We start from the raw sequence: 72,089 nt of genomic DNA, 5'->3' as shown, positions 1-72,089 counted from the left end.
GAATTGTGCAAGACTGTTGAATCTCAGATCTGTACCTCTGAAACAAATAATGCAATATATGTTAAGAAAAAAAAAAGAAGAAGAAGAAGGTAGAGGGAGGGGAAGAATGAAGCGGGGGAAATCGGAGGGGTAGACGAACCATGAGAGACGATGGACTCTGAAAAACAAACAGGGTTCTAGAGGGGAGGGGGGGTGGGAGGATGGGTTAGCCTGGCGGTGGGTATTGAGGAGGGCACATTCTGCATGGAGCACTGGGTGTTATGCACAAACAATGAATCATGGAACACTTCATCTAAAACTAATGATGTAATGTATGGGGATTAACATAAGAATAAAAAAAATAAAAATAAATAAAAATCAAAAAAAAAATAGCTGTTTTTTTTGGGTATGGAGGGTATGGCTTGCCTGATTCTAGGTGCTCAGTTCCTCCCTTTGGAGACACTGACAGGTCTTAACTACTAGAAACCTATTAAAAAATATATCAGGATACTTGGGCAAGCACAAAAGTTTGAGACAACCAAAAGCTGAGGCAGGGTTGAATGATAAGGTTCATCTCATACAAGAGGCCAGTCCTTCAAGACTGGATGAGGAGGTACTAATTTAAATTTCCATTTTATGGAAGAGGAAACTGCAGAGCAATGTTAGCTTTCCCAGAGTAACAATGCCAGAGAGTAGCAAAGCTGGTTTTAAAACCCAGAGTGACTACAGAATTCACACCCTTAGCTTTAAACTCTACTATTTTCTCAATAAAATATAGAAGAAGAGAAGTAAGCATACGTGCTATAGAAGCTCAAAGGAAAGGCATGTAACGAAGGCTTTAGGTTAGGCAGGGGTACCTTGCAGCGTAAGTAATACCTAACCAAAAACCTAGAAGAGAGTTAATTCATAACAAATTCGAAGACTACAGGGAAAATGTATATAATCTTATCTGTCCCTTGAGATTGTTATATGTATTAAATGGGACAAATTAGGTAAAGCCCTTAGCTCAATGTCTAACAATTAGTCAACACTTGATACATTTGAGCTTCCTTCATCGCCACCATCATTATCTTGCACTGACCACCAGCAAGGTATGCTGTTGGAGAAGAGCATCAGGTGGCATGGAAGGAGATGAATTTGACCAGAATTTCCCAAACTAGAACGGTTAGTGAAAACACTTTTATCAGCCAGCCTTGCTTAGATATCTTGGTATGTGATTGCTCTAGTAAAGATTCTGGTAGTCCAAATAATAAAGATCAGAGCAGACTTATCAAAAAGAAAAGAGAAATGACTCAAATACATAAAATCATGAATGAAAGAGGAGAAATCACAACCAACACCAAAGAAATACAAACAATTATTAGAACATATTATGAGCAACTATATGCCAGCAAATTAGACAATCTGGAAGAAATGGATGCATTCCTAGAGACGTATAAACTACCAAAACTAAACCAGGAAGAAATAGAAAACCTGAACAGACCCATAACTAGTAAGGAAATTGAAGCAGTAATCAAAAATCTCCCAACAAACAAGAGCCCAGGGCCAGATGGCTTCCCAGGGGAATTCTACCAAACATTTAAGGAAGAATTAATACCTACCTATTCTTCTAAAACTGTTCCAAAAAATAGAAATGGGAGGAAAACTTCCAAACTCATTTTATGAGGTCAGCATCACCTTGATCCCAAAACCAGACAAAGAACCCATCAAAAAGGAGAACTACAGACCAATATCCCTGATGAACACAGATGCAAAAATTCTCACCAAAATACCAGCCAATAGGATCCAACAGTACATTAAAAAGATTATTCACCACGACCAAGTGGGATTTGTTTCTGGGCTGCAAGGTTGGTTCAACATCCACAAATCAATCAATATGATATAATGCATTAATTAAAGAAAGAACAAGAACCATATGATCCTCTCAATAGATGCAGTAAAAGCATTTGACGAAGTACAGCATCCTTTCTTGATTAAAACTCTTCAGAGTGTAGGGATAGAGGGTACATACCTCAATATCATAAAAGCCATTTATGGAAAAACCCACAGCGAATATCATTCTCAATGGGGAAAAACTGAGAGCTTTTCCCCTAAGGTCAGGAACACAGCAGGGATGTCCACTATCACCACTGCTATTCAACATTGTATTAGAAGTCCTAGCCACATATATATATATATACAATGGAATATTATGCAGCCATCAAAAGGAATGAGATCTTGCCATTTGCAACGACGTGGATAGAACTGGAGGGTATTATGTTGAGTGAAATAAGTCAAACAGAGAAAGACATGTATCATATGATCTCACTGATATGAGGAATTCTTAATCGCAGGAAACAAACTGAGTGTTGTTGGAGTGGGGGATGGGGTGGGAGGGATGGAGTGACTGGGTGATAGACACTGGGGAGGGTATGTGCTCTGGTAAGTGCTGTGAATTGTGCAAGACTGTTGAATCTCAGATCTGTACCTCTGAAACAAATAATGCAATATATTTTAAGAAAAAAAGAAGAAGAAGAAGAAGGTAGCGGGAGGGGAAGAATGAAGCGGGGGAAATCGGAGGGGTAGACGAACCATGAGAGACGATGGACTCTGAAAAACAAACAGGGTTCTAGAGGGGAGGGGGGTGGGAGGATGGGTTAGCCTGGCGGTGGGTATTGAGGAGGGCACATTCTGCATGGAGCACTGGGTGTTATGCACAAACAATGAATCATGGAACACTTCATCTAAAACTAATGATGTAATGTATGGGGATTAACATAAGAATAAAAAAAAAAAAAGAAGTCCTAGCCACAGCAATCAGACAACAAAAAGAAATAAATGGCATCCAAATCGGCAAAGAAGAAGTCAAACTCTCACTCTTTGCAGATGATATGACACTTTATGTGGAAAACCCAAAAGACTCCACCCCCAAAATACTACAACTCATACAGCAATTCAGTAATGTGGCAGGATAGAAAATCAATGCACAGAAATCAGTGGCATTCCTATACACCAACAACAAGACAGAAGAAAGAGAAATTAAGGAGTTGATCCCATTTACAATTGCACCCAAAACCATAAGATACCTAGGAATAAATCTAACCAAAGAGGCAAAGAATCTGTACTCAGAAAACTTTAAAATACTCATGAAAGAAACTGAGGAAGACACAAAGAAACGGAAAAACGTTCCATGCTCATGGACTGGAAGAACAAATATTGTGAAGATGTCAATGCTACCTAGAGCAATCTACACATTCAATGCAATCCCCATCAAAATACCATCCACTTTTTTCAAAGAAATGGTACAAATAATCCTAAAATTTGTATGGAACCAGAAAAGACCCTGAAAAGCCAGAGGAATGTTGAAAAAGAAAAGCAACGCCAGTGGCATCACAATTCCGGACTTCAAGCTCTATTACAAAGCTGTCATCATCAAGACAGTATGGTACTGACACAAATACAGACACATAGATCAATGGAACAGACTAGAGAGAAATGGACCCTCAACTCCATGGTCAACTAATCTTCAACAAAGCAGGAAAGAATGTCCAATGGAAAAAAGACAGTCTCTTCAACAAATGGTGTTGGGAAAATTGGACAGCCACATGCAAAAGAATGAAACTGGACCATTTCCTTACACCACACATAAAAATAGACTCAAAATGGTTAAAAGACCTAAATGTGAGACAGAAATCCATCACAATCCTTGTGGAGAACACAGGCAGCAACCTCTTCAACCTCAGCCGCAGCACCTTCTTCCTAGACACATTGCCAAGGGCAAGGGAAGCAAGAGCAAAAATGAACTATTGGGACTTCATCAAGATAAAAAGCTTTTGCACAGCAAAGGAAACAGTCAACAAAACCAAAAGACAACCGACAGAGTGGGAGAAGATATTTGCAAATGACATATCAGATAAAGGGCTAGTATCCAAAATCTATAAAGAATTTATCAAACTCAACACCCAGAGAACAAATAATCCAATCAGGAAATGGACAGAAGACATGAACAGACATTTCTGCAAAGAAGACATCCAAATGGCCAACAGACACATGAAAAAGTGCTCAGCATCACTTGGCATCAGGGAAATCCAAATCAAAACCTCAATGAGATACCACCTCACACCAGTCAGAATGGCTAAAATTAACAAGTCAGGAAATGACAGATGTTGGCGGGGATGCAGAAAAAGGGGAACCCTCCTACACTGCTGGTGGGAATGCAAGCTGGTGCAGCCACTCTGGAAAAAAGTATGGAGGTTCCTCAAAAAGTTGAAAATAGAGCTACCCTATGACCCAGCAATTGCACTACTGGGTATTTACCCCAAAGATACAAATGTAGTGATCCGAAGGGGCATGTGCACCCCAATGTTTATAGCAGCAATGTCTATAATAGCTAAACTATGGAAAGAACTTAGATGTCCATAAACAGATGAATGGATAAAGAAGACACACACACACACACACAGGAATATTATGCAGCCATCAAAAAAACGAAATATTGCCATTTGCAACAACGTGGATGGAACTAGAGGGTATTATGCTAAGCAAAATAAGTCAGAGAAAGACAAGTATCATATGATCTCACTGATATGAGGAATTCGAGAAACAAGCCAGAGGATCATAGGGGAAGGGAGGGAAAAATGAAACAAGACAAAACCAGAGAGGGAGACAAACCATAAGAGACTCTTAATCTCAGGAAACAAACTAAGGGTTGCTGGAGTGGAAGGGGGTGGGAGGGATGGGGTGGCTGGGTGATGGACATTGGGGAGGGTATGTGCTATGGTGAGTTTTATGAATTGTGTAAGACTGATGAATCACAGATCTGTACCCCTGAAACAAATAATACATTATATGTTAATAAATAAATAAATAAATAAATAAATGTGTGTGTGTGTGTAAAAGAAAAAGGAAAAATAGGCTCATAAATACAGAGGGAGAAAAAAAAGACTGGCAGTCCCATGAGCCAAACCAGAAAAGCAGCACACGACTATCACTTAATATGATTTATATCTGTCTTAGTGTGCTACGTGTTATATTTGTATCTTTCACAGCCCAGTGCCTTTTACAGAGTAGATGTCACACATTTTAGTTGAATAAATGAATAATTTAATTTGAAGACTGCTGCTCATGTTCTGCTAAAACTTATCCTCCCTTGTTTTAAACACAATTAAAACACAATAAGAGGTTATTTCTAATGTTTTATTTTCAGGGTGGGAGAAGGGCAGGGAGGGTTCTATAGAATGTTTATAATTGCTAAAAGAGCTAATGAGACCTCAGGCTGTATTAAAACTAAACTGGGACGAATTGGTCCTATTAACAGGTTTTATATCCCTTACTGGACGGTCTCTCTACCTCTGAGGAATTTAATTCCCTTCATTCAAAATGAGGAATTCTGCCCTGGGATGCAGCTGTCATGTGCAAAGAGATCTGGAGTGGGTTTTCAGAGAGCAGCTGAAAACTTGGCCCTAGCTCTCCAGAGCTTTTAATACAGCCTGAGGTCTCATTAGCTCTTTTAGCAATTATAAACATTCTGTAGAACCCTCCCTGCCTTTCTCCCACCCTGAAAATAAAACATTAGAAATAACCTCTTATAATCTATGGACACAAACTCAGGAATATCCTTCAAGCATCAGAAGGGAATGGTTCTAATAATGTGATTTGAGTAGATCTCTCCAATCTGGTTTAGGGGTGATCCCAATGACCTGGTGATGAGCCATCTCTCAGAATCTATGGTGCCTTTAGCCACAAGAGCATGTGGCCTGGCTGATTCAATTATCAGGAGAAGAGACCTAATGTGAAGACCATTACAGCCATAGCGCAACAATATATGTCAAGGATGCTGAATGAACATTTGGTAAGAAATCAGTGACAGACATTGCCTGATTTGAAAGATATGGAGAGAAGCTGGAAAAAGAGAGATGGAGAATTAATACAGGGAGAGTCAAGCTAGCTAATAATGGGTGACATTTTCTCTTCTAAATGGTACTTTTAAAGAAATCTCTTTGGATTTCCTAAAGGAGCAGACCCACTAACCTATTATGTTAATAGAAAATTCAAAATTACAAAGAAGTTTATCTCCATTTGGCTAATGTGGGTTGTATGTGCTCGCTTGTTGCTGCTTATAAACTCTAGGACGCACAGTGTTAGCTTTGACATTTAAACTGTGTTTTCTCAGACTCACGGGCAGAGGGATTTCTGCCTACTTAGCATGGCAAGGTTTACATCTGTCCTCTCCTGCCACCTTTGCCTTCCATTATATTTGCACATTGCAAGCAAATCACACAGGTAAAGGGATTAAAATGCAATAATTTAGGTAAGGGGGAGGCTTCAAAAAGATTTGATCTGAGTGAGATCCTTTTATCTATATAAGAATAACATTTATGGTGGTAGACTTGCAGTTTAAAATGCAGGTAAAGGGCGCCTGGGTAGCTCAGTTGGTTAAGCATCTGCCGTCAGCTCAGGTCATGATCCCAGGGTCCTGGGATCGAGTTCCACATCAGGCTCTCTGCTCAGTGGGGAATCTGCTTCTCCCTCTCCCTCTACTCCTTCCCCCCTGCTCATGCTCTCAATCTGTCTCTCTCTCTCAAATAAATAAATAAAATCTTTTTTAAAATAAAATAAAATGCAGGTAAAAATAAACACAGCATTTGCTGCTTATTTTATCCCCCGGGCATTACAAACCAACCTCAGCACTTTGTGTTCCCAAGATTTGACCATGCTATGAAACTTTTAGGAGACACCCAAAATGTAAAAGGATCATGCTTACACTCAGGGAGTTTTACAATTTTGTTAGTAACTTGGAACACACCCAGTGGAAACATTTAAAGAGCATTTCCAGGACAATACACAAAGCATAAATGATGCAAAGCTAATGTAGACAACCATGTATATAAGCAACTTCTTATTTTTAAACCAGTACCATATGTTTTCTTATGCAAAAATAGAAATTTTTTTTTTTAATTTTTGTTCTTCTTCTCTGTGTCAGGCACTTGTACACATATTATTCCATTTAACCTGTTCAAACACTCAGGGCATAGGAATCCTTGCTTCTCTAGAGGAATGAGCTTTGGTTCAGAGAGGTAATTTGTCGAGGGTCATCACAATAGTGAGAGCTAGGGCCAAGTTTTCAGCTGCTCTCTGAAAACCCACTCCAGATCTCTTTGCACATCACAGCTGCATCCCACGGCAGAGTTCCTCATTTTGAATGAAGGAAATTAAATTCCTCAGAGGTAGAGAGACCGTCCAGTAAGGGATATAAAACCTGTTAATAGGACCAATTCGTCCCAGTTTAGTTAGAACCTTCCTGGTTTAAGCACCAAAATACCACATCCTGAGAAATAACTCAGTCATAGTTTAAAACAGAAAATTGTGTGCACCCAGCAAGCCCTCAGTCCCAGGCAAACTACGATGATTGTTTACTCTCCCTGTGGTGTCCCCATACATATAGGGACACAGTCAATCCTAGTATCTGCTTATTTAATATCATTCCCCTATGTCGTCACCAGAGCCCATATCAGGTCCTCTAGTGAATGCTCAGAGCCAAAAACAGCCCCTAGAATATGGTAGAAACCTAATAAATATTTGTTAAATCAGTGTCCATGTTTGTCTAGTCTCTCAGTTCATAGGCCACAGTGTTTTGCACGTATGTAGTCAATGCACATACAGATTCGAATCAAATACAGGTGAAATCAGTCCCTAATGAATTGCAAGAGTGATCTTAAAGAGTTAAAGAAGACTCAGGGGAAGAGGGATGATCCATCTCTATGTCTCAGTGATGGTGGAGGATGGTGGATTGATTGCACATTTATGAATACCACATCTCTCTCCTCTGGAGAATCAACTGGTGGAGCCACTTTTTCTCTCCTGGACAGTAGCCTCCCCAGATCCTGGGCAGTAGCCTCCCCAGATCACTAGCTAAAGAAGAAAAAACTTCTTTAAACACCTCTACTTTAATCTTGGAAATGCATAGAATCAAGGAATTTTAGCCCTAGAGAGAATCTTACAAAAATCTAGTTTGGTGGTTTTCTAACTTTGGTCTGCAGGGGCCTTGGGGTCCTATTTAGTGAATGACCAGCCAACAAGGCCCCATCATCATCAAAGAACAGTGACAGGTGAAGGTTGAGTAGGGGCTCTGGCCATCTTAAAGGAGCACTGGTGGCAAATGCTGTGAGTTTGCCCACCCAGCACCCAGTCGAACCCCTTTCTAAAGATGGCTTCCTGTCCTAAACAAGGCCTGGGTTCAGTCAAGCAACACATCGTTACAAGTGAACTACATGCCACAGGCAGGGGATTCAGATCTGGCAAGGACCATGGCAGCAACTTAGGGAGGGCTGTGTAGTTTCTAGATTCCAAACCATAGTGTGGTAGGGATCAAGATGGACAACATTGACAATGGTGCTTCCACTAGAATAGGTGCCTGGTGGTAGCACATGTTCTCTCGTGCTTTGTTCTTGGATGTGCAACATCTATGCCCTTCTCTCCAGCTCTTCCAAAGACCCAAAGACTCACTAGTACTTTTTAGTAAATCTCTTCCTATCCAAACTCCCTAAAGTAGGTTTGGTTGTTGTAACCAAGAGCCTGGACAAATTTGCTTTTATGTCCTCATGTGGTGTTTCCTTATGTCATGTGTTTCCTTAATTTAACTAAAGAATTCTGGGGGGGAATTCTGTGGTTTTCACACACTTTACCAGTAACCTCATTTTACATATAAAGAAACTGGGGTTCAGAGAAGTGAAACTGTTACTGGTAAAGCTGAGTCTAGAACTTGATTCTCTCTATAGGCTCATCAAGTGATGTTCCAGGAGTGACCAATACTGGTCCTTGGCAAACTACATCCCACAGGATTGCTTAGGCCTTAGGAATCAACTAGGTGGCCCATGGCTGGCCCTTCATGCATACCTGTCCAAAAGCTCTAGTGTTACAAATTGAAATTTCATTGCTTTTTACATTTCAACAATTTTCATATCCTTTGCTATTGACTTTCAAATCTTATTATTTTGTGAATGTGACTGTTATTCTAATAAAATCTGAGCAATGTTCCTCATATTCTTCCTTTCTGAAAGTATTAAGATATTTGGGGACAGTTCCTGGAACACTATTTCAGTCTGTTCTATTTTTTTAATTTTTAAAATGTTTTCCCAACAGGTGTTTCTATGTCAATATGATTAAAATGATATGGGCCTTTCAGATTATATTATTATAGCATAGATAGGTTTGGACAGTATAGATTACACCATAGCTAAGAGAAAAAGCTCTAGTATCTGGGGCAAGTTATCTAAGATCTTTGTTAAGATCTCAATTTTACCTTATCTAAAACAAAAACAAAAACAAGAGTGATAATCATAACTATCTATCCATGGTATTGTAAGAATTACATGGGATTCATGTAAGAATTGCACCCTGTAGCTACATTTGTGGTGAGCATAGCAAAATATATAGAGTTGTTGAATCACTATGCCGTACACCTGTAATTAATGTAACAGTGTGCGTTAACTATACTTCAATAAAAAAAATTGTACCAGCCTAGCATATAATACATGCTTAATAAGAGTTAGCTGCCATATTTATTATTATTGTCTCCTGACTTTCAATCCCAGACTCCTTAGAGACTTCGAGAGAAACTGTCCTATAGGACATTGAGCCATTGTCCCAAGGTCTACTGGTACCTGTTTTCTGCCCAGAAATGAGGGGGAAGAGAGCAGGTACAGGTGGTCAGTGCACTCTACATTAGACACCACCCACATCATGAAGGCTGTCACAATCTGTGGAAACCCACCTCTCAAAGATCCTTCCACTATTGTGGCATCATGAAAATATAGTCTACATATCCTGTAGTTTCCCTAGTGCTTCCTTGAACAGTTGATTTGATCCAAAAACAACTCTATGAGGAGGCAAGCAGGACTTTACTCTTTACTCTGACTTTCCAGGGAGCACATTAAAGCTAAGAGGCAGCTGTGACATACTGAGAGGGACATGACTGGTCAACGGCACACTCATATCTTCTGACTTTGGCCCAGGACTCTGTAGAGATTTGTACACATATAATGCATGAATGACATATTCGAATAGCCAATTCTGAATCAATTTATAAATCACAGGTTGCACACTCAAAACCATGAGGTGGATAACATAAGTGTGTCAATCAAGCTGGGTGTAAGGCAGTAGGCACAGTGTGACTGAATCGTCTAAAAGTTCCTACCTTCCTAAAGGGATTTGTCTTCAAGAGATTTTAATGCGAATGTGCAGACCAACTGGGACACTCACACACTGCTGGTAGGAATGAAAAATGGTACCACCACCTTGGAAAGCAGTTTGGCAGTTTCTTAAGAAGTAAAACATATACCTACCATATGATACAATCATTTCATGCTTGGGTATTTACCCAAGAGAAATGAAAGCATATATCAAGCCAAAGACTTGAACACAAATACCCAAAGCAGCTTTATATGTAACAGGCAAAATCTGGAACAACACAAATGCCCATCAATGGTGAATTAATAAACATATGGTGGTATATCTATACAATGGAGTTCTATTCAGCAATAAAAAACAATACAACATGGATGAATCTCAAAATAATCATGCAAAATGAAAGAAATCCTAGAAAATACTTATTCATCTACAGTGACAGAAAGCAGGTGAGTTTACTGAGTCGAGGGATGGGCAGCAAAGAAAAGGGCATGGTGGGTAGGAGGGAATTAAATACAAAAAGGCACAAAGAATCCTTTGAGGATGATGGATATGTTCATTATCTTGATTGTGATGATGGTTTCAGAGGGGTATATGGTCAAAATTGTATATTTTAGATATGTGTAATTTATTCTATGGCAATTGTAAAAGTTTGCTAGGACAACTGTAACAAAGTACTACAAACTGAGAAGCTTAAAGAAGAGAAATTTATTTTCTCATTGTTTTAAACACTAAGTTGGAGATCAAGGTGTCACCAGGGTTGGTTCCTTCTGAGGGCAATGAAGAAGCATCTGTGCCATGCCTCGCTGCTAGCTTCTGGCAGTTTGCCAGAAATCTTTGGTTTGTTCCTTGGTTTGTAAGGCATCACCCTGATCTCTGCTTTTGTTTTCACATGGTGTTCTGTGTGTGTGTGTGTGTGTGTGTGTCCAAATTTCCCCTTTTTTATATAGATACCAGTCATAATAGATTGGAGCCCACCCAACTCCAGTAGGACTCATCTTAGCAATTATATCTGCAATGACCCTATTTCCAAATAAAGTTGCATTCTGCAGTACTAGGGTTAGGACTTAACATATGAATTTGTGGGAGACACAAGTCAACTCATACCAGCAATTACACTTAAATAAAACTATTTATGAAAAAAACTACCAAAACAATTAAACCCAAATTCAACTGTCAATTTTATGTAATAATTGAATTTTTTCTTTCTTTTTTCTAAAATTAAGTCATCTCTTGAAGTGTGAATATGGTACTGGTTGCCCAATCGCTCTCTCTCTCTTTCTTCCATCTTTTTACATGCTTAGACTACTCCATATTATGAGGTGACTCAGTTTTTTATCCTTTTTTTCTCCCATCACCTTTAACTCATGAAATTTCTGTGGACCCTTCTTTCTTAAAATGTGCTGAGACATCATCTGGCCTTCACTGGTGAGAAGACATCATTTATACATCAAAACCACTCTGTTTTTTTCTCATTAGCTCCAAATACTTTAAGTGGCACTGCTTGGCATCAACATAATCATAAACACAAATGTAGAATGCTGCCACTAGATATCATTTCTCTGCATTCAATTATAAGAAAGTCACTCAGATATTCAGAATATGCTTATATTTATTTTTCATATTATTATTGTACTTAGAACAAATATGAATTTCTTATAGCAGCATAGCAGACTCTTGAGAGTATATCCACAAACTTCTGGAAGGTCTGAGGATCCCAGGGAAGGTTACACTAATATTAGAAAAAGATTCCTGATCTGAAAATCTAGAGAACTAGATTTTAAGCTTGGTGCTCCTATTAACCAGCACTATGACTTTGAGTAAAGGTTTAAATCTACTCAAATTTCCCAGATGCTCTCAAGTACATGGAAGTGTTGGTGTTTTTGAGACTTGGATTTGCTCATCTGTAAAATGAAAGGGTTGAGCCAGATTATCTCTCAGGTTTTTTCAGTCCTCAATTCCAATGGTATTTGCTAAAATGAAGTGCAGTATGGACTTTCTTCTCATGATTAGCATAAGTCACCATTTATACAGCACATATCTTTCTGCAGCTTTTCGTTCTCCCAGAGTCACAAAACTCAAAACCAAAGTCCCTTTTCCAAAAGACAGCATGCATTCAGTGCAAGGTTTTGGACAAGGATACAAAGTCAAGGGCACAATGTGAATCAAATTTAAGAGAATAAGGATTCCAACAGATGATTAGTCTGGTAGATGGGTACTTAGTTATCCATGAAAATGGAATTTGGGCAATGCTTCACTCAGAAGAGACTGCTAACATGCTCAAAGATAAAAAGTGTGAGCATCTCTATTATAAAAATAAAATGAAATGCAGACAAAATGCAGACAAACCTGACAGAGGAAGGTGTGAGATGAAATGTAGGCAAAATTCTGTGAGCTTCAGTGTTTCTGCAGAATGTATATAAACTGGTTGTACTTACTCTACCTGCCAATCTCTCTTTTATAGCCTGGTAGGCCCCTAGGACCAAAAGTAAATGTGGATATTAAATTTATGGTAATAGGGGCACTGAATTCTAGCGCAATAGTCTCTAAGCATTTTCTTATGAGGAACGATTCTGAACTACCTTAAAGTTTTATGATTACTGAAAGAAAAAGGGTATTACTGAAAGAAAAAGGAGTATAAGCCGCTGGTGAGGCAGGTAATGGTCTTCCTCTCCCTGCTGGAGGTCTCTAGGAACTTCAGAAAGGTAATGTGTGACAATATTCAAGTTGGCAATCACCCAAGAACAGTTTTAAAAGGAACTGATATTTGGAAAGCCCTGCCTAGTAGTTGTTTCAAGTATATTTTGTTTGCTGTAATGATAGCCTCGTACTTGCCATATGACTCTGATCCAGTCATTTCCTCCTCCTAGTTTATCAGACCTGTGACTCGGACTAAGTAAGATGAGAGTCTGCAGTAAGAGAGATTGCTATATTGCTAACATATGTAGCTATATTTTTAATATAGATCATTATATGTTGCAAGATTTCTTCCTCACCCTTTTAGACACATACCTGGTCTGCAATTCCCATGTTCCCTTGCTATTATATGCAGCCTTTCCTCGGGAGTTCTTGCTAACAGAATGTGGGTGGAGGCGATGTAAGCCATCATCTAGACAGGTCCATAAAATTTGCCCTTTTGGTCCTTTCTTCTTTCTCTCTTTCCCCAGCCTCTATGTGAAGGGAAAGAAGTCTGTGGAAATAGAAGAGGAAGAACCAACAGATGGAAGCAGCCTAGGCCCTGAATGACCATGAGGAGTCCACTCAGCGAGGAACACACTCCCTTACACGAGTACAAAAAGACTTGCCTTATTTAAACAACCAGGGTTCTTTGGTTGATTAAGCTAGCAGTCTATTAACTAATTTGTTACACATCTCTTTAATTCTCATAAACCCCATGATATAGGTACTGTTATAAACACAGAGCTTAACTTGTTCAAATTCATACAGCTGTGTCGAGCTGGCGTACAAACCTCAGAAGCACAAATCAAGAGTCCTAGCTTATAACCATTGTACTATAGTGCCTATCTCAATAGAGGAAACATTACTAAGTGTAGTACCTGGCACAAAGTACTTAATTTATGTTAGCTATTATTATACAGGGAAAAGAGAAATCAAAATGGAGAGCAAATAATTGAAAACAAAGAAACTTGATTCTAAAATCCTCTTATCAACTAAAATCTTTACAATATAAAAGCAAAAAAGCTAAATGACCTTTTATTTTTTAGTAAGGCCTGGCTGTCTAAAGGTAAATAGTAATAAAAATGGAAAAAATTGAATGTTAAATTGCTAATCCAAACTATTGTGTATGTATCTATAGCTCAGTAACCAAACTGGGCATTTCTAACATGTATGTTTATTATAATATGTCATAGAAAATAACTGATAAAGCCCTTATTTCTCATCAACAGAAGATTGTGGAATTATATAGTCATTAAGCATTATAGTTTCAAAGACTTTCTTAATGATATGAAGAAAATGCTTGTGCTATAATGTGCTCCAATTACATAGACATTCATTTATTTAATTTATTCAATTCAGTGATTCAAAAATGTTTCATGAGTACTTAACACATGCTGAATGCTGGGCTAGGAGTTAGCCCTCTGGTCTCTGCCTTCCAACAATATATATAGTCTAGCTTTTTAGTATAGGCTTTGTCAACAGACTGGCAGAGTTCTTTCTAGGGCTTCGTTCCTTATCTATAAAATAAGGTTAAATTAGATCACTGTCAAGGGCTCTGCAGCAATTAAGTTCTGCGAGTGAAAACAAGATACTTGATCCATCAGGCATACCGTACCATACACTTACTAATGTGAGTTCCATTTAAGACAAAGAGCCATCTTGGTCTGCCTGGAATGAGGTGTTTCCCGAGATGTGAGACTTTGGGGACTACATCCTGGACAGTCCCAGGGAAACTGAGATGGTTGGTACCTTAGTTTCATGCCAAATTATTAGACTTTAAATAATTTAAATTACAGAAACCTCAATTTTGTGTTGTGTTGGAATGATTTTGTGTTGGAATGAGTTGGTATACGTGTAGAACAAAACTGGAAGAATAGGAATTACATATGTGTAGTAAACCCACTCAACTGTCAAAAATTTTTAGAGAAAGAGGGGCACCTGGATGACTCAGTCAAGCACCCAACTCTTGATTTCAGCTCAGGTCATGATCTCAGGGCCCTGGGATCAAGCCTCGAGTTGGGCTCCAAGCTTAGTGTGGAGTCTGCTTGGGATTCTCTCTCTCCCTCCGCCCCTCCCCCTGCTCATTCACACACTCTCTCTCTCTCTCTAAAATAAAAAAATCTTAAAAAAATTTTTTAGAGAAACAACACATTTGGTATGAAATTTAACAATAATCACAACAGTCACATAATTATGAGCTGTAAAGTCATTATCCTCTAAGAGATTGGTGGTGTGTGTTTTAAAACTATAATATTAATTCAGAGGCTGTAAAGAACACTGGCTACCAGCACTCTATTAATATTTCAATTAGAGAGAGACATATTTTCAACTTTTAAAAATTGTGGTTTTAAATGGCATATTATAATTTTATTCTCAAAATACAGATGTTCTTTTAAAGATTATTCTAGTATGATCACCATCTACAGTTTCATTTTTCTTTTTTTCCCCTCATTTACCACCGAGATCAGTACAATTAGGCTAATACCAATTATAATGTTTCTTCAAACCAAAGCTAAAGAACCTCAAGGGGATGTTGGGGAAACCCGGAGGGATTTGTAGTGTCTCAACATGGCCAGCTCCAGGGCCAAGAACTCCTCCTTACATCAGTAGTAAGAGCCAGCTCTCTTGGGAACTCATAGGCCCTTCTATCCATTTCCACTGTCCTCCAAAGCCTCCAAGGTCTTCTACAATGCCCCAAATAAGTAAGTATTAAGATAAAGTCTTTTTCCACTAATAAACTTAGGACCCCAGGACTGGGTGAGCTCACTAGGAGTAATTCAGATAAACTTCTAAAAAAGAAATAACTGAGTTTGGTTTAGTTATCCTGGTCCATTGATTGGGTGTTTCCTCTTCATCCACCCCAATGACAAAGGGCTTTTAAGTGTCTATAGGTAAAATAATCCTGAAACCTTTTACAGAGTCACTAAATGGCAGTTTCTAAAATTTGGATCAGTTAACCATTCAGGCAATTTATTAAATTTCCAACCACTAGACTAAATTTCAGATTCCTTTGTAATTGCTATGCCTACATTTGTCCTCTTCTGTCCCACAGCAATCTTTTCAACACAAAACATTCCCCATCCTTTTGCCCAAGCCCCCTCCCCATCTCTGACACAAGCATTTCTTCATAATGATAATACTCTGGAGCCAAGTAAATGCACTGGTCAAGTAGAAATAGGCAGAGCTTCTATTCTTACTCTTGCCTTGGGGAAGAAGGAAATAAGTTTAAGTAAATGAGATGCTGATTTTAAAAGAAATGAATTGAATAGTTGGAAGACAAGTCTGTTTCTCTCATTGTTGGTGCTAATGCCTTTAAAATATTCTGTCACCTGTGTCACTTTTGTGAATTAATTATTCCACCTGTCTGATCTGATGTTTGGCTTCAGTTGTTACTACCTGGATAATAATGCCTACTGCTTACATTTGTTGATTACTTACTATATACCAAGAACTGCACTAAGCATTTTATGCGCTTACTCTTTCTCAATCAGCATAACCCTTTGGGATAGGTATTGTTATTAACCCCACTTTACAGCCAAGGAACCTAAGGCTCCCCCAGAAGGACACATCTCATAAATTGCAGTGCTGAGATTTAAAGCAGTGTTGGTCTCACACGCTGGTGCCTGATTTGGTTTCTTCTTAGCTGGGCTTCATACCATTCTCATGAAGTCTCTTCCAAAACCCAGAGGCTGTTATCAGTCTTGCCTCCTAGAAAGATAATTCTCCACACCATTAATTGCTTCAACTGCTCCCCACGACATACCTCTGTAAAGCCCCACTATGCAGGGTACAGCGTCAGCTCCCCTCCTTTCCCAGAAAGATAGGTTGGAAAACCTAAAGGAGACTCCCTAAGAAAACTGTATTCTATCTTTCCCTGATCATTCAAGTTCCCTATTTTCACCAGAGGCATGCCTTCTTTCAGACAAACTCTAACTTGCATATAATCAGTATGAGAAAGGGAAAAGAGACAAAAATATGAATCTTGGGAAAGTTTCTAGACTCCACTTGCTTAGAAAGTTCTTAAATCTTACTTATTTACAGGCAGTACCCTCCTACCCTAGTTGCAATGGGCCTTTTTTTCATAGCTGTTCTACTCTTCACTTACCTTCTACCCTAAACCCTAACATCTCCTTTCCCTAGAGCTGTGACCCACTGGTATCTCCATGATAGTTTCAAAATAACATAAAGAGATGAACATTAGTAGCATCAGTATTTATCAGACATCTATGAAGGACATCAAGAAATGCTATAGAGACCAACATAGAAGTTACTGTTATTAAATTTACACTATGTCGTCAAGGAATTCAAAAGATGATTCTGTAATAATGTATCCTTCCAAATTCTCCAAAAGTTCTAAGCTTGGACATCATGAGGAAATGTCACCACATTCTTGCCCGAAGCTGTTCAGTAATGAGGGGTTAATAATTGTCTAGCAGATTCCCCAGTGAAAAGTACCAAAGGTTTCTTTCTCTCCAGCCTGGTTCTAAGCTGGTCACTGGAAGTTGAGATTCAGGTTCATGTGCGGTTTCCAAAAACCCATTTCCACTTCTTGCTCTCAGACACCCCCCACTTTGAATAGACTGCATTCCCAACCTTCCGGTTGTCTGAACACACTTTCACACCTAACAAATCGGAAAGGTGTAATTACAAAGTTTCGGAATTGTTTTTCTGAAGCCTCCCTAAATCAGAAGTGGCTTCACCATTCATTTAAGTGTCCGCAAATACTACTTCCCACGACAAGGGCACGAGCCAGTTCCACAGCCACCTAAACATGCAAACACACAGCCCAAGTAATCACCATGAGTGCAGTATTGGTGGAATAGTGGTGAGCAGAGCTGCTTTCCAAGTAATCGCCATGCATTTTAAGAGGAAGGTCAGATTTCATACTGAAACTTGGCTCTCTTGGGTTGATTTTTGCCTGATTCTCAGCCTCCGAGCCCAAGTTTTACGTTGCGCAGATTGGGCCCCATTGTACCTAGCTGGCCCTCCTAACAAGGGCTCTTTTTTTTTTTTTTTTTTTTTTTTTAATGTCTTTTGCTAAGAAACGACAGTATGCTTTGCCTCCCTGACCCAGCCGCAGCCTGTCGTCCCCCAGACAAAAAGCGGCGGCCCACTGCTCCCTGCAGCGGTCGCGGAGGCGGCGCAGGACGGCAGGGCCACCCGAGACCCGTGGCGCTGCGCCTTTGTTGGGCGGGCTACAGATGGTGCCCCAGCACCGGGCTGAGCCGGGGGCTGGAGGCCGGGAGGGGGAGGCCAGGAAGGGGGTCGGGAGGGAGGGGAGGAGACCGCGAAGCAGCCAATCGGCGCGCAGCCCATCAGCTGACCGCTTTTGCTTACACCAGGTGCACGCCGGCTGCGGGGAGCACAAAGCGGGGCGCACCGAGGGCGCCGGCAGCGAGCCGGGGAGCTAGGCGAGGCCCGTGCGCCAGCGCCCGCAGCGCCCTCCGGTTGGGGAGAGGGGCTGGTGGCGTTAGCCCAGGCGTTGGAATCCGCGCGGTGGCATCCCTAGTTGCCCCGGGTGCCTTCCTCGGGACCTGGCCGCTCTCTGCCTCGCCCTCTGCACGCCACTTCTCCAACCCTCCTTCCCAATCCTGCCTGCCTCTGCCCCGACCCCCGAGAGTCGGATTGAACCCAGGCCCGCGCAGCAGCTGTTGCTCGTGTCGTTGCCTCTCCTCCTGTCTTGGTGCTCTGCTGGGAACCCCCCAAGGAGCCAGAGCGCGCTGCGGGCTGGCAGGGAGGCTCCGCTCAGCCGGTCGTCCTCCTCCTGCTGCCGCCGCGGGTCCGTGCGCACCCCACACCCCCGCCAGCCGGGCCTCGGGGTAAGTGCGCTCGCCTAGCCGGGCGGTGGCGGGAGGTTTGGGCGGCAGCTAGGGGAAGTCGAGGCAAACTTGGCGGCGTGGCGGGCCTGAGAGGGTTTGGGGAACCGCGGGATAAGATTGCGGGCCTACGGGGAACGAGGGGGCGCGGCTCACGGAGCTGGGGAAAATGACCAAGTCGGGGAAACGGAATCTAGTAACCCTCTCCCTACCCGCTCACCACCCCGCTCCCAAAAAACCCTCCACAGTGGTGCGGTACAGCGACAGTTCGGAATGAAGGCCAGACAGAAATGGGCAAAAGGCAGTGACAGGAGGCAAGCCCGCTGAATTTCAGGGATCAAAGCGGGGGAGGGTGGTGCCCGGGGATCCAAAGGAAGGAGGGGCTGCTGGGATGTGAACGGGTAAGGCAGCCGGGGCCGGAGAAGAGCGGGTAAAGGGGTCTGGGGAGTTGGAAAGAGAACCAAGAGATGGGAAAGGAAGGTGGCAGGTAGTGGGAAGAGATAAGAGGAAGGATGTCTTGGCGGTGGCCTTGTTGATAAAGGGGCAAGGGACGCAATTCACAAAGCATTGAGTGCAATGAAGTCAGAGCATTCGGAAGAATCTACTCAACTGTCGGGCAGTGTAAATGGGGAAAAGACCTCACCCTACACGTTTTGAGTCCAGGAGTAGCAGCCTCAGGAGGCTTGTCAGGGAAGCCTCCGTCCGCTCCAGGAACTGAGCCGGTGCTGAGTTCCCGGCTCGGCCGGGGTCGGAGCAAGGAAAGTTTGCCAGCGAGTGTCGTTCGTGCTACGTGTAGAGGGGTGTGGGCAGCCCCCGACTCGGCGTTTCTCGGGGCCCTGTCAAGACCGCTTCCCGCGGCAGGAGTCCCCTGCCTTGGCAGGCTGGGGTGCTGTAGAAAGATCCAACCACGGGAGCGGAGCCACGCACCCAGGACTGGTGGAAAACCCGTCCCGGGACCCTTGCGAAGGAGTCGAGGTAGATACGCGGAGTGGGAGACTCGGCGGTGGTACCTATTCTGGGAGAGGGGAATCTTGTCTGTTGGGTTCACCGCTGTAGCCCCAGGGACCAGTGCAGTGCCTGGCAGTGAATAAATGAATGAATGAATGAATGAATGAATGAGGGGGTGTGAATAGTTTTGAGGCATTTGAACTACACAGGCAAAGGTCAAGAGTCCAAGAAAATGGATCCTTCCCTAAATCTTATGTCACCATTAGCATGTTCATTTCCAGACCTACATAATAAAGGAAAAGCCAGATTAAGTGAGGGAACAGGTATTGCTGATTTGGGCTTTTGCTTGTAGGATTTTCTGAAAGACAGTATGTTGTTCTGTTTTGCAGTATGCTTTGCCGCCAGGGTCTAAATAATATAATATATGCTCATTACTTTCTTTTTAAGAGCTAGGACTAGAGATGTTGAAAGTTCAGGAAGACACTTTGATCAGTATAAGTCTAGAGTAAAAGTGGTGTTGTTGGCTCCTTGGCCATGTGTGTCCCAAAGTCTCTGATTTGCATGCAAATGTGAGCGAATCCTGGCAGATGTCTGGCCTCATCCATTCACATGAAGGAATTTGAAAAGACAAGGAGTCTTTAGTTAACAATAGACCTTAAGAAAATGGAATAATGGCGCAGTGTGAGTTTTTCTGTTTAGGAATTCCATGGCTTGCTGACACCTTTATTCAAGAGCCAAATTCTCTGAGTGCTATTGTGTTGAAAGCTCAAAGTACTACTTGCTCTTTACCTGGCTGAATATTTTTGTGCAACATTCAAGCTGGATGTTCTGAGCTGGCTAGTGAGGAAAATGTTTATATGAAGCAGGCAGTAACTTTAATCCATTTCTAGTGGTTTGAGGTGATTACTGAATTGACCTTTTAACTTTTAGAGTTTCTTTTCTTTGTCTTTTAGTAATTTTACCCCCTTCTCACCTTTTCTCTCCATCCTCAGAGATAGACAAATGGGGAAAATAGTTGTAGTTGACTGACGTGAAGAATGTTTACTATTAGATCAAAATTATTTTAGTTGTTAAGGCAAACTTGTAGAACTGAAGGTGATTAAACCATCATGTTCCTAGTCACCTGAGGGGTTTTCAGGTCACAGGACCAAACAATGAATGGGAGGCAGTCATGCATTGGACCCCAACCTAGGGAAATTTCTGCCTTGTCTAACATTAGCTAATAGACCACTGTGCAGCTCACCTCCTGGAGTAGTGTGACCACCAAACAAAAGGCCGGTGGTGTGGGCTGCACGTAAGCCCTGGGATTATACCTACTGACAAGCCAGCCCCCTTGGCCTCTTCTTTTGTCAGTCTGAAACACTGTTGAAGGGAAAAAGAACCTATTCACTAAACAGTGCTTGCCCCTGTATTCTATATACTCACTGAAAGGGACGGTAAAATACCACTCCCCCCCACCCAAAAGACAACATTGTTTTGAGGGCTTGGTGTTTGCAGGGGAGGGGTGCACAACAGATGTTAGTCTGCTATTTTATGTGTTTCCTTTAAGTTATTTTTGCTGGTTCAGTGACTTTTACACATAAGGCAGTATTTTCCCAGGAGGGGAGAGATGAATTGAGTCAAATTTCAGTAAGAAAATGTTATAGCCAAGATTATGTTTGTGTCTTAAAGCTATCAAGAAGTCAGAAAGTAACAAATCATTATAATAATAGTGACTGAAGCCTGAGATTCTGTCCTCATTATGGACTTGAGGGTTAACTATAAAATAGTTGACTTTTCTAAACTAGGATATAAACGATTTTACTGTTAAGTATCTAGGTATTGTTGAAACAAACCAGATAACTTTAAAATGACCACAGCCTCACATTTGCGAGAACTTTGGCTATTATCCTGCCTATGTGAAATCTTTATTCTGCAATTCTAATAAAAGGGAAGATTAGAGCTCATTCCTTGGTAAATAAAAGTAATAAAGTACTTACTCGTTTAAAAAAATCACTGTGCTAAATAAAATCTTGGACCAGATCTAACTGCAGACTCTGGTCCTGAACGATAATACGCATAGCTCTGGATAGTATCTGGAATTCAAAAAAAGCAAGGGAAAACTCAACCATTGATCTCTCTCCGGTTAGGCCCTGCTAAGGCTAGTTTCTTGACCTGAATTGCTGGAGCAATTACCATATATCCTAAAGCAGTGACACTCATGGGAACAAACTGGTAGGTACTAAAGAAAATCTGCCTCTATAGAGTTACATTGCTACTTTCCAAGCCAGTTGGGTGTGACTATAAATAAACAGAATGGTGGGCTTTTTATGCCACCATAAATAAGCCATACACCATAAATAAAATATAGTAAATTATAGGATCTGCCTGTCACTTTTTACTAGCCTTTCATAATGCTTTCTTAAAATTTATTTTCAGCTACAAAATAATAGTTCTTTGAATGATTCACTTGAACATTAACATAAGGTTGCTTAAATATTATATTTAATTTTTCAAAACTATTATGCTGAATACCTATTTGGGGTTAAGCCAGTCAGGAGATAAAGCAAATTCCATTTTAGAATCATATTTTGGCTTCTGGGAACAATGGAAGTTTCTTTGACTCATGAATAGAGCTTTGATTAATATTTTATTCAGGGTGAGAATATAATTATATAGATGAAGTCAGGAAAACATGTATCCACTCTTGTTTTTGGCTTAAAGTATAGAATGGAGACAAAAGTTAAAGCCAATCTGTAAAATTCAATAGTTACTGTCCAAGGGAACCATTCGCTCTACAAATCTTAACTGAAGTTTGTTTTCTAAATTTTTTGTTTTAACATATTACCATCTGCCTACTTTATATAGATATATTACAGGGTATGGCCTCCAAAGCTTAAAACATAGACAAATGCATAATAGTTGACATTGCATTTATAATACATGATAAAATAATATAGTATATATTTCCAGACCTATGGCACCTATAGAACTGTTATGCATATTATTCAATAATTAAAATATATGCTATTTTATGTAACACTTTTTTCAAGAGAAACATTTGGGTTATATATTATTTTATTTTTTACTCTTTGGGTATTTTCAAAAGGTCTAGCAAAGGTAGGATATTATTAGCAATTTTACTCATTATTTGGTTGGTAAGGAAGCTACTATCCACTCCTAGCTGGGTTATCTTAGATGTTTCATAACCCTGCCAGCCCTCAGTTTTCTCATTTGTAACCTGATAGTGTTGAGTGAATAGAGCTGGAAGGACTAACTTACTCAGTGAAACTGCTATAGGGTTTGTGGAAGCCATGCTTCCAAAACCATAACTAACAAATATTTAACTTGGTTGGAACTATTATACTTACTGAAAATCATCCCTGACATGCAAAGAAACTAAGCTTAAACTTTCAGTGATGCACAACGAAGTTCCATCAACTCGGACTTGAGAGTCTTCTCGGAAGATGCTGCTGCATCTACTTACAACATGGTTTTGAAAGCTATGGAATGAAACTGCTTTTACAGTGGCTTATTGCCTTCCATTTACGCTCCTTATGGCAAAGGGGTTGGGATGTTATTTGAAAGCTCTGATTAATATAAATGAGTTGTAATTTTCTGACCCAGCCATCCTACCTCACATCTATTATACCACCGGCAGACATGTGGACTCCACAGCTGTCCCCTCATTTGTGTATGAAACAGACACACTGGTGGCATGTTTTGGTTCCCATAGTTACAATAACAATGTACATGTGACATGACATCCATCTACGTGAAAGTTTTTGTATTTTGTAGAATGAGGAGTGAAGGACAACTACGTAAAGTTTGGGGGATACGTAAATTAATGTGCCGTTGTTTTCTGGAGCCACCATTTCAATCATGAGAGGAGAGCTGTCCCTCAGTGGTGTCCAGGAAAGGGCAATTGCAAGACTGGCTCACAAAGATTTCCAAGGGAGGCATTTCCCAAAATGCCTAACCTCGATAGGAGGATGCCCATTAAATATTCATTTCAAAATATTTGCTCTTCCTATTTATGACTGCCCTTTGTGAGATAATGTATTAGCATAGTCATTTTCAATTCATACAGGAAGAAAAGACAGCACCAGTATTAGCATCCATCTCACTAAGACCTAGGAGACAAAAAATCAGTTTGCACTATTAAGCAGTAAGCACAAAGAGAGAATCTTCATTTAGGAACACTAAAAAGCTTTGCAAAGAAAGAAAGGTTGCTTAGTTGGTTTCATGCCTATAATTTTCCCCTCTAGAAAAAATGTTAGCATGGCAATAAAGAAGATCATTAACCTGCATTGTTATTTCACAATAGTAATAAGTCTTAATTTGCATCCATAATAATCACTGTAATCAAGTAGGAAGGGAGTACAGGGAGTCAGGAAGGCACAGGCTCATTTCCCAGCTCTGACACTAATGACTGAATGTGTGACCTTCTAGATGTCCTGCAACCCTCCTGGTGCTTCATGTCCCTAACTGAGTTGTTTTAAAAGATGCAGGAATGCTAGATGTTTCTAGCATCACCACTGCGAAGAATTTTATTTCTGCCCTAAATGCCACAATGGGATGGAGAGCTAAAGGTCTGGGGAACATAGCCATGATGCTCTTTTCTGCAAGGTATTTTTTCTGGTTCCTAATACCACAGCTAAGAAAATTTTTTGTTCTTTTAAAAATTTTCTCCCCCTAATGTGACAGTTCCCTATGACTTCACCTGGGCCTTCTTGAGGGAAATAATTTTACGTGGGATACAGAAAGCTGTTTATGATCTTGGAACACTTGTTCACCCAATGAATATATACTGAGCTCCAGCTGTGTGCCAGGCATTATAGGAGGTACTAAAACCAAAAGAAATTAGCTTGATATTTCTGCAGCTTGTACATTAAATCCATCAGAAGCATTTTCTTTCCATCAGTCATGTATTCTACAAATATTTATGGAGTGAAAAAGGCACTCTGCTGGATCAAGCACAGGGGTTTTCAACTGGGGGTGATTTTGCTCCCACCCCGGAGAAACTTGGCAATATTTGGAGACATTTCTGGCAGTTGTCACAAATGAAGGTGGAGGATGCTACTGGCATCTAGTGGGTAGAAGCCAGGGATGCTGATAAATATCCTACAATGCATATGATAGTTCCCCCACAACAAAGAATTATTTGGTCCAGTGTTAATAGTATCAAGGTTTTGAGAAACCCTGCTCTAAAAGACATTGGCTCTGCCCTCACGGAGTTAAAGCCCATTGGGGTTACAGAAAGGGAGTGTATTCTGTGTATTCTGATGTCGAAAGTGTGAGCTACAAAAGTATAGAAGCAGGAGCCTTAATTCAGATTTTGGCCATCAGCAAAGTCTTTTAAAAACCTTATGGTTAATTCACAGAATAGGCTTTCACCTGGAACACAAGTGTTGGGCAGGAGACAATTTTAAATCTAGTCTCATTGAACACAAATGAGTGGGATGGTTGCTTACAAGAGGGTAGACCCCTCTAAACTGGTTAGAATTCAGTGTCTTGAGCAAGCAGGAAAGGAAGCTAGAAACAGAATGAAAGTCAGTTGTAAGAAACCTATAACAGTACATGCTGCATTAAGAGAAGATGGGCTTCATTGACAAAGAAAGTGAATAGTGCCTCATATTTTAGAACTTCCCATTTTGCAGAGTTCTTAAATATGTATTTCATTTGACCTGTAACATTCTGAGACACCAAGTATCATTCTTTCTCTCTTTTTTCAATAACTAAGGAACCCAGAGCCATGGACAGGTTCAGTGTGACCTTGGACAAGTCACTTAATAAATTTCTAAGGTTGCGCTGTAAAAGAAGAAGGGTTGCAACTGTCACTTTTCTAGCATAAGGTGAATTTACATAAGGTCATACATCTAGCCTAAGACTGGATCTGGGATGAGACCCGAGGCTCCCTGCTTGCTGATTCCTGGACTGTGTGATAGAACAGGTAATAAGACAGTGACTCAGCACTCTAGCGTTTGGGCTACCAAGGAGAGGGAGGATCTAGGACGTATCAATTAAAATGTATCATGCAGGGAAATTTAAGCTGGGTTTCCCAGACACCTAAGGACTAACCAGACTTTCTCTCTAATATCTTACCTTAAGTTGACCTTAGAAGCTTAAAAAAAAAAAATACTTGTGACAAGCTGGGAAGAAAGGTTCATAGGAGAGTGATGGCTAGATTAAGAAAATGAGCTATCCCAGAACATTGGAAGAACTGAGGGTGTTCTGCCTACAAAAGAAAAGCAATAGTGGCATGGTTTTCTGGTTGTGTTTGGCAGGGGTATTTTAACTTTGTGTGTATGTACACACATACGTGTGCACACACATACACAAACGGGAGACAGATTCCATACTGACAAGTTTATGTTTTTGTTTTCAATAATAAGACTTGTTCATCAAAATGAGTTTTGTAAAAAGCCTTCTCTCAAGGTCTTAAAGATCTAATTTTGCACTTCTCTGTGATGGCGTAATGTTTGCTTGTGAGAAGCAAGACTGAGAAGCTGCATGACCACTCAAGGTTCTTTTCATTTTCACAATTCTCTGATTTCCAAGATCATGATACATAGGACTTCAGCCCATGTCCTGAGAGTTTCCAGAACACTGATGGAATCCATAGTAACTCATCCAGCCATGATAGAACCACTGAAGACACTGGAGTGGCAATTAACTGGATTTCTCTGCTTGTTCTTCCAGCTCATTATGGTTCTATGCAGTGAGGACTACATGTAAGGTTTAAAACCCCCAAAGGACTAGTTAGTTCTACTATGTCCTTTGGGGGCAACCCATCTCTGGAATCCCAGCCAACATCCTCACATACTCGCAAACTCATAATTTCTCACCTGGGAGACCAGGTTAAAAGAAAAAAACAAAAACTTGAGTGTCTTCAAAGTCATCTGAAAGAAAAACACAAAGTATGTGGGCAAATGCTGGTGGGATATTTTTCTCTTCATGCATGAAGGATAGCACTGTCAAAACAGAACCCTAGAAAAGAAGCTTACAAATGGCTTTACCTTCAGGAGGACAATGGAGTGAGAGATTCATTCCATGGAAAAGAGATGCCTTAGTAATTAGGAGGAAAATATTACATAGGGCTCCTGAATTATATCCCCAGAGCCCTGCTATATTACCTAATATAGAGTGCAGTAGCAGTAGGAGAAAGGTAATGATATCTAACATTGTTTGCCTTTCCACTGTGCCAGGAACCATCCCATGCATCTTATATGCATTAATTCATTTAATCCTTGCAAAAACTCTTTAATATGGACACCCACTTTACAGTGCAGGAAACTAAGGCACCAAACAAGGAACTTGTGCAAGGTCATACAACTAGTGTGTACTCAAGAAATGTTTGTCAAATGAATGAATGAATATACATCTGTTTTAGAGGAGAGAGTCTTTTATGTGAGTTCTCAGTTTATAGCAGTCCTGCTTTCTAGGCAGGGCATTTGCAAGAACTGGCTCTGTGACTGTGGATGACAGTTTCAGAGCTCGTAAGTGGCAGAGCAAGGATGTGAACTTGGGTCTATCTGACTCTGAACTTTCACTGTTAAAACACTGGGCTATGTTTCTTCAACTTTAATTGCAGCTATAAAACAAACGAATTGGACTAGACTAGCTCTTATAGCCCTTCTGGCCCTAAAATTTCTGTAATTCCACTATTAAAGTGAGGTTTATATAAAATAAAACACAATGCATTTTATTTAAATTTTGAAATCTACCTTGGTATTTTTATTTAACCAATCATCATTGAATTAGTCTTTAAATTTATATTGGCATTATTAACAGCATATTTTTTAAAGATTTATTTATTTATTTGAGAGAGAGAGAACGGGGGGAGGGGCAGAGGGAGAGAGTTGCAAGTGGACTCCCTGCTGAGCACAGAGCCCAATGCAGGGGCTCAATACCACTATTCCAAGACCATGACCTGAGCCAAAATCAAGAGTCGAATGCCCAACCAACTGAACCACCCAGGCGCCTCATTAACAGCATATTTTTAAATCATATTTAAGATTAAAAATTTTTTAATGAATAGAAATGCATAAAGATTGCATTCTTCTAACCATACCATCACATTGCATCGTGTTATATCATCATTGTCTAAATTTAGAAGGTTTCTAAAAACTGAAAAGCACCTTTCTGTTACACAGAAAAAAGAAGTAAAATATTAATTTTGAGAAAAGTTAGTATCTTTGATATTTGCAGAATTTAGATTGCTGACTCTTAATGAAAAGTATTGAATGATACAAGAGCTTAAAACTGCTAGCAATATTAAAAACTACTTGAGTTTGCTTCTAGAGATTGTTTTGCTTTAAGGGACCTTTCTGACATGCAAGTGATACATCAGAATAATGTGAGTCACTACCATAGTGTTACAGGATGTATAGCCCAAGGCAGGGCAAAAAGAGTGGATAACTAGACAGGACTCAGAATTGGGAGGAATTAGTTCCAAAACTGCATCTTTGCTGTGTGGTCTGGAGTGATTTCACTGAACCTCAGTATCCTCATCTGTAAAATAGAGTTAATAATAGAACCTGCCTTATAGAATCACTGGACGTGTTCAATGAGATCATGCATTTACAGCCCTTTGCACAGTTCCTGGACCAAGGTAAGTACTTTGTAAATAGGACCAATTAGTAGAAGTCGTATTACATTGGAATCTGACCTTTCTGAATGTATGCTGTCTGCATTCCAAGGATGCTCACTCAGAGGAAAGTGGAGGGATTTTAAGAGACGACAAGATTCAGACTAGATGTTTGTGAAGTCAGTAATTCACATGGTTGTCACCTTTGTGGTGGACCCCAAGAGAAATTTCAATTTGCCCATTCAAGAAATCTTAAGTCAGCTGATGTGCTTTAAAAGAAAAGCCAGACAGATGAATACATTCCAGCCTTTTTTTTTGTTTCTATGTTATGTTCTGTATCCACTCTCCCTTTTCTCACTCTGGAAGTATTACAGTGCCCCTAAGTTGTAATTCATATAATCACATTTTCTAACCAGAGAACAGATTTGGTTCAGAGCTACCATTCCTCAAACAGGAACTAAATTCAAGACATTGTCAAAACTAGCAGACCCAAAAGCTTCAACACTGAGGGATCCAGTAGTAAAGTTGTTGGAGCCTGTAAAACTCTTAGAACAATGGTTAGCATCTTGTAAGTGCTCAATAAATCATGCTGCTACCATTGTTATTATTGATTCTTGGTATCATCATCTTCATAACATCATTGTTTTGCTGGACCAAACTGCAAGCCTTCTGGTTGGGACCAGATTAGAACCCAGTGCAGTGTAACCAAAAGTCCTTTTGGCAGCAGGGTCAATTACAAAGCAAGAGAAGGTCACCAGGCAAGCTAAATCGGGTAACCCTTAAGGAGACTTAGCCTCTACCCTGTTACAGCTAGCAGATTTTCATATACACATGAAGGAGAGCATTGAGAATATGTATTAACTGTCTCATTCTTTGAATTCTTTTGGAGCTGGAAATAATAGTTATTTACAAAGAACTTCATTTTCATTGTCCTGTTTAATCTTCCTAGTCAAAGTTCCCCAATTGACAGGTGAGTGCATTTACAGGTAATTGGAGATATCTATACTCTTAGCTCTTGGGGACAGCTAGTACAACCACCAAGCTAGTCATCTCTGGCAACTCTTGTAGGCCAATAAATAGCATTTTCTAAGTGTGCTGAGAGAAGTACACAGCAACTCTGGGAGGTATTATCCCCACTTTAAAGATGAAAAAACCTGAGACAAGGAATTGGCCCAATATTTTAGAGCTAATAAATATATAGGACCAGGTACTTGCTCTGGTTTTTCTCCAGGCTGAGTTAGTCACAGTGTCCTTGATTTTCCCACATTTGCTTGTTCTCACTTCAAGTATAGGATGTGTTATCTTCATTCAGGATTATGTATTTTCATCTCCTTAATAATACCACCAACACCAGCTCCATGAGGGAAGACTATGACTTACTTAGACTTGGATCCTTGGCACCTAGAAGAACACTTGGCACATGGAATAGGCACTTAGCAAATAGTCAGTGAATGAAAGAGGAAAGGGATTTTCATATCCTATTTCATTTTGTCATACTGCTTTTTCTAAAAATTTTTTACAAAATTATTTCCTATATGGTTTGATAGAAATGAGTATAGATTATAAACCTGTATTATATCAGAGATGTACTGCATTACTATTTTAGAGAGGTTATTACAGAAAGCTGAACTCATTTGGGGATGCTTTTATGATATTAATGCCAAGGAGGTGTTATTAATCAAAAAGTATTTATTAAATGCATGTAGAATATCAAGTGCTATTACAAGGGTGATGTGGGGGATGAAAAAAATGTACATGGTAGTACTTCCATCCCAAATGTGTTTTGAGACTCACTGGGGGGAGAGAATGAATAGAAACAAGACAGAAAATAATTAAGTGATCATCTATGGAAATTCCACAACAAAAAAGAAAGAAAACAGAGCTCAAATGAGATGGGTCTGGGTATGAATCTCAACTCTATTACATGCTAGCTGTGTGATCTTAGCCAAAAGACTCAATTTTTTTGACCCCCAAGCTCTCTTATCTATAGAATGGGGGAATAATATGAACCCACAGGGTTGCTATGAGAATATGTGGGAAAGCACTTGAGACAGTGCTTAGAACATGACAGTTAATTCATTTCAGTCATTTGGCAGATATCAACACCACCACCTCTGTGCAGATCTTTTTCTGTGAGCTGGTGGTACAGTGGCAAGCAAAACAGATGAAATGTGGTCCATTCCCATGTGGGGCTTGCCATCTGATGGGGGTAACAGCACTAATCCAATTACCACACAAGTAAATGTGGAACTATGACTGTGTTAAGTCCAGTGAAAGAGAAGTACACAAGGCCAGAAGAGAATAATTACATGGAGGATTCTAAGAGAAATCCTTCCTAAGGAAGTGACATTTCATCAAAATCTCAAGTTATAAGTGAGCTGCTCAGGCATGGGGAGTACAAGAGAAGACCTTTGCCAGCCAAGCCCTGGCCATTGGAAGGAGCTTGATGGGTTTGAGGAACAGAGAGAAGACCAGTGTGGCTTCATCTCAAACCTTCCTTTGCCCCTTCCTCCAAGGTGTACTTGGAGTTCAGAGAAAACAGAATTGCTAGTTAGTATGAAGTTCCACAAAAGGAGAGTGTGCATTATGCATGGGAGGGATGGGATGTGTTGAATCTAGTCATGGAAGGGGGAAGATGACAGAAGGCTTGAATGTCTGGAGAAACGAATCACATAAGCAAGGTTTCAGGGGCCTTGCTGGTTGGGTGGCAAGCTAGTGCCTGGAATGTTTGGAGTGGCACATGCCAAGCTCCAAGAGCTAAAGGGCACATGAGGAAGAAAATCTCTCCTTCATTTTCTGTGTGACTCTTAGATATAATGTATGTGAAAGTGACACATAAGGTCTAGTAATTTAGTTTACCTTCTTTTATTATTTGCTTTCTATTGCCTATTCCCCCCCTTGTAATACATCTCCCTTTTATTGTAGATGAACCCCTGATTAAGGTACTGGCTAATTGATATAGCACATCACTTGTCTTGCCCACAGACATAATTTTTTTTAGTACTAGTTTGGGGATATCTTTAAAAAATCCCTCTTGCAAGGGGAACCCTCCTACACTGTTGGTGGGAATGCAAGCTGGTGCAGCCACTCTGGAAAACAGTATGGAGGTTCCTCAAAAAGTTGAAAATAGAGCTACCATATGATCCAGCAATTGCACTACTGGGTATTTACCCCAAAGATACAAAAGTAGGGATCCAAAAGGGTACGTGCACCCCGATGTTTATAGCAGCAATGTCCACAATAGCTAAACTGTGGAAAGAGCCAAGATGTCCATCGACAGATGAATGGATAAAGAAGAGGTGGTATATATATACAATGGAATATTATGCAGCCATCAAAAGGAATGAGATCTTGCCATTTGCAATGACGTGGATGGAACTGGAGGGTATTATGCTGAGTGAAATAAGTCAAACAGAGGAGGACATGTATCATATGATCTCACTGATATGAGGAATTCTTAATTGCAGGAAACAAACTGAGGGTTGCTGGAGTGGGGGGTGGGGTGGGAGGGATGGGGTGACTGGGTGATAGACACTGGGGAGGGTATGTGCTATGGTGAGCGCTGTGAATTGTGTGAGACTGTTGAATCACAGATCTGTACCTCTGAAACAAATAATGCAATATATGTTAAGAAAAAAAGAAGAAGAAGAAGAAGAATGTAGCGGGAGGGGAAGAATGAAGCGGGGGAAATCGGAGGGGTAGACGAACCATGAGAGATGATGGACTCTGAAAAACAAACTGAGGGTTCTAGAGGGGAGAGGGGTGGGAGGATGGGTTAGCCTGGTGGTGGGTGTTGAGGAGGGCACATTCTGCATGGAGCACTGGGTGTTATGCACAAACAATGAATCATGGAACACTTCATCTAAAACTAATGATGTAATGTATGGGGATTAACATAAGAATAAAAAAAATTTTTTTTAAATTAATTAATTAATTAAAAAATCCCTCTTGCTTGGCATGCAAATGCTTCATGTATGAAATATTATTTTTGTTCATGATCTCCATTATGTAAATTGCACTTAGCCACATCTGGCTGGTGTTAACATAAAAGAGGTGAAGGATGTTGAATGTTCAAGACCCTCGAAGAGATTTAGATGGTAAGTAATTTCATTAGGGCACTAATGACCATAAAACCTAGTTGTTACTGATTTGTCCTCCATGGAGAGATCTACTTATCTGCCTCATCTCAATTATTATGGTTCATAATACAGAGATCATTTCAACACTGAGTTGCTAATGCATGGCCCTATAATAATCTGTTTTAGCTCCATCTTTGTATTGACATATAACTAAATCCAGACACTATCACCAAGTAGTTATCAAAGGAAATGGTGGAGATAATCACTTACTTTTCAGTGAGATGCAAACTTAACCTTCACCTTCTACTGTGTTTTATGGTAGTACATCTCTGGCTCCCCTGAGCTCTTTCATTTTCTCTCTATGCCTCTTGAGATCTTAAGTCTTCTACACTAGACCTTCATGAGAAAAACATCTATAACTTCACTCCCAACTGGCATTAAAATATATTTCCTCTCCATTATAACAATTTGAATATTCCACAATCTAAATTGTGTCCCCTTAAACCTAAAACTCTACAGAAAACTTTTAAGGTGCATCCTAGATAGATAAGATTGTACTGCAATTTATCTAAATTGTATTTTATTTAGAAATAGCCTTTTTATTTAGTCTACCTTTCTAAGAGATAACTTTAATTTTGTTTCAAATGCCTCCTGGCTATTTTCACCCTAAAAATCACATCACCGTAGGGTCAAAGGGATGCAGTGGTTTCTCGGATCCAGAATGAGCTATGGCTGTACAAGAATATACCATAGCCTTCTGCAGAGAAACAAATCCACCATAAACTGGCCCAGCAGGGAGAAAACTGGAGGAAAGTGTGCTCTAATCTTTCTCTTCCCACCCTCTAATCACACAAATGGAAACTCAACCCACTTTCAAAGTGAGCTCTTGCTCTTGCATGCTGCTATCTCGTTTTGGCAACCACTATCATCAAAGTCAAACAGGCTAAACACCTTGATATTATTTTTTTTCTCTTCCCTCCCCCATTTCTACATCTAGTCAAGTGTAATATCTAAGAGTTACCTCTCCACTTGTAAGTTTTCATTGTTTCCTAAATATGACCCTTCTCTGTTCTTATTGCCAAAATCCCAGTTCCATTACCTCTTATTTAGCTTATTGTGAGTGCTTCTTAATGGGTGTCCCTATATCCATCATGTTCCCTCTCCAGTCTGTCTTACACATAGCTGATGGATAAATTTTTCTAAATTATAGAAATGAGCCCATAGCTCCCATTACAAGACATTTAGTGGTCTCCACTTGCTGTGGGATTGTGCTGGATATTTTCTGTACCCTTCCAGAGCCATCCTGCCCTTCTCCACTTTTCTTTGTACTCTGGGCATCAGGCTCAATTGGACTGCATCAGTGGGGTCCTTTGCCGTCTGGCTTCTTGTTGGCTTTTGCTTCTTGCAGCAGTTAGCTCAGGGGTGTTTGGCCATTGTCTGTGAATCTACCTTAACCTTGTCCCTGCCTTGTAAATGGTCCCTTTTTAAAACTTGCTTTAGTCACTCTTTTTGAATGTACCATCTGTTTTCTGCTAGGTCTTGAACAAGGATAATAAATGAAAAAAAAAAAAACAAAAACTCCTTAGTGAAGCATTAAAGGCCCTCCATATCTAGGTACCATCCAACCTTTTTTTTTTTTTTTTTTAAGATTTTATTTATTTATTTGTCAGGGGGAAAGAGAGAGAGCACAAGCAGGGGGAGTGGCAGGCAGAGAGAGAGAGGGAGAAGCAGGCTCCCTGCCGAGCAGGGAGCCTGATGCAGGACTAGATCCCAGGACCCTGGGATCATGACCCGAGCCAAAGGCAGACGCTTAATGAACTGAGCCACCCAGGCATTGCCCCATCCAACCTTTCTGTCTTGATTTCCATTCCTAGCTTGGCAGATCTTAAATCCCATTAAAAATGAAATAGTTCCTGCTCCATGTACCTATTCAAGCTCCTCTGTGTGGTGTGCTGGTAAATATTTAACAGCCAGCTCTCCAAAAACATAAAGCCCTCATTTGTAATGTTCACCAGTTTCTGGGGTGTAAATACACCCAGAAGCTACTGACATGATGTTTCTAAACTTGGATTTAGAAAGAAATGCTGACAATTGACTCAGGACACCACTGCTTTGCATACACCTTCCCCTTCACCAAGAATGCCCTGTTTCCTGCCCCATGATCCCCAGGACCTTAAAGAGAACACCTGCTCAGTAAGCCATTCTGATTGATTTCTTTTTTTTTTTTTTAAGATTTTATTTATTCATTTGAGAGATAGAGATACAGAGAGAGAGAGAGAAAGCATGAGCAGGGAGAGAGGCAGAGGCAGAGGGAGAAGCAGGCTCCTCGCTGAGCCAGGAGCCCGATGTGGGGCTCGATCCCAGGACCCTGGGATCATGACCTGAGCCGAAGGCAGACGCTTAACCATCTGAGCCACCCAGGCGCCCCATTCTGATTGATTTCTATCACTCCTGTGGGCATTTGGAATGGTACTGAATTACCAGCCACATGCTGATGGTAATACTTCTTAACCCAGAATTTTCTCTTGAGTGCTAACATGGGTGCTAGTTAGATTTTGGAGACTTAAAAGCCCTGAAGCAAATAGAAGCTACACATTTTATGCCAAGTTACTGAAGCTTACTACTTAAAGTTGCTTAATTCTCCAAGAAAATGAATCTCATTTGCTGGGCTTGTTTTCAAATATGGTCTTCATTATCCTCATTTAAATATCATTTAAAGTAATAAAACACCATTAAAATATAGTTCCTCTCCATTATAACAATTTGAATATTCCACAATTTAAATTGTGTCCCCTTAAACCTAAAACTCTACAGAAAACTTTTAAGGTGCATGTTAGTCCTAGATAGGTAAGATTGCACTGCAATTTATCTAAATTTTATTTTATTTAAAAATAGCCTTTTTATTTAGTCTACCTTTCTAAGAGATAACTTTAATTTTGTTTCACTAACAAAAATGATTCCTATATTTAAAGTTTAAAAAAAACTGCAATTTTTATTAGGCAACTAGGAGGTAAATAATAAAGATGATCTTTTAATAGCATTGCATTAATTTATGTCTTAATGGCTATAAATGACAATATGGATATTCAACTAAAATTATTCTTTTTACTTTCAATTTAACAAAACACGTGAGTTAAAGAAAGACTATAGAAAGCACTATGATTTATAATGCCTACTGGCATTTTAATGTTCTCAGCTGTTCCTTTGCACCATTTGATTACACAAAGCCTAAACTGTGTAATTAAGGACCATCCCACTAATGTGCTCTGGTGGATTTATGGTATCCAGGTCATCAAGGATCTGAGCACTCTGAGTATTGGACCATTAGTTTCAAATGCATATTAACGCATTTGACACACTGGCATCGGAAGAACCTATAATAAGAAACAATTTCAAATTCAGGGAGGTAGCTTTCACCTGATTTTCATTTACCAAAACAGTTTTAAAACCTGATTACCAGAAATTCTAATTAACTAGAATTTTTTTCCTCTAGAGTGCACTTTTAGGAGAAAAGGGAAAATTGGAAGAAAATAAGTTAATAACCAAGACTTTACATTTGGGAAAATAAGATTTCCAATATGAGTTCATTATCAGGGCTTGAAGAAAAATGTCTTTAAAACACCTAAAGCATAACTATCCTTATCAAAAACAAGAAAGTGGGTATTAAAGATTGAAACTAAAAGCTTTCTAGGAAACCTTCAGCAACCCAGAAAATAAAATTTGCAAATTCCCTTAATCTTCTGGCTAACCCAGGTTTTACTCTACAAGTTAGTTTTCTTGTGTGTACATAAGAGAATGCTGTATGCACTCACAATCTTTCTGGAAATCCAGTAAGACGATCTAAGCAGGTGGTATCACAGAAAAGGCCTGACTTCAGAACACAACAAACTTGAATTTAATCTCAGCTCTTTGACCAATTAGCTGTGAGAATTCTGATAGGTCACTTAATCTCTGAGCCCTGAAGTCATTTATAAAACAAGAATAACCACATCTGCCTCCATTGGGTGCTGTGAGAACGAACATAAAGCACTTTCCATGGCGCGGCCCCTTTTGTTCTGTATCCTCTCTATCCCTGTCCTTTGGCCATTGTGACGCTTCCTTAGAAAGCTACTGCAGCCCCCAGCCTTCAGAGAGGTTTGAACAGGCAGGCACATTTTACTATATTCATTCTCCTGATGATGAAGAAAATCAAGTTCTTTAACTCCTTTATTAGAACAGTCATAAAAACATAACAGAAAAATAACTTGGTTTATTTTAAGGGTTCAGGGGCAGATGGCCTTATTTTGCTTCTTTAAAAGAGATGGCATTCTGTAGAAATACAATGTGCTTGAGGTCTATCAAGTTGAAGGATAAGTACTGTCATTTACCCGAACAGGGCTGTCTTTAACCTTGAGTAGCAGGAGCTTTAATGCTAAATGTATGTACACTTCCATATATCAGTCTCCACATGTTAAAGGAACATTTTAATGTGGAAGGGATATGTTTTTGACATTTTCTGTCTAAAGTTTTAGTCTCCTAATTGGCAAATTCTAAGCAGTCAGACTCTTTAGAGAAGTATAGATCTGAGCTAAAAATATAGGCTCCCATCTTAACGACATTGGATACTTCATGTTTTTAACTAAAAATTTTGTTTAAATGTCAGATAGTTAATAAAGATTACTAGTGGATTAAAAAATATAACAAAATAAGTATAGAACTCATTTTGAGCAAAGAAAAATGCAGTAAATAATCTGGAAAGGATGTGAAAATGTTTGTCATTTTCTTGATGAGAAGTTATTTTCACTATTATGAACTAAACTTTAATTTGGTCTGGGAGCAAAAGCAAATCTGATACAGTCTAATGGAATTGCTTTACTTGGTTAGCATCCAAAAATCTATGGTATTGGTATTAGCAGCCTACATATTGGCACTTTCCGGACCAACTATGATAAGTCTGCTATTTCACTGGTCTATCTGAAGTTTTGAATGTATAATCAGGAGCCATTGTAGCAACTGGCTCCTTATGCAACAGTTGTTAATGTGGAATGGTAAAAATCTATGTCTGCAGTGAAAATACTAAGCAATATACTGTGAAGTACTTAAAAAGAAGTGATGAAATTGAGCCTTCTAGGCATATAAGGCTGCCAAACTGAAGATTTTACATTTATTTAACGTTTAATTATGTCAGTAATTGCAAAGCAATTATTTCATATAGACGTATTATGGGAGGAGAATTAAAATAATTTGTAAAAGAATAAAAGTAATTGATTTCATGGTAGTTTTTATATCACTACACTTGCTGATACTAAAAAGGAGCAATAAAAATAGCCCAGTTGGTTCATATTTTGTTCTGTTTAGCCTTCTGTCAGTTTCTCAATTCAATAATGTTAAATTGCTAAATTGCTACTTTATGATTCCAGCGATGCAAATAGCTAATTTCTTATAAAGAAAGAAAAAAAAACCCAAACTTTCTTGATCCTACAAGTGATTTAAACAGAAAAAAACCTGGGTGTTTTTTTTGGTCCTACTTTGCCCGTCACAGAATTTTCAGTTTTTTAAAAGGGATTTGAAAGACCACAGATTCAAGTGTATCTGGTAAATGACTTTTAAAATACTGGTATATGACTTTTAAAAAGTGTATCTGGCATATGACTTTCAAAATATTGAAGGAAAAATTATTCTGGCATAGAGCTGAGATAGTTCATAAAAAGTGTTAGTCTTGCTTCCTAGGTCCTAGAAGAAGAAGCTGCAAAGATCATTAAGTTTACCACTGCTTTTAAAATTAAGAAATGGGTATCTGACCATCCATAAGATTACAGGCAACAGTAGAAAACATCTCCTTTCATAATCAGTTCTTATGTGTAGTAGGTATGCAGTGGGGAGAAGGAGGGTGAGGAGAGGCAGCATATTAAGTATTTAATAAAATAAGCATTCATATAAAAATAATTAGGAGAGTAGTTGATGCACATAGAGCACTGTATTAATTTCCTAGGACTGCTGCAACAAAATACCAAAAATCAGTTGGCTTAGCAGAAATTTCTTGTTTCACAATTCAAAGATTTTAAATTCCATGTCTCATTCACACCAGCCACATTTCAAGTACTCAGTACTTAGGAGCTACCCAGTCAGGGAGGGCCAACACAGGACACGTCCGTCGTTGCTGAGAGCTAGTGATGACAGCCAGCACAGGTGGCGACTCTCTGCTCTTCTTCCCAAGGGTCCACATATCTACTCACTCATTCCTCCCTTCTGACATGTTATCTGCTTTTACAGAGTCACTTGTACATTTGTCTTCTCTCCCCACAGGATTATAAACTCTTTAAGGGTGGGGTCTGGTCTTTCTGGCCCTGTGACACAGTAAACACCCAATCAGTGTTTAGTTACTCTAATGAAATTAGGCACCAGTTGTTTGGATCTCTTTTGCATTTAGTCTGAGTCTAGATTTCATTGAAGTCTGGAGAAAAGAATGAATCAGAGTAGGTTTTTCCTAAACCACAGGGATTAGGATGTATGGGGAGCAGATATGTGCTAAATGGCAAGGGTTTTTATTTGTTTTTATATCAGCCCAAGTGTAGAAGAGACCCAGCAGGACTGTATTTGCAAGCTTAAAATTATTGTTATATTTGGGTACCTGGAAAGCACATTTTAATTGATTCAGTTATTTACTTATTGAGTGCCCACAAGGTAGATGGCAGGCTAGTGCCTGGCCCTGGATGACTCACTGTGAACAAAACAGAAACAGGGTCCCTGCCCTGTGATACTCATTCTAGTTCTGACAGATTAAAATATTGGCAAGGACTCCCCCTGCCCAGACAGGCTGGGATGGGAGGAGCATGATTGGGCTCTGGCCTCAGATGCCAGCATTCACATAGAACCTCCACCACTCTCCTGGTTCCAAGACCTTGACCGGATTGCTTCATCATAACTGAGTCTCCATTTCATCATTGGTAAAAAGAGGGGGGAAAATGGTTCCCACCTCATGTGGTTGTAAGCACTAAATAAAATAATTTGTGTGAAGTGCTTAGTGCTGTGCATGCTGCATAGTAAGAGTTAAGTGCTATTAGTAAGTACTAACTGCTATTATTCTTATGACTACTACTCAGCCAGGATGACCCTGCAATAAACATTAGATGTAAATAAATGGGAAGTGTTTATATGGCTAGAAAATTCCTCATTATTTGGAAAGGATGTTTCCTGTCTTTTTTTTTTGTCCTAACAATTTAATTCCCTTTGCTTATGTTTATATTTTGCACCAGGAGTAACTAAGATTGAAATGTGTTGCTAGATGCCCATCTCTTGCTTTACTTTTTGTTTCTTTGGTGCAGGGTTTTATTCGTTTGGGACACTTCTTTCCAAGGCAGTAACAGAAATGCTTTGAGTGTCATTCGACCTCTCTTAGAGATGTATATACTTTTTAACATAGTGGCAAAGGAGAATCCTTTAAAGAGGTTTACCATTAAACTGCAAAATTGAAATTCTAAGTAACTAGCGTGCAAAGATTTAATTAGCATGGTCTCATTAATATAAATGTGTGACTTTTTTCTTCCAAAAATGACATTGCCTTTGAAAACATATACTGGAAATGAGTTGGAAAAGAGGAGCAATTGAACTTTGAAGGCAATCATGTGATACTTGGGGGGGTTGGCAGTTTGAGATTTTTTTGAGCCCTGCCCATTGTTTGTCTGATGGAGGATACCTGCTTTTGTATCTGAATATCATATTAAAATAAAATAAAATGAAAATCTTGGACCTACCAGATTCTCCTGTAAAATTCATTGCAAACCAAACTGCAGAAATATTCCTGTGCCTTTGCTTTAAAACCTTTCTCGTATTCTAGAAATCTCATATCCTAGAAATCTATTATATCATTACCTGAGGGACAGAGGATTTCTCAGTAGTAACCAAGCTATTTGGCAAAGAGATGAACCATCCCTAGGCCTTCACTGTGATTTGTTGAGCTCCAGTCAAAGACTCTACATTGCTTTCAAGAGCTATAAGTGTTCCCAGCCACCTGATCTATACTTCTGATACTTCATTGACAGTCCCATTCATCTATTTCAAAATTGAAGGTTCTTTGGGATGACCATGTGACATTTGGGAGATAGTGTTTAGGGCATGGGCTTTGGAGCCAGGCTATCTCTGAATCCTGCTCTATCACTGTCTAGCTACATGTCTTGGGCAAGTTACTCACTATCTCTATGCATGGTTTCCTCAGTGTGAAAAGGGATAGTCATACTGCTTACCTCCCAGGGATGTTATGAAGGAAAAATAAGGCACCAAATGAGGGTTGGGTTTAAAAGGAAGGTAGGAAGGGAAGGAGGGAGGGGAGGGGAGAGAAAGAACAAAAGGAAGGAAGGAAGGGAAGGATATCTGTTCCAGATAATTTTCAAGAAAACCATTAATTTCCTTGTTGGAAGAGCAAATATTAACTTGTTTTTTTTTAGCACTTGACTCTAATTTTCTAAGTTGAGAACTCCAAAGGAAATTTATGATTGTTGAGACTCTACTCTGTACCAGCTACTTCTCAAACCTTGTTCTCTCATGAGGAAGATCTAGAGCTATCTCCTAACAGATAAGGAAATCAAGACCCAGGGAGGTAGACAATTTATCCAAAGCACCATAGGTAGTGTCAGGATATGGACTTAGCTCTGTCTGCCTCTTGAGACCATGCCTTTTCTTAAAAAAAAAAAAAAAAAATACTAAACAGTGTTGTTTTCTTTTTAAAAGCCAGGACCAAATGTTTTGCTCCCAGCCATAAGGAGTGCTGTTTACATGGGTGCATTTAAAAGTAGGAACCTGGAAAAGAATCATCAAATGCCTAAAATTCTGGAGCTGGAGAAGCACTAAGACATCATCTAGGTTTAGCCTAACCTCAACATTTACAGGTAGGGCAGATAGCCTGCATGATCTGAGTTGGCGGCAAAACAAGAGAGGTAAGGACCCGCTAACTGGTGGTCCAGTGCTTCAGTCTCTGTACCACATTACTTCTCAAACCACCTGAAAACCAGACAGGGATTCTGAGCTAGATAGCTTTAGGGCATGGGCCCTATGTCCTTGACTTGCTATCTTATTTGAGATCTTGAACAAGTGACAACTTCTCTGTGAAAAACAGGGATGATATACTTTACACCATACACATGTAGTCATTCACTATAACGGTTAATAATAGTAAGTCTTTTGGGGCGCCTGGGTGGGTCAGATGGTTAAGCGTCTGCCTTCGGCTCAGGTCATGATCCCAGGGTCCTGGGATCGAGCCCCTCATTGGGCTCCCTGCTCCGCGGGAAGCCTGCTTCTCCCTTTCCCACTCCCCCTGCTTGTGTTCCCTCTCTCTCTGTGTCTCCCTCTGTCAAATAAATAAATAAAATCTTAAAAAAAAATAGTAAGTCTTTTATTCAATTAAGTCTGTTATTAAAGTTAGCTATATTCCTAGTATTATATTATTTATAAGGTCTCTTCTATCTTGAATGCCCATTTCCAACTCCTACTAATTGTTCAAATCCACTTTACATTTCCTACATTTGAATTTCTGTGCCCTCACAGAGTTTGCAACACATTATCCATTGTCAAATTAAGAGAAGTTTAATTTATACATTCTAAAAATTAAACTTGTGATTTGGCCATGTTTATGTAGAATAGATCAACTATGATCAATTCACTGCCACATTAAAAAAAAATATCAATGAACATGGTTAAGCTGACCTGACTTAATTTTTTGGAATAAGTTGGCCATCAGGATGATCGACTGAGCTGTCTACCCTATCCCTGATCTACCTAATCAAGGTCAAGATAGTGGTTATTAAATAAGCCATTTTACTCCCTAAACTGAATGATGTTTTCTTAGGCTTCTAATAAAGGGTGATTGATTAATAGAGCACTAGAGGCTAACATCCTTCAAAGAGTTTTAGTTCCTGCCCAAGTGATCAAGAATATAAATTTCAACTAACCCTACACTAAGTGAAGCAGTGTGGGGTTCTATAGTGTAAAGGATCATATGTTTGGAGAGTAGGATGGAGTCAAGTTTGGCTTCCAAATATCTAACGTCACCTCCCTGAGGTGTCCTCTATAAAATGAGAAGTTGTTTTAGATGTGCTAGGTGATCTCTGAGGCCTTTTCCAACTTTCACAATTTGTGTTTCTCATACTTCACAGGGAGGACAGCTTGTTTGCCTTTGATCAGTTGAAGCCAAATGAGAATCTGAAGTAGATGTTATTCCCAAAGGCTCTTCCATAAGCACCTTTCCCACCATGCCAAGCCACTTACTTGGATTTGGATTTATGCCAGCTGGCTGTGTCTGGGCTTTTTGCTTTTCATTTTTCTTTCTTTCTTTTTTTAAAGTTTCTTTTGTAATTCTTCAGTCCATCTAGTCTAGCCTTGTCATTTACCGTGCCTTGCCAACCCTCCTGCAAGGGCTAATGTGCTGTCCATGCCCAGATCCTCTTAGAAGCTGAATGAACTGTAACCCCAGCTTCTATGCTCAGTTTGGAGACCAGCTGCACCTCTGGGTTTCTCCCAGAGATGTTGACCGACACTGCACCTGCAGTGTGATGGATTTGCCCTGGACCGAAAGGGGAAGGAAAATGAGGCAGAATCAAAAGATCACTTGTGTTTACCCTCTCCTTTGCACAGTAGTACATTTATACCACCCAAGTATACCAGAGAATTTTTGAGACTTTATTAATTAATAATAATAATAATAAATACAAGAAGAAGAAGGAGAAAAAGAAGAAACTAAAATAAAACTAGAGAACGGACAATCAAATTTTTCTCTGGGAACCAGGAAAACCATAAGCATTTAAAGTGATCAGATTAGGAAATGCTGAATTAGGGATCAAGGCATTTGGGTTTTATTTCATTTCTCTGCCAAGTAACTGGGTCATCTTGGATCACCTAGGGGACCTGGAAGGTTCTGCCTGCCTTTAAAAGTAGGTCTTCCAAAAGAAAAGTGTGTAAAATGAATTTTTTGTAAATGCAACACTTTTTTTTAAACCACTAAAATTTTCTTCAGAGCAAAGATTCACACTATGATATAATGAGTCTCTAATTATAGGCTTTTACATATGGAGTATTTGCCAATAGTTTAAAATTGATATTTAATCATCTACTTATCAAATACATTAGCTCAGCATTATAGCTGATATGATTATTATTATATTTATATATAATTCAGAGGTTACAAACTGGCCACAGGCCATAAAAGGCCTTGGAAAGCATATGGTTTTTGTCTGGCCTACACAGTTGACATTTTTGGACACTTTGGGAGTGCATGCACACTCCAGCTTTTTACATGATTGTATTAGATTCAGCTGACTTCACCTACCTAGCCCCTGAAAGCACTGGAGTTTTAGATTTTGGCATAATCAAGCTAGTTGCCTCCATAACAATTTAATAACAGAAAAGGAAGGGAAGAAGAGAAGGACTGCCTCTCAGAAAATGGCTAGAAGTAGTTTTGCATGACACCCAGGAGAATGGGTTGAAAGATGACTTCCTGAGGTTCCTCTTAGCCTGGGAAGGAAGTTATGACTACCTTTAGTCTCAACCTACTTACTATAAGATAAATAAAATAGGACACAAAGTTACTAGACTTGCTCAAGGTCACTTAGGAAGTTTGTGGTGAAGCCAAAATTAAGAATCCCTTCCCTGGTGTCCTCATTCTGTTGCTCGGCCCACTCAGACATGCTCCTGCACTGCTTGCTGATGAATAATGTGGGCTCTCAGGAACAGTTCCTTATGCAAAAGAGCCTCAGCAAGCTTCATTATGTCCTTGCAAGGGGATAGACTTTATTGTTTCCTTAATGCGTTACGGAGACTATTATAGCTCTTCCTCCCATACGAACTCTCCATCTGTGATCACTGACACACACTACAGGGTGTTTTGGTTTGGATAATGTGTGAAAAAGGAACATAATCTGAGGAAATGGTTGAAGAAAGAAATCTAAGATTCAGAAAGGTCCAGGGACCAGACAGAAGTCCAAGAAACTAATGTCTTTAAAAATAATCCATGCAGGGGTGCCTGGCTGGCCAAGTCAGTAGAGCATGTGACTTGATCTTGGGGTCAAGAGTTCAAGCTCCATGTTGGGGGAACAGATTACTTTAAAAAAATAATAAAAAAATAAAAATAGCCCCTGCAGATTCAGTGTTCACAATGTACTTGCAAGATCTTATTTCCTTCCCAACGAAAATAAAATATACCCTCCAGAAAGAATTTGCTGCCATCTCTCTCTGTCTGGCTTTACCTACACTAGCCATCTATGTTGTTAAAAAAGCCTCGCCAGGCTTTTTGCAGAACTCACGGTTGCTAATACCACAACAGGTACCCTCTGCTGATTTCAACTTGCTACTCCTTCCTTTCATACTCAACACCCATTAAAAAGACTAGATCCAGTGAGACATCAAACCTGTAAATAATAATACCTAACACCTCTTGGGCACTTGCTATGTGCCAGGCCCTCTGCCAAAAGCTTTACATTTAACATCTCATCCTAATTCTCTCACCACCTTTGCAAAATAGGTTTTATGATCTCCATTTTCTAAAAAAAAAAAAAATTAACTGAGACTCAGAAAGAAAGCTTCAGTAACTTGCCCAAGGTCCCAGAACTGAATTTGAAACCAGGTTTGTCTCCAGAAGCCACACTTTTCACTCTAAACTCCGTTTCCAAAAGCTGACAGCCAGGCACCTGGGTGGCTCAGTCAGTTGAGTGGCTGACTCTTGCTTTTGGTCACGATCTCACCAACTCTTGGTTTTGGCTAGAGTCATGGTCTCAGAGTCATGAGACCAAGCCCTGCACTGAGCCCGCATTGAACCCTGCATTGGGCTCCGCGCTCAGAGGGGAGTCTGCTTGAGATTCTCTCTCTCTCTCCCTCCCTCTGCATGCCCCCCACCCCGGATCTTGCGCTCCCTCTCTCTCAAATAAATAATCTTAAAAAAAAAAAAAGTATAGCCTTTTGAGCCTAACAATCAGCCAAGTCAAGGTGGCCTTCAGCATAGGAAATTACTTCTGGGAGGTCAATCCAGTGAATGCAGTCTGGCCCCACCTTGCTCCCATGCCCCCACAACACAGTGGCTACAGGGAGAATTTGTACTGAGACACTGCATTTTTTTTTTAAGATTTTATTTATTTATTTGACAGAGACATAGTAAGAGAGGGAACTCAAGCAGGGGGAGTGAGAGAGGGAGAAGCAGGCTTCCCGCAGAGCAGGGAGCCCAATGTGGGGCTCGATCCCAGGACTCTGTGATCATGACCTGAGCTGAAGGCAGATGCCTAACGACTGAGCCACCCAGGCGCCCCGAGACACTGCATTTTTTAACCAGAAGGAAAGCTTCATTGAACAAAAATCCCATTGTCCCATTATTAAGCCATACCTAAAAGAAGATAAGCAAATTTGAATGCTGCATTAGCTCTGGATCTATTTGGGGACCAACAGACTAAAAAACTGATTTTCCTAAACACGTACGCAGTGAATTTGGCCAGTACGCATAAAAGCACATGTCCTAAGAAGGTATTTTTCTTCATTTTCGGGGAAGGGGGGGGTCAGAAATTTAGTTCTTCACTGCTGTGACTACTATGTCTATGAAAGGATGCTAATTTCCAGGGTGGAGGTTTGTAGTCCATAATTTGCTTGCCTGCATAGGGTTTTAATTTAGCACAGTGCCATATTTGGTCTCTGAATTTCTAACACTTAATTCCAATAATACTGGTTGAAAATATAATGGAAATGGTAAAAAATAACCACAACTTTTTTCCAAACACCTGTCATGCCCAAAGGTCTTAAAGAGATTTGCTTTACCTCCCAATACTCCTGCAGGGTGAAAATGAAATTTAATAGCAAACTTGATGAGGTTCCAGAGATTCAAATAAGTATCTGAGGGCTCACTCCGTGCTGGACTCTTTCCCAGGCTCTTTAGTTATCATAATTTTCATATATGAAGTATGAATAATTAGCCTTAATTTAGGCACAGAAACTGAATTTCCATAGTTTATACAAGGTAATAAGTGAAGACGTCAAGAATCTGAATACAGATCACTTGATCCCCCAAGACAGAATTCTTTCTACAAACTGAGAGCTATCTGGGTTTTAATATAATTAGAATTAACCTAATCATCATGTTATTGTGATTGCTTATTTCTTTCACCCAACTTCATAAGAACTTAATGCATAAGGATCCAACCCCAAGTCATACTAAATACTGTGATTTTGTTAAAATAACATCCCATCTCATATGATTCTATGGGGAAAATGGGGATCAGTGCCAAATTGACTGCTGGTGATGACCATGCAGTCCATTTCCTTTGGAATTTTATATTCAGAGCAGAGTGTCCTAAACATCTTATTGGAAAAAGAAGCATCAAATGTAATTATATAATTGTTTGTGGGCCTGTTTGAAATGCATCCCTTGCCAATTCTGGGCCTTTAAAGATATGGGTTTTTATTTAAGGGATTGTTTCTTTAAACTGCCAGACTTGTTAATGGAACATCATTCTAGAAATTAGCAGGATATTTTCTTCTCACATTTGACCAACTTAGCCCAGTAAGCCCTAGAAGAAAGCAATTCCACTTTTCAAAAAAAAAAAAAAAATCTACCAGCCATTTTTTATTTGTTGCAGAATTTAAATTAATCAGTTGGTATGTATGTGATAAAAGTTGGCCTGAATTATAATGGATTCGTGTTTTTTTATGATAAAAAAATAACATTAAACTTACCAGCTCCCATTTTTAAGTATACAATTCAGTAGTGTTGTACAACAGAGTTCTCTTTTTCATCTTGTAAAACTTAAATATCCATTAAGGACAAATTCCCCCCTCCCCTTCCCACAGCCCTTGGCAACTACCATTCTAATTTCTGTTTCTATAATTTTGACAACTTTAGATACTTCATATAAGTAGAATCATACAGTATTTGTTCTTTTGTGATGGGCTTATTTCATCTAGGATAATGTCCTGGAAGTTCATCCACATTGTAGATATGACAAGTTTTCCTTCTTTTTTAAGGTTGCATGATACTCCATTTTGTGTATATGCCACATTTTCTTTTTCCATTCATCCACTTATACACATATGGGTTGTTTCCATCTCTTAGCTGTTGTGAATAGTGCTGCATTGAACACTGGTGTGCAAATATCTCTTCAAGATCTTGCCTTGAATTTTTTTGGATATATACCCAGAAGTGGGATTGCTGGATCATATGGTAATTCTATTTTTAATTTATTTCAGAACCCCCATACTATATTCCATAGTGGAGGCATCATTTTACATTCCCACCACTTGTTACTTTCTGTTCTTTTGATGGTAGTCATCCTCATGGGTGTGAGGTCATATCCCATTATGGTTTTGATTTATATTTCCCTATGATTAGTGATGTTAAGCATCTTTTCATATGCTTATTGTCCACTCATATATCTTTGGAGAACTATTTAAATCTTTTGCATAATTTTTAATCAGATTATTTGTTTTGTTGTTATGGTAGTTGTTATAGGATTTCCTTATATATACTGGACATTAGTCCCTTATGAGATATATTATTTGCAAATATTTTCTCCCATTTAGTAGATTGTCTTTTCAACCTGTTGATTGTTTCCTTTGATGTGCAGAAGTTTTTAAGTTTGATTTAGTCATATTTGCTATTTTTGCTTTTATTGCCTGTGCTTTTGGTGTTCCAAGAAATCAATGTCAACTCCAATGTTCTGAAGCTTTTCCCCTATGTTTTCTCCTAGGAGTTTTCCAGTTTTAGGTCTTACATTTAGGTCTTTAATTCATTCTGAGTCAATGTCAACTCCAATGTTCTGAAGCTTTTCCCCTATGTTTTCTCCTAGGAGTTTTCCGGTTTTAGGTCTTACATTTAGGTCTTTAATTCATTCTGAGTTAATTTTTGTATATGGTATAGGGTAAGGGTCCAACTTCATTCTTTTGCATGTGGATATACAACATCATTTGTTGAAGAGACTATCCTTTCCTCATCGTGTAGTCTTGGCACTTTCATCAAAGATCACTTGATCATATATGGGAGAGTTTATTTCTGTGCTCTCTCTTCCATTGGTCTATATTCTCTCTTTATACCAGTAACCCACCATCTTGATTACTGTTGCTTTATTTTATGTTTTGAACTCATGAAGTGTAAGGCCTCCAACTTTGTCCTTTTTCAGGACTGTTTTGGCTATTCGGGGTCCCTTGAGATTCCATATGAATTTCAAGGTTTTTTTAAAGATTTTATTTATTTATTTGACACAGAGAGACAGCAGCAGAGGGAGAAGCAAACTCCTCCACTAAGCAGGGAGCCCGATGCGGGCCTCTATCCCCGGACCCCAGGATCATGACCTGAGCTGAAGGCAGATGCTTAACCAACTGAACCACCCAGGCACCCAAGATTTTTTTTTTCTATTTCTGCAAAAACTGTGATTGAGCTTTTGACAAGGATTGCAATGAATCTGTAGATCACCTTGGATAGTATGGACATTTTAACAATACAATTCATGAACATGGGATATATTTCTATATATTTGAATACTTTATTTCTTTTAGCAGTGTTTTGTAGTTTTCAGTACACAAGTCTTTCACTTCCTTGGTTAAATTTATTCCCAAGTATTTTATTCCTTTGATGCTATTGTAAGTTGGATTATTAATTTCCTTTTTGGATTGGTCACTGTTAGTGTACAAAGACACAATTGATTTTATGTATTTTGTGTCTTGCAACTTTGTTGAAATTGTTTATTAGTTTTAACAGTTTAGGGTTTTTTTGTGACATCTTTAGGGCTTTCTGCATGTCAGATCATACCATCTGCAAACAGAATTTTGCTTCTTCATTTCCAATTTGGATGCTTTATTTCTTTTTCTTGTCTAATTGTTCTGGCTAGGACTTCCAATACTAAGTTGAATAGAAGTAGCTAGAGTGGGCATCCTTACATTATTCCTGATCATCGAGGAAAAGCTTATATTCTTTCATCACTGATTATGATTTTAGCTGTGGGTTTTTCATATATGGTTTTTTCTTTTATTCTTAGTTGAGTGTTTTTATCATGAAATGGTGTATAAACCTTTTAATAAACTGTTGAATTCAATCTGCTAGTATTTTGTGGAGGAGTTTTGCATCAGTGTTCATCAGGGACATTGGTCTATAGTTTTCTACTCTTGTTGTGATAATGGATTTACTTTTAAACACTGTTAGTGAATAACTTCTGAGACATGCCTTATGTTTCAAACATACAAAATGGTTTAAGCACTCTATGAAGCTTTGTTCTATGTATAATGTCATGTTCAAAAATTAGGCTGGAAAATATGCTAAAGAGAATTCAGAATGGCATACAACTAGAAACATCTTAAAACACCTCCTTTTGTGTCAAGGAAGTTTCATTCTCCACTCTCAAAGAGGTTGGGAGAGGAAAATGTCTTCCCTCTATGTCTGATATGGTGTCGAACATTCTCAACCTGCGTGGTTTGTTGGTTTGTTTAAAGAGGAATCACAGATCTGCACCTCTGAAATAAATAATGCAATATATGTTAAGAAAAAAAAAAAAAAGAAGAAGGTAGGAGGGGAAGAATGAAGGGGGGGAATCGGAGGGGGAGACGAACCATGAGAGACGACGGACTCTGAGAAACAAACTGAGGGTTCTAGAGGGTTCTGAGGTTCTAGGGGGGTGGGAGGATGGGTTAGCCTGGTGATGGGTATTAAAGGGGGCATGTTCTGCATGGAGTACTGGGTGTTATGCACAAACAATGAATCATGGAACACTACATCAAAAACTAATGATGTAATGTATGGTGATTAACATAACAATAATAAATAAATAAATAAATAAATAAATAAATAAAAATAAAGAGGAATGTGTATGTCAAACAGAAATTTGAGTATTGCAATCCAATTACCTCATCATATCTTTTAAACTAAAATGGAGGCATTACTCATGAAAATATCCAAAGCATAGCCCCATAAAAGATATTTTTCAATGGCAACAGATGGTTTTGGGAGTCTCACACAACTTTGACGCATACTTACTTTTTGCTATGTTTCCTTAAATTCAGTCAAAACATAAATATTAGTGGAAATTCCATCTCAGAGTTATGAAAAGTAGATTTTTTTTTTTTGGTTTTCTATTTTGAATTAAAAGTAAGCAATAACATGTGGTAGAAATCTTCTTAATGGAAAATTTACTGTGGTCATTATACATGTTTTAGGATTATTCTAAATGGAAACAAAGAGTGGAATAAATTTGTGGAGGCAATAATATTTGGAAAATTATTATTCTCTGAAATATGTTTTTATTTTATGGAATTTCCAGATAAAAGTCAGAATCAGGTAGTTTTATAATGTTAGAAAGTTTTGTACGTACATAATATATGCTAAAATAGCCAGATTAGGGCGCCTGGGTGGCTCAGATGGTTAAGTGTCTGCCTTCGGCTCAGGTCATGATCTCAGGGTCCTGCGATCGAGTCCCGCATCGGGCTCCCTGCTCCTTGGGAGCCTGCTTCTCGCTCTGCCTCTCTCTCTCTCATGAATAAATAAATAAAATCTTTAAAAAAATAAAAAATAAAATAAAATAAAATAAAATAAAATAGCCAGATTAGGTAGAGGAGAAACCAGTGTGTTTCCTCCCCACAAAGAATAGCAAGTATCCAGCATCAGCATTATGCAACACATTCATTTCCTTCTTCTTCCTTCAACTGCCAAATCTGGGTTGGGTGATTTTTTTTTTTAATACCATCTTGTTAGACCATAGCTTAATTTGCATATTTTGTATAACAACAACAGAAATGTAGGACTTCTCTTTCTACTAAAATATGACAAATACAGAACTTTTAGGACTGGCTACTTGTATTAGTTTGCTTCTTGGTCAATCACAAGGGTAACTGTTTTGCAAAGTACAAAGTAATAGCAGTAAATATGAATCAAAAGTTTGCTATGTGTTGGACACTAGATTTCAAGTACCTTATATGCTGTATTTTTTTGAATCCTTACAGTAATTTTATGAGGCCAAAGAAAACACTAGTCACTGAAGGTCCTTCAGGACTCAAAGCTGAAGTTCATTATAGAAAGACAAATGTAAGGAAATATATAACTCTACTTTTAATAGCTTAGGAAGTGACGGGCCTTGTTTTGAGAAAGCAAGATAGAAAATGGATCCACAGTGGCTTTTTATACCTGATTGGAATCCAGGAAACTAGAACCATTAACTGCTAATATTATCTTTATAAGCAAATAAGCAATACATATTTGACCTCAGAAGACCTTATTAAAACCAATAGACAATGACTAAATAAAATCAAATGTCCCCAGCTTTCCTTCATTTACTTGTTCTCTAACAACCACTATTCAGCTAAAACTAATATGGATGAGAGATATAGTAAGATGACAATAGGGATGCCTGGGTGGTTCAGTCAGTTAAGTGTCTGACTCTTGATTTCAGCTCAGGTTGTGAGCCTGACGTGAGGCTCACACACTGGGCATGGAGACTGCTTAAGATTTTCTCCCTCTCCCTCTGCCCCTCAATCTTAAAAAAAAAAAAAAAAAAAAAAAAAGGATGACAATAAATATAAATAACTTTTTGAGCTTTATAGAGATTCCTTTAATTCCCTTGATAATCCTAATGACCAACCCCATCTTATATAGTTGAAGAAGCTGAGGCTTAAAGATATTAAAGAATATATCCCCAAAAAAGAACATATCCAGTATATCCATGCTTTATAGCTACTAAGTGGCCAGTGACATTCCCATGAGATTGTTGAAATTAAACATGTGTAGGTATGTGTGTGTTTTTCATGAAGATCAGTGATAATAGTGGGGTAAAATCCTTTGACTATTTTATTCAGTCAAGATCAGCTGTGACTATTAGAATATAAGAAAAACTGACATTTTCTTTTTGTAGTTGTATTAAATTAATTTTTTGCATAAGAATAAGTGAGCTAGAAAAGCATTGGCTGAATATATCTACAGAATATACCATTTGGAAAAGAAAAACTGCTGAAAACAAATAAAAACAATTATTAGTTAAAATATAAATAATTAAGGGTGCCTGAGTGGCTCAGTTAGTTAAGCATCTGCCTTTGGCTCAGGTCATGATCCCAGACTCCTGGGATCAAGCCCTACATCGGGCTCCCTGCTCCATGGGCAGCCTGCTTCTCCCTTCCCATTGCTTGTGTTCTCTCGTGCTGTCTCTCTTTCTCTCTCTCTCTCTCTCTCTCAAATAAATAAATAAAATCTTTTTTTTTTTAATCTTTTTTTTTTAAGATTTTATTTATTTATTTGACAGAGAGAGACACAGCGAGAGAGGGAACACAAGCAGGGGGAGTGAGAGAGAGAGAAGCAGGCTTCCCGCTGAGCAGGGAGCCCGATGTGGGGCTCAATCCCAGGACCCTGGGATCCTGACCTGAGCCGAAGGCAGACGCTTAACAACTGAGCCACCCAGGCGCCCCATAAATAAAATCTTTTAAAAAATAATAAAATAAAATATAAATATCTGAAAATGAACTTTGAGTCTCTTATAAACTGCGTTTCATGCTTTGCTTTTGACTTTTTGGAGCCTTGCAATTTTTAAAGCCAACTTTGTTTTTAAAAAAATGAGATCTGTATGTTTTTCTGAGTGTCCCTATTAAGTGTGAGTATGTGTGTGCATTTGACGATTTTACCCAATTAAATTGTAAAAGTGGTAACTATTTTTAGTGTAGTAACGAATATAGAAAACTATACTGTAACTTAAAAGCTTGTGTAGTTACTTTGAACATTCTGTTAATAGATTGGTGATTATGCCTTTTTAGTAGACAAAAGAAAATCTGTAATATAGAAAGTATATGGAAAAAAACATAACATCTGTCCTAATCTAATTTTCAGGCCCATCTCCAGACTTTGATTTGACGGAAGTGACTTATATCACAGAGCTGTGGGCATGCCTGGAATTGAGAGACACAGTTAAAAGACTCCCAGTTGCTTCCTGCCTTTTGAAAACTCCTGAAAACCATACCTTTGGACTCCGGAATTTTACACATCTCAACCAAGACTTTGCTTGAATGTTTACATTTTCTGCTTGCTGTCCTACATACCACTATCTAGTGTTCAACTTTTGTTAAAACTTAGGGGTGTCAGGAGTTGAGCTTGCTTGGCAAGCCAGCATGGCTAGGATGAGCTTTGTTTTAGCAGCTTGCCGACTGGTGCTGGGCTTGCTAATGACTTCATTAACTGGGTCTTCCCTACAAAATAGTGAGTGTCCACAACTTTGTGTATGTGAAATTAGGCCCTGGTTTACCCCGCAGTCAACATATAGAGAAGCCACTACTGTTGATTGCAATGATCTCCGCTTGACAAGGATTCCCAGCAACCTTTCTAGTGATACCCAAGTGCTTCTCTTACAGAGCAATAACATAGCAAAGACCGTGGATGAGCTCCAGCAGCTTTTCAACCTGACTGAGCTAGATTTCTCCCAAAACAACTTTACAAATATTAAGGAGGTAGGGCTGGCAAACCTGACCCAACTCACTACTCTACATCTGGAGGAAAATCAGATTACAGAAATGACTGATTACTGTCTGCAAGATCTCAGCAACCTTCAAGAACTCTATATCAACCATAACCAGATTAGCACTATTTCTGCTAATGCTTTTTCAGGCTTAAAAAATCTTTTAAGGCTTCATTTGAACTCCAATAAATTGAAAGTTATCGATAGCCGCTGGTTTGATTCAACACCCAACCTGGAAATTCTCATGATTGGGGAAAACCCCGTGATTGGAATTCTAGATATGAACTTTAAACCCCTCTCAAATTTGAGAAGCCTGGTTTTGGCAGGAATGTATCTCACTGATATTCCTGGAAATGCCTTGGTGGGCTTGGACAGCCTTGAAAGCTTGTCTTTTTATGATAACAAACTGGTCAAGGTTCCTCAGCTTGCCCTGCAAAAAGTTCCAAATTTAAAATTCTTAGACCTTAACAAAAACCCCATTCACAAAATCCAAGAAGGGGATTTCAAAAATATGCTTCGGCTCAAAGAACTGGGAATCAACAATATGGGGGAACTCGTTTCTGTGGATCGTTATGCCCTTGATAACTTGCCTGAACTCACAAAGTTAGAAGCCACCAATAACCCCAAATTATCTTATATCCACCGCTTGGCTTTTCGAAGTGTTCCTGCCCTAGAAAGCTTGATGCTGAACAACAATGCCTTGAATGCTGTTTACCAAAAGACGGTAGAATCCCTTCCCAATCTTCGTGAGATCAGTATCCACAGCAATCCCCTGAGGTGTGATTGTGTCATCCACTGGATTAACTCCAACAAGACCAACATCCGCTTCATGGAGCCCTTGTCCATGTTTTGCGCCATGCCACCTGAATATAGAGGGCACCAGGTAAAGGAAGTTTTAATCCAGGATTCAAGTGAACAGTGCCTCCCAATGATATCTCATGACACATTCCCAAATCATTTAAACATGGATATTGGCACAACGGTTTTCCTAGACTGTCGGGCCATGGCTGAGCCAGAACCCGAAATTTACTGGGTCACTCCTCTTGGAAATAAGATAACTGTGGATACACTTTCAGATAAATACAAGCTAAGTAGTGAAGGTACTTTAGAAATATCTAACATACAAACTGAAGACTCAGGAAGATACACCTGTGTTGCCCAGAATGTTGAAGGGGCCGACACGCGTGTGGTAACAATTAAGGTTAATGGAACCCTTCTGGATGGTACCCAGGTGCTGAAAATATATGTCAAGCACACAGAATCTCATTCCATTTTAGTGTCCTGGAAAGTTAATTCCAATGTCATGACATCAAACTTAAAATGGTCATCTGCCACCATGAAGATTGACAATCCTCACATAACATATACTGCCAGGGTCCCAGTAGATGTTCATGAGTACAACCTAACACATCTGCAGCCTTCCACAGATTATGAAGTGTGTCTCACAGTGTCCAATATTCATCAGCAGACTCAAAAGTCATGTGTTAATGTCACAACTAAAAATGCCGCCTTTGCACTGGACATTTCTGATCAAGAAACAAGTACGGCCCTCGCTGCAGTAATGGGGTCCATGTTTGCCATCATTAGCCTTGTGTCCATTGCTGTGTACATTGCCAAAAGGTTTAAGAGAAAAAACTACCACCATTCATTAAAAAAGTATATGCAAAAAACTTCTTCAATCCCACTAAATGAGCTATACCCACCACTCATTAACCTCTGGGAAGGTGACAGTGAGAAAGACAAAGATGGTTCTGCAGACACCAAGCCAACCCAGGTTGACACATCCAGAAGCTATTACATGTGGTAACTCAGTGGATATTTCGCTTCTGGTAGTAAGGAGCACAAGACGTTTTTGCTTTATTCTGCAAAAGTAACAAGTTGAAGACTTTTGTATTTTTGACTTTGCTAGTTTGTGGCAGAGTGGAGAGGACGGGTGGATATTTCAAATTTTTTTAGTATAGCGTATCGCAAGGGTTTGAAAGGGCTGGCAGCATCTCTAGGCTTCCAGTTTGTGTTTGGTTTTTATTCTTATCATTATTATGATTATGATTATGATTATGATTATTTTGTTTTAGTTGTTGTGCTAAACTCAATAATGCTGTTCTAACTACGATGCTCAATAAAATTATTAATGACAGGTTGGGGTTCCCCTGTGCTTTTACCAATAGCATGACCCCTTCTTCTGAAGCCATCAGTAGAAATTACCATGTCCTCCAAAAAGCTAACATACAGTGTGAAGCAGCATTGAACCTTTTGTAGCAATCTGGTCTACAGACTTTTAACTCAAGAAGCTTGAGGCTAGACTTGTTACCTTCCTTGAATGATGTTAGTTGACTGTACTGTAATGTTGTATCAACTGAATTGAATGTTTGCCTTTGAACAATGATTTTTCTTTTTTTTGTAATAGTTAAAGAGGCTAAGAATAAGCTAACAGGCAATAGAAATATGTATATCAGATTTTTTAATGTAACAAACTACATGTTAATTGTTACCTTATTCTTTTTATCTTTAGTAGACACTTTTAAAAGAAAAGACAATTTTGTTGTGTTTAACTCACCAACATGTGGTGTATAATGAAGACAGAACTATAATAAATTAGTTTTGTTCTGATTTTTTTAGAACACTTGCAATAATGTATCATTTATAGTTCTTGCTAGTTGCAGTGGTGATATATTTCACATCCCTAAAACAACCACCAAAATAAATCAACTAAAGCATGATGCTTTTTAAAACTAGGCCCTAAAAAGTTTTGAATTCTTTTTCTAAGGGAAGAAATATCTATTTTAGTGAAGATATTTTAAATGAAAAGGATTTCTATATTTTAAATATTACTGATCAGACCTAATGGAGGGAAACATACTTACGAACAAAAAGGCATATTACTCTATCCCATGCACCACTAAATGTGGTTAAAAAAAAATAGAGATAAGACACATTTATAAGGAGATAGATATGTCACATTCCTTTTCTGTAAGGGTTTTGTTAAAATCTGAATTTTTTTAGTAGTATCCACACTCTCCATCAAAGTCTAAAACATAGAGCTATGCAGTAGTCCAAAATATATTACATGTTATTCCTTTTTAAATGGCTTTCTATATGCTTAGACTCATATTAGCCCATACATCCATGTAAAGATATCTGCTGAGACAAAATGGTTAAGAGAAAACAACAACTTCTGTATATTTGGCATTTTTCAGCCAAAAAATAGAGAGGCAGTTTGGCAGAATTAAGTGTTTCCTGGGAAATGTGTGTGTGAAATTTTGGACAGAAAACAAGCTAGATTTAGGTAGAAGGTCAGTTCCACGAAGTATGTGTGTTGGGGGAAGTGGGGGGAAAGCTGAAAATATACTTAGAGGAAAAAGGAACCATTTGAAAATGCAGATGAATAAAACAGAGAAATAAAGAAAAGCTTCTCCAGATGGCACCTGCTGCCAGGGACACGCCGTCACACCAGGAATGATCAGATTGTAAAAAGGGACTGAGAGCTAGCACATGCTAGCTGAGCAAAAGCAAGAAGAAGGGAGCAGAAAGAACACGCAGGTGAGGCAAGCTGAAAGGATTTTTCTTTGTAAAATTCCTTGTTTCATGAATCGTTTAGAAAAAAAGATCATTTTTTCCCCATTTCTAAAGGGGAAATTTTTTTTCATATGCTGAAGCAAATGAGCTGCAGCAGAAAAACAAGTATTTGAGCTAGAAGCATCTCTTCCCACAGCCTTCATTTCTTGATGAGAAAAACCTATACCCAGAGAATTGTAACTTGCCCTGGTCAGACTCCCCTGCCCATTGAGAACTCTGCACTCCCGTCTATTGCTCTGGGTCCTGCAGCTTTCTAGACTCCCGTGCAGAGCTCATTTCTCACAGTTCTCAACAACCTCTAGTACCCTTGCTTCTAAAATGCTCTATATCCTCAAGTTCTTATTTACTCAGGACAAAATTCAGCACAAGGGCAGAACTGGAGGGTCAGAAAAGCTTCTACATTGTTGATATTACCAAGTACATGTAGGAAACACAGAGAATTGATGTTGCTTTGGATGCAACCTTGGGGAAGTTTCCTGTTGGGTGATTCTTGTCTTCAAATATCTACAGAGAATAGTATACACCATCTAGCAAACTCCTGGTAATTCTGCAAACAAGGAAAGGGGAGTGACACTGAAGCACCAGGCTTAGAGCAGGGAGGAAAGAGGAGGCATCGTTTGTCCTATAAAGCAATGATTTGAACCTGGCACATTATCATCACTCAAATATTAGTGGAATAAATGAAGGAAAACAACCATTTTTCAACTCTGGATATACAGAAGGCACCAGGGAATCCGGTGTTTTTGTCAACTACCTTTTGCCAGGCCAATTTGGGGGAAACAATCCCTTTTAACTTTTATTCCTCCAATAAAATATTTTGAGCTTATTTTTCCTTGTCTGTCCTAATTGGGTTGGTTTTCAGTTGACAGAAAGCAAAATGGCATGGTACTTTTTTCCCTAGCCAAGTATTTCTTCATTTGTGCTAAATTCAATTTGATAAGTTAGACAGCCAGTGAAATTAGGCATCAAAGTAAGTTCCTGATTGATAATGGAGGTTTTATATCACCTTTACCAGTGAAGTGACAATTACAGGTCACTTTCTAATTTCATATTTTCCCTTTTGCTTCCTGCTGCCCTCAGGACATATAATGTATCTCAACGTGATTTTACGAGGTTATTTTTGGAGGTATTACTTAAAACAGGCATTCTCAAATTTGCCTGTTTAATTAATGACAAATTGAACTGATGCCATGAATATATAAAACAAATGCAATGTTTGAATATCAAGTTTTCTAATTTGGCTGTGGGTTTAGTTTAGCAAAAAGGAATCATCTCCATTCTTTAGCAAACTTTACCAAAGTCCATTATTTTCTCTCATGTGGTTTCTACCCATTCATGCATTCATTCATTCATTTGCTGAAAACTCCCCAATCAACTCTTTACTTGTTTGCTTTCTATCTCTGCATTCATCTTCCAAAGCATTTTCTTTTCTTCATTCCTATTTTTATAATGGAGGAAGAAAAATATTTTGTATCTCTAGCACTTTGCCAGGAAAACCATACTTTCTGCTTTACTAGTCATTGAAAAGGGGGATTTAACTACTTCTGATGCATTCTAACTACAACTGAAAGTACTTTCTTCACCTCCATCCTTTCACTCTTACCCTGGTTGCAGATAGACTTTATTATTATTATTATTCATAACTGGTTAACTGGAGGGAAAATATTTCTTTAAAGGTGGGTTTTAGAATCACCCTCCAGAGCTGTAGAATTATCTTGGCCTGAAATCTCTGCAGGACTCTGGGGTGGGCATGCTTTCTCTGCCCTCCCCTCCCCTCCTTCCCCACATGCACTGAGATCAGCTCCTTCTCTCTGAACTCTAAGTCAGAAACTTAGGGCCTATGGTAAAAATAAGGAGATGACAATGGAACTCATTATTTCTGTACTTGCTGGTTCGGCATTGCCCAGCACAGGTTAACAGAACTAAATGGGTTTGTTTTGTTTTGTTTTGTTTTGTTTTGTTTTGTTTTGTTTTGTTTTGTTTTTTGTATTGTAGAATTCCTCAGAGACTTGATGGCACTAATATAAAGTACACAGCATTTCCCACAGCCATTTACCATTGGTATGTCTCAGGGTACTATTCCATCCTACAGATCCTGAGAAGTTGAGGATTTAACTTGATCCCCAAAACAATTCTGGTGAACTGGATATTATTCTTTACAATTTACAGATAAGGAAACTAAGGTCCATAGGAATAGTCATTTGCCTGACACCATAAAGCTCTGTAAGTGGTGACCATGATGGGGTCCTTCACTTCTAGCTTCCTCTTCCTCTGTCCAGCCCCCTTCTAAAGTAGAGAGAGGAGCATCTGTGAAAAGGCAGAGGCTGGAGGTCACAAGGCACGTGGGTAAGGCAGAGTAAATACACCAAGGAGAGCTAATGGGAGATGACATTGAAAGCTTTCTTTATGTATTAAAATGCACTTCTCTTTTCCCCCTTAACAGGCTTTATGTGCTAGAGATCTGTGAGCTACACATCAAAACTGTTTATATCAGGCTAAATTTTAATTCTAATCTTCAATTCTCCCTATACTCTCCTCTCTGTTACCTGTTCAGAAAATTAAAGTTTTAAAGATTTGTGGAGGAGATTCCAAGTTCATTCTTTCCTTAGCAGTAAACCAGGGAAGGCTAATGGAAAATCACTGACAAACTCAGTGTTTACCTCAAAAGCTTATGTGGGGAAATTTGAAGTTCATGTAATTGGGTAGTTGTAAGGGTGGTATCTGACATATCTGGAAACAAAAGGCTTTTGTACAATCCACCAAGTTTGTGGGATATTTATACTCAGGAAACTTCCCTCAAATAAGTCCATCTGGAAGCCATAGGACATTAAAAATGTGTCTTTTTTTAAATAAATGCAATAGCCTCCCCAACATATCCCATCGTCAGTTACATACTACTTTTTATGAAGCAAAACCAGTCTCATGCACCTCACTTAAGTAGCTCCAGGCACAACGTGGTTCAGATATTGCTACTTTTCTCCTTTCCTCCTTGGCCTCCCTCTTTGTCCCATAGGATTAAATGACAAGGTAAATTTCAGCCTGGGCCCTGACAGAATGCTCGTGAATTCCTAATAAGGGGGCTGTCCTGAATTAAGTGGTATTTTAATGCATCAGTCTTCTTGTTAGCATGTCTCACTAATATAAACAGAAAAACGGGGTAGTTGTGGGGGAAGGAAAACAAACCATTTACCATAGTGACTTCTGAAGGAATAAGGAGGGGAAAACACTGCATATAGCTCTCCCCTAGGAGCTTCACATAGATCATTTACATTTAATCCTCTTGATTTCCCCCAGGAGGTGAATCTTATTGTCCCTACATTAGAGAATGATAAAAATGGGTACTCAGCCTCAGAGATGCAAGCAACTTACCTGAAACCAGCTGGTAAGAGGCAGAATTTTAACTTGGGGTTTATATGACTAAAACTTATAGTTGTTCACTTATAAAATGGTCTGTAAGCTAAATCTGGATCTGGCGTGTAGAACACATAGCCCAAAAGTCAGTTTGTCACTTGAGGCAGAAGGGAAAAAAAGAAGCAAAGGGAGGAATGTCCAGCAATGAGGCATCTGAGTTACAGGGGTCTAATTGAAGGCCCAAACCTGAGATCAATACATGGAAATAACAGCAAGCCAAAGAGAGGAAAAAATAAAGGACAACTTTTCAAAGTTTGTGACAACATCTGCATACAAACAAATGGAAGAGAGTGAAGCTGCAGACGAAAAAAATGTTTAAAAATGGTGGAGTGGGGTGGAAGTCTGAGTAGATATCATGCACTGCTTTATGTGAAACACTTGGTATATTCCAGATGTGCTAAGCATTTGACCTCTATTATCTCATGTAACTGTTAATAACTTTATGAGTAGGTAGATCTCCATTTTTCACATAAAGAAGCTGAGTTTCAGTTCACTAGTCATTAGTGATAAAGCCCGGGTTTCAACTCTGGCTGTCAGATTCCAAGACCCAAGACTAACTACTAAACTTTTTTCTAGCTGAAGAGGCTCTCAGAGTACTGGGCTGGCCTTCTCATTTGCTTGACTGGTTCAGTTCTTTCCTGAGAGTGGGAAGCAAGGAAAAGGGTAGGTTTCCTGACCTGTCTAGGATCTTTCATGGGCCTTCCCACAAAAAATTTGTTAACATGGATTTAATGCAATAGGCCTAAGCAAGAGGAAAAATGCTGCCTCAGTGTTTTTCTTTTGTAGCCTTTAAAGTTAGTCACACATTTTAATAATATCTCTGATCTATATTTTAAAGCTATTCCACATTATTCAGAGCAAAGACTTGTTTCGATTCCCTATGTAATCTAATCTTAACTTTCTTGTAAATCATTCCAGAGTATGGGGTGCAGGGAGGATACAATCCCTGGAGAACTGTTAAAGTGGGACGTTTTACACCTAATCCCATATCTTTGTGATCTCAATAGCCCTTAATTAAAAAATATATTACTCTCTATCTTCTAAGAGGCAAACTGGTTTAAGTATTTCCCATTCTACTGATGAAACTGAAAAGAAGGCAACTATGACTCTTAACTAAAATGTATGCTCCCATATTATTTTCCTTCTTGTTAGAGCATTACACACTAAAACAATGCTTGATTTCACCTAATTTTATTCTAACCAGTTTAGGTGTGACCCCTTCCCCACATCAGAAGACAGTTCTTATCTGCCATTCATTTTGAAATGCTATTTTTTTTCTTTTGATTATAACAGTACTATATGTTCACTATAGAGAATCTGGAGAAAATATGTATTAAGAAAAAATAGCACATAATTCCACAATTCCAAAAAACCAAGTGAGATTTTGGTATACTTTCTTCTAGTCTGTGCATATAGTTATATATGTATATATACATGAATTATAAAAATATGTGTTTATGAGTATAGAATTAGAATCCTGGTGTATATAGTTTTGTATAGTGTTTTTTTTTCTGTCACGCAAAAAAATAAGCATTTTTCCATATTATTAAAGATTCTTGGAAAGCACGATGTTAAAGTCTGTATAATCATCTACTACATAGATATCCAGGATTGAACAATTCTTTCTTTTCGGGGGCATTTTATCTTTTCTATGTCAAGCACTAGGGGCATGAAAATGAGCCCACTGTGCCCATGCTCTCCAGGGCACAGAGGAAGACGGACATCTACGTAAATGACCACCTAGTATGAGAACTATCACCAAAAGGATGAATTGGTGGCACGAAACCACAAGGAAGAAGAAGCCGGGTCAGGCTGGGAACTCCAAACTTCAAATCTCACAATCTAAGCTCAGAATTAAAGGATGAGGTGAGTGTTCACCAAGCCAATATCCAGAGGGAGGGCATCTTGGGCAGAGGGGGAAATCCTCCTGATTACAGAGCTTCAGAGGACATGGAAGAAATCTTCCCAGAGGAAACTGGAGATTCTGGAGACATTCCTGTGATGGAAAAGAGGCTATCAAAAATACAGAGTAACTACATAGGAAGTTGACGTAGGAGAGAAGATAGAGCAAGGTTTTGTGCAAAAATGAGAGGGAGAGGCTGAGTAATACAAGGAGGCTATGGGTCCCAGAAAGAGCTTTGCTCCCAATTTAATATTTTTTAGCCATTCAACGTGATTCCTGGGGAAGTACCTCCCTGGTGAGATAAAAGAAGCTTGCAAGTTTGATAAACCTCCCAAGCCCTGTGGCCTCCGTGTGGAATCTCAGCTGTGGTAATACGTAAAACTTAAGTTGTAAACAGATGAGAGATTGCCCAAATTTCTTACGTTTACCCCAGTCAGTGACCTGCAGTCAGTATAGGTTTCCTTTGGTGTCTGTAGTGTCCAAGAAATCGGAAGTGCATACTTAGAAAATGGAAACTGATGATGTAAAGCACAAATTAATCCTCTGTTTCACTGGCTCCTTGCCTACTAAATACAAATATTTCTGGTTCACTTATTTAGGGAAAAAATATGATTTTTTTTAGTGGCATAATAAGATCTTGCACTGGGAAAAGCAATAAAGGACAAGTCATACTTTGATGCATCTACTCCCAGACTCACACACTACACCCTCCTTGTTCCCAAAAGTAAAATAGGTCAAAGACATTGTAGTGTAACCTAATACAAAGCACTTCTGAATGTAGAATCAATTCCTTTGGATTTCCTTTGGATTCTTAATTTGATTAATTCCTGAGAATAGAAATTCATGGTAGCAAGAACAGATTAGTACGAAAGTTTCTTTTCCCTAATTCTGCTTTTAACAAGTATATTGGTGAACATAATACTTAATGGCATTTTTATCATTGGGAGATTTGTCTAAGCCTGTTTTCAGAATCCATCAACCCACCCTGTGAATTATTGGTCTCTCTCTGTACAAAGATTCAAATAACCACTCTACAGATATCTTCATTCTATTCTATTTCCCCAGACAGACAATGTAAGTTATAGTTAGCTTCCTGCTAGCAACATAAATTGAGACAAGCCATCTTGTAGACAATGAAAAACACTGGACAATCCAAAAGTCAATAGAGCTTTATTGAATGAATGAAGTCATTCATAACTTTGACTTTGGAGTGAATAACAAGTTTTTGCTAGAAGCAGACTCATCTTTCTAGTTAGATTTTGTTTTGTCTGGTAATAGATTTTTAGACTGCTGCAGAGAGCAAGCTGCCATTTGGTTGATTTGGGAAACAGCATTTCTTTCCTTTTTTTTTTTCTTCTGTATTGAGGCTTGGGAAATTTTCCCCTAATTTCAGTCTAAGTTTGTGGAAATCGTGTAACCCAGGACATCTGCTTGGGCTGAGCCACTCATGGTGATCCACGAGTGTTGTGTTGGGATTTGTGTTTAGCCCCCAAGGTGCTATTCTGAACACACGACTACAACAGTTCACATTTTCTGGACATCTAACAATTGTCAGTGGGTATGGTAGCCTCAAATACTCCCTATGCAGATGAGTACATATTCTTTATAGTTTAGTGAAATACACTTTCCTAATCCCCAAACTCTGAAAGCTTTACTCAAAACAGCACAACCATCCTTTTTGTTTTGTTTTTTCCCAGAAAACCTTGCACTTTAAAGACTAGCAGGAATTCATAAACAATCTCCCTCACGTTCCATAACTGCCAATGGCCCTGTTGGGGAGGAGTTTTGGGAAGAGTAATGATACTAAGGGAGGAATTGGAAAAAAAGCCATGCAGCCACCACAGAAATGCCAGACACTAGGAACAGAAAACTTTGTAGGGGCAGAGTGCAGACAGACATCTACCTCCCTCCCTAAAAGCTCTGTACCGTGCAACCATGGCAGAAGTGGAGAAAGGACAAATTAAAATTGGCTGAAAGAAGAGCCTTTTAAACTGATCTTTTCCCTCTCCATTTTTCATTTTCTCAAAGCAAAACTGTCTAATATTCCTGCAATTACTCCTAATCCCTCTCTCATTTGGGTACCATTCTTCACAGGCAATGCATATTCTGGGAGTGAGGAGAACTTCAAGTTAGACCTAAGGTTCCTAAGTTTCAAGTTTTAAGTTGTACCAGCCAGTTCCCCAGGGAATATGAAAAGGAAAATCCAGAGCAAAAGTTCTTCCCATGAATTCTAAAAAAAATGCACATGGTTGGCTTGAGCATTCCTTGGCTATTTCTCTCGGAGATTACAGAATGAATGATAGGGTCTAGAATAGCCCATAGTCACAGCCCCAGTCTTGGATTCTTCCTCTTATAAAAAGCATTAAGCTGCTTATCTTTTCTAACTCACTAGCTTGTTTTCTTCCCATTCCTGCTTCTTGCTCTCAGCACTGGGGCCACACTATACCGCTTTTCAGATCCTTGGTCAAACCTTCCCAGCTTCACACACAGCCTCTCCCTTCCCTAGAACACCTCCTCCTCTTTCCTTACTTAATCTTCACCCTCTCCTTGCAGCTTCTTTCGACAAGCCTTCCTCAAACCCTCAGATTAAGTTAGTTCGGCCTGTTATACCTTCTCTCATCAGCCTGTTTTCTCTTCTCAGCAATCATAAAGGCTGTTGACCTGACGCACCACTAGAAAATAAATACAGGGGGAGCAACTACATTGTCCTTATTCACTAATGAATCTCCAGCATCTTAACTGTTGTTTTCTCCTCTCCTCCCCAACCAAATGAGTAAATATATGTCCAACTTCTGCGTCAAGGACTGGGCACTTAGGCTTGTGCTCTTCCCTCTCTGTGTGTTTGTGTCCCATTTTTGTCTTTTTATATGGACACCAGTCATACTTGATTAGGGCTCACCCTAATGACCTCACTTTAACTTAAAACCTTTTGAGAGGCCCTATCTCCAAATCCAGCCACATTTTGAGGTACTGAGGGGTTAGTTTCCATTATATGATTTTGGGGGGTATACAATGCAGCCCACAACAGCCCTGCTTGGGAGGCTTGCTTGGACAGGTACATACAATTAGCCAGCTGTCACTGTGAACTCATTCTTCACAATGACATACAAAGGGAGTTTTGCTTTCCTCATTCATCAAAATGGGTGCCTCTGACCTGACGGCATCTCATCAGAGGCTTAGTGAGAAATGAATGTTGTAGGAACCTTCACAGATGATTTAGCTTAATACCCTCCTCTTACAGATGGAGAAACCAAAAAAGATATCAACCTGGCCAAGATCTCCCAACCAGTGAGTGGAGAAACTGAAACTATTTCAGAAATATTCCTAGTTCAGAAATAGGAAAACCAAGATTTGCCCCCAGACTTTTCTACCTTGCATTATCAGGATAATTGCCTCAGGTTTATTTCATTTAGTCTATCAAGGATGAATAATCTGTGGTGATATATAGTTCTGGTTATGAAAATCTTACTTTTAGCTCCTATAATATATGTGGAAAGTTCCTTTCTGTTTTTACCCCAACATCTTGTGCAAATCAGTGTGCTAAGCAAAACCATAAGCAGCAGCTCCCTAAGGCCATTTCTATTCTTCTTAAAAAGAGACATTTATTAAAAATATAGGGGACTTAATTTTCTCCTGCCATCTTGTGAAGGAAAAAGATGGCAAGACAGAAATAATCCATCATAATCTTTTCAAATACCAAAACGCTCTGCTAACCATGCAGTCGTTTTTAACCTGGGCCATGACTGTAAATGATAGCTGTCAGAGAGAAAAGAACTATTAATCCAAAAAGATTCAGCTCTCTCATATGGAATCCCCCAAACCAACTTAAATTCATGAATCATAAAATGTATCCAACATGCCACCAAATCCTCCCAGGCTCAAAGCTCAAAAGCTCTCAGAATTTCACTATACACACTTCCTGAGGAATTTCAATTTAGGCTGAAACGAGATCTTCTGATGGAGTGATATATGTAATAACCACAAAAAGTTCCTTTCACTCCATAAGATCCTTTCCCTGAATACATATTGAGCATCTATTATATGCTGGACATGATCACAGGGTGGGTGTGTTTAGTAGTTAGGGTCAGGTAGCATGTTAAGGAGGACTGACATTACCTCACCCCTGAGATGCATGAGAAAGGAAGAAATTTGCTCCAGATCTCAACTACCTAAGTGAGAATCCAGAAGAGCATCCTTGATTCAAGTGGCTGCCACTTTCAAACTCAGAAAAAAATGTCGAGGGAATTTAGAGAAAGGAGAGATCACTTAAAACTGTGGAGAGCAGGAAAGTAGGAATTACATTGGTGGATGCATTTAGAGAGAAGGCAGCACTGTGACAGGGCATCAGAGAATGAAGAACACTTGAACTTGGGAAAGTGGGGAAGGAGTAAGGAAAAGCATGAGGCAAAAGACAGCTAAAGAAAATGTAAATTATGGGGTATTTGCAATAGTACTTGCAACAGTAATTAGTTCATTGCTGGATCAGGAGAGAGAGGTGGTAAAAATAAGCTTTTATTGAGCCTTTGTAGTGGTCTAGGCACAATAGTGAACACTCTATATGCATAATTTAATTTAATCTTCAAAACAACCCCATGGCTAGGTTCCATTATTTTCTCCATGAGAAAATGGGAAGGCTTAGAAAGGTTAAGCAATGTACCCAAGATCACCCAAGAGACAGAATCAGATATTTAATTCCAGAATCTATGCTCATAACCACAAAACTACCCTAGAATTTGATTAGGAGGAAAACCAAGTGCCAGAGTAAAAGCCTGAGACCTTATTCTGCAAGTGTTGGGGAGCTGTGAAAGATTTTGAACAATGAAAATGACATAATTAACGTCATTCTTCAGGAAGGCAAAGGGATCTGTGACCACAGATCGTGTGTCCAAAATAAATACAAAAAGACCTCCCCAGAATTTATACAGAGAGTGAAAAAAGCACAGCTTTCAAGAACAAAGGCTATTTCCCAATCTCAACTACCATTAAGGAACTGATGTAGTCACTAAGAGAGTCCCCATCCTTCCTCACCCGCATTTCATGCACGGCTTCAGGTCATCAGGCTTTGGGCACCAGAAAAAAGAAAGCTTTAGGGACAGATGACTCAAATCCTCACAGGTGGTTGTTAAAAGGTTAAACACACAAAATGCCTCATCTTTTAAAGCTGTATAGAAGCAAAAATCAATCACCCATAGAAGAAGTATACAGGTTGGGAATTATCAGGGCAAGTGAGCAATCCCAATGTGTATCCCTACTGCTCCCTCACCACCTCTCTGCCTTCAGTGGTGTCAGTTATTTAGCTTCTCAAAACTAACATAAAAGCGATGCACTTTTTACAGCAACTTAACAAAATAAAATGTGAGAGCCTCTTCACGAGAAAAATAGATAATACAAATTACTTTCCAAACCAAAAAAGAATCCACGATCTGAATTATCCATTTTACTGCTACCAAGTATATATGCTAAAGCTCCTCAAGAGGCTCCCACTGATGTATGAGAGGCCCATATATTACGTATCATGTGTCAACTTATGTATTTATTGTCCATAACTGGTATCTTTAAAACCACATAAATGGGAAATTGCCTATTTGGTTATTGGAATTTGAAAGCTCAAATCCTGTCATAAAGGAATAGCAAGACCGTATCAGGGATTACATAATTCTTTCATTGACCACTAAAGAAGCCTTTATAGAGCCCTTACTATTTGTCAGGCACCATGCTGGGCACTGGGGACCCAAGAAGAACAAAGTCAAATTGAATAACTAAGTCAAAGAATTAGTTAATTAATTACACATATGATAAGTGCTATAAAGAAGAAAAAGACTGAGATAAGAATAACTGGTATAGGAGAGGGCAGTGCATTCCTTTCCTCCTGCATGGCTAGTTACAATACAATCCAAATCGGTTCGGGGCAGAGCAAGATGGCAGAGGAGTAGGAGACCTGGATTTTGTCTCCTCTCAGGAATTCAGCTGGATGGGGATCAAACCATTCTGAACACCTACAAATTCAACAGGAGATCGAAGAAAAGAATAGCAACAACTCTCTCATCAGAAAAGCAACCACTTTCTGGAAGGTAGGACGTGCGGAGAAGTGAATCTGAGGCAATATTCGGGAGGATAGACGGCGGGGGAGGAGCCTCCATCGGCCGCTTCTGGCAAGTGATAGAACCACAGAGCACAAAATCGGAACTCTTAAAAGTCTGCTCCGCTGAGGGACGTCACTCTGGTGGCTAAGCGGGGGGTGGAACCCTCCAGGACAGTGTGGTCTCAGGACGCTCAGGGTCACAGAAAGACCGGGGGTGCCTGAGTGTGGCAGAGCTCCCAGGTAACGGAGCAGGGAAGCCGGCTGCAGAGGCGGAGCCCAGGCGCGGGCTCTCAGCTCGGGGTTGCCATAAACCGTGATTCGCGGCACAGTCGGGCCACTGCTCCTCCAGCAGGGACCCAACAAGCAGCAGATCTGGGGAGACTCACCTTCCTCCCCGGGAGGAGCCGTGCGGGAGTGCACCGCAGGGATCTGCTGGGTTTGAAGACTCCACCCGGGGTCGGGTCCCAGAGATAGAAACGTGCAGTCACAGGCCGGGTGAGCACGGAATGCGGCCGGAGACCGGGGAGACGGGAGTGACTGACGGCTTTTCTCTGGGGGCTCACTGAGGAGCGGGGCCCCGAGTTCTCGGCTTCTCCAGGGCAGAGATTGGGAGGCTGCCATTTTCACTCTCCGCCTCCAAAGCTGTATGGACAGCTTGCAGGGAACAAAAGCTCCGGAGAGCAAACCCAAGCAGATTACTTAGTCCAGACAAGGCAAGGGCGGGGCAATTCCACCTCCGGCAAAGACATCTGGAAACCACAGCAACAGGCCCCTCCCCAGAAGATCAGCGAGAATAGCCAGCCAAGACCAAGTTTACCGATCAATGAGAACGGCAGAACTCCAGCGCTAGGGGAATACTACACATAGAATTCATGGCCTTTTTACCATGATTCTTTAGTCTTTCAAAGTTAATTTTCTTTTAAGGGTCTTTTTTTTTTTTTCTTTTTCCCTTTTTCAACCAACATCTTATCAATCCCTTTTTTTAAAAAACATTTTTATTTTTCATTTTTAGAGTCATATTCTATCCCTTCATAGTAGTTACCCGTATTTTTGGCATATATGTATAAGTTGATCTCTCTTTAAAATTTTGAGATAGTTTCTTCTAACAGATTACAATATACCCTAAATCTCTAGTATATGGTTTTTTCTACTCCCCTGCCTGATCACATTCTCTCCCTTTTTTTTCTTTTTTCTTTTTTTAAATCCTCTTCTTTCTTTTTTCAAACAACTTCTTATCAATTCCTTTTATAAAATTTTTTATAATTTCCATCTTTACAGTCATATTCCATCCCTTCATCATATCAACCCTTATTTTTGTACTATATAAGTTTTTCTTTCTTTAAAATTTTGGGAGGCACTTTCTTCTAAAAGACCAAAATACACCCCAAATCTAGTGTTTGGAAATGTTCTATATACCAGCCTGATCATATTTGATCACATTCTAGGTTTTTTTGTTGTTGTTTTGTTTTGATTGTTTTTGTTTGTTTTTATCTTTTTCTTTTTCTTTTTCTTTTTTTTCTTTTTCTTTTTTCTCTCTTTCCGCTTCTTTTTCCACTCCTTCAGGTCTTTTCTGATTTATTTAGAGTATATTTTCTGGGGACGTTGTTACTCTGCTAGCATTTTGTTCTTTCATTAATCTATTCTCCTCTGCACAAAATGACAAGATGGAAAAAATCACTCAACAAAAGAACAAGAGGTAGTACCGACTGCCAGGGACCTACTCAATACGGACATTAGTATGATGTCAGATCTAGAGTTCAGAATCACCACTTTAAAGATACTAGCTGGGCTTGAAAAAAATATGGAAGTTATTAGAGAAACCCTTTCTGGAGAAGTAAAAGAACTAAAATCTAACCAAGTCAAAATCAAAAAGGCTATTAATGAGGTGCAATCAAAAATGGGGGCACTAACTGCTAGGATAAATGAGGCAGAAGAGAGAATCAGTGATATAGAAGACCAAATGATGGAAAATAAAGAAGCTGAGAAAAAGAGAGATAAACAACTACTGGATCACGAGGGCAGAATTCGAGAGATAAGCGATACCATAAGACGAAACAACATTAGAATAATTGGGATCCAAGAAGAAAAAGAAGGAGAGAGAGGGGCAGAAGGTATAATGGAGCAAATTATAGTATAGAAGTTCCCTAACTTGGGGAAGGAAACAGGCACCAAAATCCAGGAAGCACAGAGAACCCCTCTCAAAATCAATAAAAATAGGTCAACACCCCGACATCTAATAGTAAAACTTACAAGTCTCAGAGACAAAGAGAAAATCCTGAAAGCAGCTCAGGAGAAGAGATACGTAACCTACAAGGGTAGAAACATTAGATTGGCAACAGGCCTATCCACAGAGACCTGGCAGGCCAGAAAGGACTGGCAGGTATCTTCAGAGCACTAAATGAGAAAAATATGCAGCCAAGAATACTCTATCCAGCTAGGCTGTCATTGAAAATTGAAGGAGAGATAAAAAGCTTCCAGGACAAAGAAAAACTAAAGGAATTTGCAAACACAAAACTGACCCTACAAGAAATCTTGAAACGGGTCCTCTAAGCAAAGAGAGAGCCTAAAAGCAACATAGACCAGAAAGGAACACAGACAATATACAGCAACAGTCACCTTACAGGCAATACAATGGCACTAAATTCCTATCTTTCAATAGTTACCCTGAATGTAAATGGGCTAAATGCCCCAATCAAAAGACACAGGCTATCAGACTGGATTAAAAAACAAGACCCATCGATATGCTGTCTGCAAGAGACTCATTTTAGACCCAAAGATACCCCCAGATTGAAAGTGAGGGGGTGGGAATCCACTTACCATGCTAATGGATACCAAAAGAAAGCTGGGGTGGCAATCCTTATATCAGACAAATTAGATTTTAAACCAAAGACTGTAATAAGAGATGAGGAAGGACATTATATCCTACTTAAAGGGTCTATCCAACAAGAAGATCTAACAATTGTAAATATCTATGCCCCTAACATGGGAGCAGCCAGTTATATAAGGCAATTAATAACAAAAGCAAAGAAACACACTGAGAATAATACAATAATAGTGGGGGACTTTAACACCCCCTTCACTGAAATGGACAGATCGTCTAAGCAAAAGATCAACAAGGAAATAAAGACGTTAAATGACACACTGGACCAAATGGACTTCACAGACATATTCAGAACATTCCATCCCAAAGCAACGGAATACACATTCTTCTCTAGTCCTATGGAACATTCTCCAGAATAGATCACATCCTAGGTCATAAATCAGGTCTCAACCGGTACCAAAAGATTGGGATCATTCCCTGCCTATTTTCAGACCATAATGCTTTGAAACTAGAACTCAATCACAAGAGGAAAGTCGGAAAGAACTCAAATACATGGAGGCTAAAGAGCATCCTACTGAAGAATGAATGGGTCAACCAGGAAATTAAAGAAGAATTTAAAAAATACATGGAAACCAATGAAAATGAA

General features: G+C 39.3%; 1 protein-coding gene across 1 annotated transcript; it reads left to right on the top strand.

Annotated features, from left to right (window-relative positions):
* Window positions 1-18,206: 18,206 nt before the first annotated feature.
* On the top strand, window positions 18,207-56,418 carry LRRN1 (leucine rich repeat neuronal 1). Its single transcript, XM_034996899.1, has 2 exons — window positions 18,207-18,641; window positions 53,029-56,418. The coding sequence occupies exon 2, from the start codon at window positions 53,307-53,309 to the stop codon at window positions 55,455-55,457; it is 2,151 nt and encodes a 716-aa protein (XP_034852790.1). The 5' UTR covers window positions 18,207-18,641; window positions 53,029-53,306; the 3' UTR covers window positions 55,458-56,418.
* The last annotated feature ends 15,671 nt before the right edge of the window (window positions 56,419-72,089 follow it).

The sequence above is a fragment of the Mirounga leonina genome, unplaced genomic scaffold (genome assembly GCF_011800145.1).
Source record: "Mirounga leonina isolate KUSES-001 unplaced genomic scaffold, KU_Mleo_1.0 Mir_94, whole genome shotgun sequence".
NCBI lineage: Eukaryota > Metazoa > Chordata > Mammalia > Carnivora > Phocidae > Mirounga > Mirounga leonina.
This window is presented reverse-complemented; position numbering and strand designations above follow the sequence as displayed.

What these genes read in the sequence shown, in the direction of transcription:
- LRRN1 (XM_034996899.1), top strand. Translation starts at nt 53,307, where the DNA reads ATGGCTAGGATGAGCTTTGTTTTAGCAGCTTGCCGACTGGTGCTGGGC.